Source organism: Lolium perenne, chromosome 3 (assembly GCF_019359855.2).
Source record: "Lolium perenne isolate Kyuss_39 chromosome 3, Kyuss_2.0, whole genome shotgun sequence".
NCBI classification, from domain to species: domain Eukaryota; kingdom Viridiplantae; phylum Streptophyta; class Magnoliopsida; order Poales; family Poaceae; genus Lolium; species Lolium perenne.
Window position 1 is genome coordinate 271202518 of NC_067246.2, and position 71928 is coordinate 271274445.

Sequence of the window (71928 nt, forward strand, 5' to 3'; positions counted from 1 at the left end):
GCTGTCACACGTCCTAACATCTCCTACCCAGTCCATATTCTGAGTCAGTTCATGGCTGCTCCCACTAGTGTCCACTATAGTCATCTTCTTCGTGTCCTTCGCTATCTTCGTGGCACTATCTCTCGTCGGCTTTTCTTTCCTCGCTCCAGCTCCTTACAGCTCCAGACCTACTCAGATGCTACCTGGGCTAGCGATCCAGAGGATCGCAAGTCTCTTTCTGCCTACTGTGTCTTTCTTGGTGGCTCTCTCATTGCTTGGAAGACCAAGAAGCAGGTTGCAGTCTCTCGTTCGAGTGTTGAGGCTGAGTTGCGAGCGATGGCTCTATTGACGGCTGAGGTGACTTGGTTATGCTGGTTACTTGCGGACTTTGGTGTTTCTGCTGATGCTCCGACTCCGCTCTTATCGGACAGTACTGGTGCCATCAGCATTGCGCGTGATCCGGTGAAGCACGAGCTCACCAAACACATCGGTGTTGATGCCTTCTATGTGCGTCATGCTGTGCATCATCAGGTTATGGCCCTTCATTATGTGCCTTCAGAGCTTCAGCTTGCTGACTTCTTCACGAAGGCCCAGACTAGAGCACAGCATGGTTTCTTTCTCTCCAAACTCAGTGTTGTTGATCCACCATGAGTTTGAGGGGGGGGTGTTAGAGTTGTATAGTCCCCTTTTCTGTTATTCCCCAGTGTATGAGGGGCTTACCTGCACATTGTCACACATGTACATGTACTGGCCTATGGCCCTCTGTGAATACTAGTTGCTATTCTCCAACAGTATCATGGTATGTACTTTTACCCTAGCGTTCTAGTTACGCTGGAGTTAATAAAAGCATAGATTTAGTGAACAATGAGATTGTACTTGGCAATGGAAAGTTCATATACAGTAACATCTGTATAATCACATCACTTATGGACAAAACCTGAATACAAATGCTATTTTCTGAGAATAGATTGAACTTACATTTGTTTCTGACACAAAGTTCTTTAAATCATTGTTGTTACAGTTTTGGAAGATTTATTTTGATGATCGATGATTTACCTGCTGATTACGCCTTTCTGCTTGTAGAATTGAAGTAGATCAATCTTCAAGACTCGTGACTGCGGTCAAAGCTTGTAACCTGGTTTTGCAGTTACCTATGTCAATCAAAGCATAGATATATAATGAGACTGTAATTGAGGATGGCAACGTACAGATAGACCTGAATAAAAGAAACTATCTTTTGTAATGTGGTACATTGAAGGCTTGTTTGTCCTTTTTGGAGATAAAAAAAGGGCTTGGTTGTCCTTTCATGGATTTTGTTCATACCTGTGAAACACAGATTGGACTTCACAATTTTTGATGGCATGGAGTTTTCTTCTATAGCAGCTAGTATCTGTTTCTATTTATTTCAGTTATGTGTCTCACCCTTTTTGGATTCGAGATATACCTTGCATATTAGTCAATCGGTCCCTAATTGATATAACGGGTTTTATACTCCCTCCGATCAATAATAAGTGTCTGAGATGATTTATTATAGTACGAATTGTACTAAATCATCTCCGACACTTATTATGGATCGGAGGGAGTATTTGAAGAACGTTCTGAAACAAGTCTTTAATGTTTCGGCTTTTCGGCCTGTCATCACGTACTCCTCTCACATGTAATCCGAATTAACTTTGCTACCTGTGTTCTTGTGAATTCAGCAAATGGACAAAGAAAAGTATTATGAAAATATAGGATCTGATATTGGGACTATTTAAAGGAAACCATCTGCTGTGTTAGTTGACCAAAATTTGAAGTTTTTGGCTCACTTCAGATGCATATATTATGGTTGTGCCACATCTTAAATTCCAAACGTACTGCCTTCTGTTGTTTCAAAAGCTGTCTAATGCAGGATTACATCACTGAACTTTACAGCATAGGGGCCAAACACGCCAAGACAGGGAAACATGAATCGGAACTGATGGCGAGCTGACTGAAATTATTCAGTACCCATGAGGGTTGGAGTGAACTACTGCTGAGCACGTTGAGTACATCCACCTTATCTAGCGCTACGGCCACAGGACAGAATAGACTGCTTCGTTTCAGGAATCAGGAGCTCACCAGGTTGCAACAATGATATTGGACATGGTGTACGGCGAGACGAAGCCTATATATGGAATATGATGAACCTCCAGGGCGACATCGACTCCATGGAAGCAGAAAAAATAGCCCGATGGAGACGAGAATGAGCTCAAGCTTCCGCCCCTTGCGAAATCCTTAAATTGCCCGTGCATGTACCTGTTTCCTGAATGTATTGAAAGCTGGATCAAAGGGGAATGTGCTGGTGTAACATGCAGAACTTCATCTTATGGTCTTGGATGGGATCTGGAGGAGAGAAGGCAGTGAGGTTTTTGGTCTCAGCTGGGAGCGGAAAAGAAAGAAGCGAGGGAGGTGGACAGTGGTGTTGTGTGACTTGTGTCCATAGTAGGCTGCTTTCGGTGAATAAATGGGGATGGGTTGGTCAGCACGGTACAGGCCTAAGCTAGAGAGGCAGGCAGAAATCGTTTTTCATTATTGGGTTAAAAAGAACAATTCAAATACATGATTCAGATGCGATCTTTTTATTCAGTGAAAAAATCACAGAAGCCACCGAGGCAAGCTATGAAACTCTGATTTTTTTTTTCTCATATCAAAATTAGTGATGTTTCCACTGTAAGTAGGTGAAACATAGGTTCTTGAAATTCATGGATTTAAAATAATGGGTGGAATGTTTGGGGAAGGTATGGGCGGTGATCAGAGGTAGTTTGAACAAATTGAGGTTGCAATTGGCAATCTTGAGTGATTAATTTTCGGTGGATAGCCGATCAGGATGCCAAATGCAGAGTTTCAAGGCAGAGGATGCACACGACGGAATTGTTATTTTGGAGTCTAGCTCCCGATGGTTATTTTAGAGTTTTCGTTTATTGAATTAACTGTCTGATAAGCTTCACTTGGAAAAAGAAGAAGATTTTCTGCGAAGCTTAAAAGTCCCACATCTGAATTAAGCGCTATTTCTTGTTTATTTTACAAGCGTAATCGCTGGTTTCTCCAGCCTGTGGCATCAGATCAAACGGCCGAGATGCGACGCAAGTTTCCCCCCTCTTTATTAGTCGCTTTATTATGTCATTAGCTAAAGTTTGAATTTCTCCATGGACAACAAACTGAGAGGTGTTATGTACAAAAATGAACCGAGGACGCGTTTGGTAGGCTGAGCTCGTTTTGCCTAGCATTGGACCAGCAAAAAATAGTTCATTTGGTTTCCTGGTTGCACGAACCGAATAGTAAAGCAGTCTTCGGGACAGGCCCTGGAGATTGGCCGTCTCCAGCGATGCAGGCACCTTCTCTTCACTCCTCTCACTCCTCTGCTCGATCTATGGATGCAACCTATGCACATGCTCACTCTTACACTACTCCACACACCCTCTCTTCAAATAAACACAATCATACTCCGAATCGAAATAAGTTGTACATGAAAAAGATGCATGTTGATGATATGAATCAATTCTGACAATCGGTTTCGAGTTTTGTTAGTCGTAAATCATCAATTTTGTGTATGAAGTTTTGAGGGAATTTTGCCAAATTTTATGCACACGCTCAATCGTTTGAAATTTCCTTTGACGAGTAGGTTCACCTCACCATTCCATATGACTTTCATGTTGAAAGGTTTTTATTTCGGTAGATATAGATTGATAGATAAATGACTCGCTGATATAGTGTAATTCATACGTATGTGTGAGTATGTTTTGGAGTACTTTTGCTCAACTTCTCACTTATCATCTTCACGGATGGCGACATGGTGATGATAGGTGAGAAGTGAGAGGTGATAATCCATGATGGTGACGGCCAGTGGCGGACCCACCGGGGGGGCGAGCAGGGGCGGCCGCCCCGGGTCTCCCGGAGCGGAGCAGGGCACCCAGCAGCCTGCATTTTTTTTTGAGCAGACCCAGCAGCTGCAGGGGCGGCCGCCATTGACGAACAGCGCTGATTTTTGTTCCGTACGTTCACAGGAGGAAGAAAGGAAGATGGGCCTCCACTATTGGGCTTAAGTGAGCAATGAATGGCCCATTTGTATATTTTTTTCACCATGCACACGATTGACTCTCTATCGTTCCAGTCAGAAAAATCCCCACTTCGTTCCGTATCCCAATTCTCATCCCTACTCCCTAGCTCGCTCTCTCGACTGCCGACAACCTACCTGCACGCCTGCACACATCGCCGCCCGCCCTGAGGTATTGAGCACAGAATGCCTAACCACCTGATTTGGCCGCCCCGACCCGATGGACTCGGATGAGGAGGCCGATAAGGAAGAGGCAGCAGCAACTTCGGCGCAGACGCACGAGATTGCGCATGTAATCTGTCCCCTTTATGCTAATTTTGGTGCCATGTTTCCTCTGTACAATATCAATAATAAGTAGAGCACTCAATTCTGCCATCAAATGTGATATTGTATAGGACATTCTACTGGCTGATGCATTCAATCTGGATGATGAAATCCGGTCCTCGTATTTGGAGACAGACTGAAGAGTATGCTATCCTTGATGGTGTTCCTTCTACAACTTCAACTTAATGGTACAATCCTATCTTGTAAATAGCTACAATTGTTATCACACTTGTGCTGAGATTTACATACATAATGTTTTTGATTGACATGTTATAGGTCTTGGATGGAGTTTTAGAGTCATATTGTGAAAGCCAATGAGTATTCAATCAGCAAAAGTGCTTGTATATATTTTCCAGTAGTATTTTTTTTATGTTTTTTCATGTTCTATCTTATCCATATTGAAAGCTATATCTTTCGAAAATCCCTCATTTATTATGTACACTTACATTTCAGATTTTAAAAAAATTCTTAATATGTTCGCCCCGGCAAACCTCAATTTATGGGTCCGCCACTGGTGACGGCATGGTGATGTTCGCCTTCGTGGTTGGCGACGTGGTGATGCGTATGACCGGTGTGGTCATGGTGGTGTTCGTCTGCGTGGTCGGCGACGTGGTGATGCTCGTGACCGGCGTGACAGCGGTGTCATGGTGGTCTTCGTCTTTGTGGTCGGCGACGTGGTGATGCTTATGAACGGCGGTGTCATGGTGGTATTCATCTTCGTGGTCGGCGACGTGTCCATGCTTGTGAACGGCGTGACCGGCGGTGGCATGGTGGTCTTCGTCTTCGTGGTCGGCGACGTGATGATGCTTATGACCGGTGGTGCCATGGTGGTTACTTGCTTCGTGGTCGGCAACGTGCTCATGTTTGTGATGGGTGAGGTAAGGTCACCATGTTTTCATGCAGGTGAGGCTAGGAGAAACATGTGAGGAACCAAACAATGGGGACTCGGGCCGGGGCAGAAATGAGCGGCTCAGGTGACCAAACAACATAGCTTTTGTGGCCTATGGCCCGTCTCTGACGCGCAGGTGGTTTCTTCAACTGGCGTAGTGGTGCAAAATATTAGCTTAGGTAACCAAACGCGCTCAAAGTGTTTTAGTTAAGTCTTGTAGAGAGCAAGGTGCAGTTTTTGTGTAATAGGACGCAAAACAATATGCGTATGTATCCATGCACTTAATCTTCTAAGTGAACTATATGATGCACAGTGAGGACGTCAAGGTAGCAAGCATCATTGATTATATGTTCAACATGTAAACTTGCATGTTCCGTTACACAAGGATCTTGTATTTCAGAGCTACCGCAAATAAACTTGTTATGCATTTCGGGTCTCCTTTCTTGCAACTGATCCGGCGATTTGTGATCCCTGCTCGCGACATCACATACGTCCGAGCATGAACAGAACTGACAGCGGTTCAGCAGCCAGTCACCGGCACACACCGGTTGCTCAGGGGCCACTGGCCTGCCCCGACTAAAAAGAGCCCAAAAGGCAGGAGAAACCCTCACTCGCCGGCTCTATTTCTGCAGCAGACAAAGTTCGGTCATATCAACGAACAGAGTGCGACACTGCAAGAACTGTTAACTAGACTGAACCAAGTTACAGACAAATATAACTGAAACTGGTCTTCACTAAGAGCACAGGCCACAGGTGACCCGAGCATCAGTCAGAAACAAAGCATGTTCACAGTTTCTCTCCAAGAGCTCAAGAGCAGGCGACAATACAAAATCAACTTCAACACTAAAATCCATACGCTTCCATAGACGGAAATGAAGCACAGGGCTTTGCATCTACAAGGGCATTCAGACCTTCAGTACTAATAGTATTGATGAAACTTTTTAAGAAAAATAAATAAATTCCACGGGCTTGTCCCAAGTATAAGACTTCAACTGCCCAATTCTTCCTCCTCTACCTTGTTGTCCTTCACTAGCATTGATCGCGACTAGAATAGTCCTTCCCCTGCCAAAAAGAAGTTATTGTGATGAATGCAGGTTGAGACACTGACTTGTTTATTCTCACAAGTTTTATAAGACTGTTCACAGACATAGCGTAGCGCAGGGAAAAGAACAGATATGCTGCCTATCAGATTTTTTCCCCTACACTTCACTATATGTTGTGATGTGTTTCTTTCATAAAAAATAATAAGATGCTGATTGCACTTACTTAATTCTTCCAATGATTGGCTGACATCACTGTCCCCAGACTGAACCAAGTGAATTTTGCCTGCAAAGAGATAAAACTTCTATACGTCAACCTTATAGAAATGGAAATAGTAACAAAATAGAAAACTGAAAGAATGAGAACATCATGAATTCAGAAATAATAATACAATATATTGGGAGGATTCAAAAGTAAGCTGCATGGAGAACTGCATTCCAGTTCTAGACTCTGCAGTCAGCTCGCGGTTGTCTCTCCTTTATGGAAAAGCCACAGGGGCTATTCCTTGTAGGTAGGCCTAGGTTTTCTTATTAACGCACATTTGACAGTGTTGGGTGGGGTATTGCAAAGGAAAGATAACTAGGAGGGAAATCTTTGAGGACTAAGTTAGCTACTAGGTGCTCAGCTAATGCATTTGTAAGTTTATGTTGCTAATACTGTCTCTACAGCAATGCAAAGGAAAAAAATCTGTACTGAAACCTCAGATTAACATACCATCACGCCGCACACAGATCTCAGGTATATTTTTCACTTGATTATTGATTCTGTCATTGTAGACTCTAGTCTCAATGTCACCCTCAACATAAACTGCAGCACTGAAATAAGACATAGCAATAACCAATTTATATACATGGTGAATTAAGAATCTGAACTGAATAGTGTCCTATCAACAAAGGGGGGAAACAGAATTGAAGTACAAACCACATACTTCTTGACCAACTTTTGAACAGCATAAGTACCAAGCTCCTCATTATGAACAGCTATGCGATGCCACTGAGCTGGCAATGGCAAGTTTTCAGCACCGACTCTCCTCTGGTCAAACATGCCCCCTGTCCCGACAGTAAATACAGTCACCGTGTGGCCGTTCCTCAGTATTTTCTGCACAGGGACTTGTCCAACGTTGCCACAAATAATTGCCTAACAGAAGCAAACAAGTCAACCAAGTGCAACATGAGAACCAAAATACAAATGGTAATTCTGACAGGATATATATCAAGTACCCGGTGAACACCACGAAATTCGGTCTCTTTCCCAGAACCTGCAAGATCATCGTCTCCATCGCCACTCACGCCGCTCTTCCCATCAACATCAGCAAAAGAAGCGGTAGAGCTCCATGCTCGCGATGTTCTGTATAAATCTACCAAAGGACACAACCAATGAGTCATATATCTGATGAGCACCTTTCACGGTCAAAGGGAAACAAAACAAAACAAAAAAAATTACGCAGTGCCCACCAATTGAATTTCTTTGTTGTCCTAGGAGCCTCCTCAGGCTCAGGTTCTTGAGCAATTTCGCGCTCATGGTAAAGCCTGTATAAAATGGAGGGAGAAATGGTGAAATGACATAATCGTATACTAATTAAATAAATACAACAATAAACGGGCGCAGCTAGTTTGTGTGTAATTCACAGAAACTGCTTATCAAAAAGTCAGCTTTGTAGCACGAACGCTGAGCAAATTGTTAAATGTTAACTACGGAGTACTTATCGTTTGATTTGCCATAAGGGACACTATCGCTCACATCCCATCCTCAGTTGACAGGGGCGGATCTAGATGGATTCATCTCATCCCGGAACTTGAAGGGATCAGTTAGGGTTGAATTAATCACGGGATGACTAAGCGGGACTCATACCTCAAAAATCGATGCACAAGATTGCGGGCGGGGTGGAGACGGCAGGCACGCGATGAGGAGAACGGCGACGGCGGAGGCGACGCAGAGAAGCAGAAGGCTTCGGAGGTGGGCGGGGCGCTGACGCGAAAACTACGGCACGCCCGCACAGGGCAGCTCTGAGGCACGGCGGTGGTAGACTTTACAGAGGTTTAAGAGCCGCAATCGGTTGGATTGGACTTGGAGCTGGTTGGCTAGGTCAGGGCATTAGGTCATGCGAGGAAGAGGGAGGGTAGGCGAGTTTGTGAAGTCTTTTTTTTTTCAGAAAGTGAGTAGCAATATCCTACCCTATAAATTTTTTGTCGGGAAATTAGAATGAATCATTGAGTGAAAAAAGAGCAGAGACTCTACTAGTCTTCACTCTTGTGGTTTTCTCGGTTTATGTTTTCTTATTCGGGGTCTTGCTTTTCATGGTAGGGTAGGGTAGGGTAGTATGAGAGCGGCGATATAGCACACGAGCTCGCCTACACCTGGGCAGGGATTGGGGGAGCTGGCACGTTTGGGAAGTGGGCATCGGTCTTTACCTTGGCTATACGCGGCGTGCGCGTTGTATTGTACGAGGTGGGCCTCATTGCAACGCTAACAGAATTTGGACCGGGACAAGGTAGACCAGTTGCACAGTTGGGCTGGTTTTCTTGTACCGATGGCACAGAAAACAACCAGGGCGTCATCCAGCCCAGGCGGTGGTACCGCCGTTGGACCTGTGCGCCAATTCGCCTTCGACGTCGACTCCAACACCTGGCGCACCTAGCGCAAGACCGAGAAGAATCTGAGGAGGAAGGTGGATTTCCTCGACGACAGGGACTTCCCGTTTGACCATCCACCACCGCCTCGTCATCAAACACGGCAGCAGTCGGCGCCTCCACAGGACGATGACGACGACTACAACGACGCGTTGGCCTAACACAACGAGGAGGCCAAGGACGACAACGATGCCGCCTGCATGTTCTAGGAATGGCAGGCGGCCATGGCAGAAGGCCGAGAGTTCAAGTACCCAGCGACGATGACGGACGACGAGATCGAGAGGCTCGGCGTCCTCGTCTCGGAGGTGGACCGACCGGTGCAGCCACCGGCATCATGCCGCCGGGCCTCACGGACGAAGAGGCCCTACGACGGGCGCTCGAGGACTCGGCCCCGCAACCAGTGCAATCGTCGCCTCCTCCTCCGCCGTGCAACCCTTGGGCGGCTCCACCTCCATCACCACCGTGGGCCGCTCAACCTCCACCACCGGCATGGGCTGCTCCACCTCCACCACCGTCGGCACCGTCGTATGTTCCGCCGCTTGCCAACTGGTCGTGGCCGGTACCGGAGCTCGTCGTGATCGACGACGACGATGAGTAGGCGCAGGCGTTATTAGGCTTTATAGTTTATTTTCCTTTCTTTACTATGTAAATTATGTTTTTAGGTTAGAAAAATGCAAAATCGAAAAAAATGCATCGTGCCGCTGGAGCTACCCGCAATCGGACACGCGGTCAATTTCGACTATTTAAAACAACGCAAACGGACGCGCGCGGACATGTCTAAAATGCGTCAATCCATTTGAGATGCCCTAACAAGAAGGATATTTGCAAGATATACGTAGTGCGTAGTATCATAACGCGGTACAGAATCAGAGATAAACTTGTACCGCCTCGCCAACTAACCGGATCGAACATCCAACTGTGTGGCCAGCACCATAAATACGCTTTGAGGTGAAAACAGCTATAACAGAAATACCTGACAGAAATACTGAGGCCCGCTTCACAATGTGCCACTTCGCCCAATCGCTGTCCGGGAGCAAGCGAGCTCGTGAGCTCCTTTGCATTTTCGAGGGTAGTATGTGCTATTGTCCCGGTTGTGCCATGGGAGGAGAATAAAAAAGACAATCCACATGCACCTGGAGTTTTAATCCCGGTCGCAAAAGATGTTACCGGTGTGCCCCATTTCAGATGATCCATCGGGCCTTGGAAGTGTGGCAGGCCCGGACCTCTCATTTGCACTACACATATGCTTTGAGACGATGGCAACATCTCGATGTCATAATTGATCATCTTCACACTACACATATTCTCTGAGGCGCATGGAGTTGTTTCATCTTTCATGTGCATTCCCTAGATCGATTAGCGGTTTTCATGTTCACTAGTGTGGTTGTAGATCAAGCCCTTTCGATCCACGATTTAGTGTCCTTGCTCTTTGAGGCCTTACCATCCTGACTATCTACTGCAACAAGATTTACCCGTCTCAGATAGGGAGGAGCGATTGGTATTGTTTATTGTTTATTACTTGTATTGTCACTGGTGGTACAAGTACCAATTGGTATTCTTTATTACTTTGGGGCTACTTTGTAATTATGTTATTGATAGAATGGTGAACCTTTTCATAGAAAATACAGAAAAAAAGATTCACTCAGCAAAACAAAGTTTTTTTCGTTGCCTTCTAACTAAGATCTCGTTCTTTATTTACTGCACCAAGAGGTGGTTTGCATTTACATGCGATCTAGAGCGAGATGCACAAATAAGTACAGAATACTTCCACTGTTTAGGCATATAAACCATGTGTGGAAATCCACACTCCGGACATCATACATGTATATGTGTCACTCGTCAGAAATGCCCTTCTTGCCAGAAAAAAAATGTCGCACCGCTGATAAGAACACCATTGTTTCCTCTGGCAAAATGGAAATCAACCTTACAGATGATTGAATCAGTGAAAACAGATAATTATTTTCTTTCAAGACAATCACAGCCTTAATCCCCAATCCAGAATACAAGTTATTGTCACAACCAGAGTTGATTACTGCTACGTCAAAAATAAAATTAGCAGGCTATATACCTAATGTTACAGAAAAAAGTACACCATTTTCCCAACAAAATGTTACATGTACAACCCTATTCATGTATAGATGTGATTTCCCAAGCGCCTATTGCATGTCATGATGGATATACAGAATCATGGATGTAAATAATGAGGTGGAATACTAACAAAGCTATCAGATTCCCATCCAGCAAAACAATAAAACCGGAGTTAATCATTCATCTTTACGAGACGTTGCAGTCCTAGCTCCGAGGAAATGAGTCTGAGAAGCACTTGAACAAGCTCCCGAACCCTGGATTCTCTGATGCAGGGACATAGAATGCCAGTGTAAATTTGAAGAGTAAGAAGAAATTATTTAAGAAAACTATCTATTTTTTTATATTAATGGGCAAATTCAGGAAAACAATTCTGGCAGAGTTGATCAACTAACAGGAACAGCAGTTATCAGCTACTCATTGGTTCATTACCAAGAGATTGAACTACATAGTTATAGCAAGTTGGTAACATTTTTCCTACCGTGGACAGAAAATAATCATGAGGGTGATAGATCTACATTATTTACTGGAAATTCTACATGTTAAGCTACCTAACAGCTCCTTATTACTCAACTGCAGCTAGAATCCATCGTTGTGCACACTATTTGACCGCAACTACCTGTGTTAACTTTTCATTGATTGCTAACAATTTGATATTATAGCCCTATATTACTTGCTAGTAACTCTACATGTCAATCAACAAGCTCAGAGACAACCCTTTTCTTACCTTGAGACAACAAGCTCAGAGAAAGTGGGAAGCAACGACAATAAGTGAGCCCTCCCGTGGGACTGGTTTTTTCCTAAAGCCTCTTTCATGTACAGTGGTATGTTGAGAGCATTAGTTGTTTCAATGTTTATTTTTAGTCTAGCAAGCTCTTGAAGGACACAAACCGTTTCTTCAATCCTGACACTAGGCAATGGATGGTCTCCTGCAACAATACAACATTTCACAAGTGATAAATGACAGCACTTATGTTGATAGTTACAGTGTTAAAGATAACAAAAAATGATGCAGCAGCATTACTATGGAAGCAAGTTCAAGATTAAATGATCATAGATTTAGAAAAATACCTAGGTCATTTTCATCAGCTAAAAACTGACCCAATATAGTCTCACATCGCTTTGTAAGAATGGAAATAGAAGCTCTACTGGTTTCTGATACTGCCAGGTATGAGCTTGTCTTCAATGTACAACTGCAATCAATTACGAAAACAAGTTCAGATTCTGTTCTAAGTGTATTCTCAGTTTGGTAGTTGGCATAATCAAGCACAACCAAATGAAACAAAAAAATGGTGCACCTGCATAAAGAAAACATCATCTGCAAACAGCCCAGAGAAAATCTGCTGCAGTGCACTGGTAGAAGACTGACAGTTTGAATAGGCAGGGATCCTGTTCGTGATGCACACCGGTCAAGACAGTTCACAAGCCTTTGCAATACCTGGAAGAGAACAAACATTTGAACTACCTGTGAGATGGAAACAATGGAGCATTTACAAGGACTTTTTAAACTCTTTCAAGCCGCAACAAGTGCATCTTATTAGTGAACAAACCTCAACAGGAGCCTCCTTCTGCTGTTTCAGAACACAGTCTCCAAAAACTGTGAGGACAGTCATTTCAAGGCTTTCATCAGCTGTAACAGAGTCAGCTGAAGGAACATCTGAAGACAACACACGCCCACAAGATCCAACAAGAAAAGTTTCGTACACATCTGCAACCTCCTTCCAGAAGCGAGCTCTAGAAAGTTTATATGAATTCACGTCACTTCTACATTCAGCATTTTCCTGCCTCACCTCATCAGTCACAACACGGTTGAAGCATTCAGCAGAAACTCTCCAAAGAGTACCCCTGGGATTGTCTCTCCTTGTGTTCATGCACCTGTGTTAACAACTTTCAGAGTAAGCATGGAGTAACTAAACAATCCAATTCCTTCGGCTCATAACCAGATGGTTCCGAATTAACTTTTCTCAAATATATAATTAGTATGAACACTCTGAAGTGAGCACATAATCTTCTTCACTGGGGGAAATATTCTAACATTTCACATTGTATTCTTTTTATACCGCATAAAAAGTTGGGAACTTCAGATGTACAGGTTGAAATGTAACAACCGAACAAGTTATGCCATCAAATTTAACTCAAACAATATTCAAATAAATCCTCATTTTAGCAAAGCATCGAAGCTGCTTTGCCCCATCAAAGCTTGTATTCAACTACTCTACTTTCATGTATGAATACCTAATACAGATATGCCAAGATAATTTATGTGGAGAATGGAACATATGGTTGAATCTGCAAACCGTGCAGGAAGTACCAGGATGGGTTCACAAATAAGGACAAATAACTATTTCCTCCAAAGCTTTGCTAGGGACTGTAAGCTAAAGCAATTTACCTTCCAAGACCTTGAATAATTTCTGGAGCGGCACTAAACCTTTCATGTGGTGGAGCCTCTAAAAAAAGGTTGGCCATGATCGGCACAAGCTTTTCTACAAATAGAATGCCCCATCCACAGCCCACCATAGTATCCCCTTTTGTGCCACCGCCATTGATATGGCCTCGCTCAACTGTAGCCATGATAAATTACACATAAATTACTCAAGGTGTCATATTTCTTAAATTATGAAAATGTATGTAAGATATGATGACATGTCTTACCAGAAGCACGCTTTGTGCCATTGGCCAAAGCATCAGTATTCTGCCCGCGTACTTCTTTACTACTCTTGTGCAGGGGACTTTCTTCTCCGTTAAGATAGCATAGCAGCTCAAGCAGGAGAGGCGACCACATTGATGATAACATAGTTGTTGGGTGTAGCATAGGAATAATTTCCAAGATACCACGCTGCACAGGAGGGATGCTACCCTAAAGCATAAAAGACTAAGTGAGTCGTGGAGTTCAATACAGCAAAGCATGCAAGAAAGTTGTCAAGGTAGAAATAAGGAATAAAAACAGATCCCCGGAGCATGTAGGGAGAAATGAAGACTAAAGGCTTCTTTCGTAGTGTATCTCATGGCCAGTGGTCGCAAGATAAGTTTTTCCAAGAAAACGCAAAGGACTTGCGCTTCATTTAATTGTAAAGGTAGGGATTTGTTTACTGGTCTCCTAGGAGACGATGTTACTATGGAATGTTTCTTTAAGAGAACACATAGAAGCTTTAGTTCCATCAAGCATGAGAAGAGTACAGTTAAAGAACCATGTAATAAAAGTCACATTCCAAAACTATCTAAAAAACAATAGACACTAAAGCTTTTCATCGTGTATTATCCTACCCGGGGTATAAAAAAATAAAACAGGCATGTTTTGGTCCACTGTTAGTTTGTCGGGAAGGGGACAATGAACTATTTGATCCTAGTTAAAGCATTAGGAATTGGTCAAAATGGCTGAGCCAGAGCAATTTCAAATGGCAGTAATAGACTACTAAACCTTCCAATCGCAGGCTGGTAGGACCAAAACAGTGGTAAACAGCCAGTTCTGACTGGTTTTCTAAGCCCTGCTCATCATGCCCACCGTACATGTACTGGGATGGCCAACCAGTGAAATCTCCAAATACTTTGCACATAGGACACTTCTAGAATTCTAGAAATAAACTCTAGGGTGTAGCAAATGATACTTATAGAAATGGAGCTCACGAGCAAATACCAATTCACTATCATAATCTATAGAATTCATGGAACTCTTAATCATTAGATGCATAATAGCCATGAGCCTTAGGTACATGTCATCATTAAACAGAGACTGTGCTTGAACATAAAGATCTCCTGCATGAATGCAACATGATTAGTACTCATTCTAAAATATGAAACTTAATGACACAAACTGCGAAGTTCAGAAATTTACCAAGACCGCGAAGGACCTCTTGCTTCACTTTCTCGGCCGAGTCACTCTTATAGTTTGGTGAAGTTTGAAGAACAAGTTCGTAAATATCAAGAACGGATTGGACATAGGAGGATTCTAGATTGCCCTGAAAAAAAATATTAATTATACATCAAACATGTATTCTTGATGCTTATGTCAATAATATCTTAAAACATCTACTCATCACTCATGATATTTACACAGATAATAAAAGAAGTAACATGACAGGTCCAAGACATGCCATTTATCCACCGTGAAAGTTAAAATCAAGTCTTTCAACATGGAAGTCCAGAGAAATTAGTCAACTTTTGAAGAAGTGGGCTCCTTAAAAATACTACTCCCTCGCGGTTGTGAAAACATCTCATTAGCTTCTTCCAGGTGCAACAAAAAACATAAAATAGCCACTACAGTCATAAGTCATAATAGCAGTCATCAAGTGACTGCATTCCACTGACAGCTCACATTTCAAAGATGGTAAACACGTATACAAATGCAAAAACCCTATCTAAAATGTCAATTACTTCAATTTTCAAGTCACATTGGTTAAACAGTTCCAGTTTGACGTAGTTGGTCCAGAAATAACTGATTTCTTTGCTTCACGGACAAAGTTATTATCAGTTAGACTCATGACTTCTTATGCAAGTGTTTTCATTAATTTAACAGCTATATCATCTATTTTATCGGGAGATGGCAATGACATATAAACAAAACTGTGGATGACAAAGGCAAGGTCATGGCATAGCAGAATGTTCAAACCGTGAAAACAGTAGGTAGCACACTCATTGCTCCCATAAAGAAATACAACATTAAACGTTCAGCATCACAAATAATTTGAGCAGGCAGATAATGATAGCTCAACAATTCAATTTAGCTTACTAACCTTTGGACAGTTCGAACCAACAAATGTCTGCAAACAATTTATAGCTGCAAGAGCAACCTCCTTGCTACCATTTAAGATGCTATTTTTTAGAAAAGCAAGCAAAATTTCCCAACCTGAACATTTTTAAGCACGACAAGTCAATAACAGTTACAGGTAATTTATTAACTGCTATGCAACATAAGCATAATGAGCACTATAAAGAACTGACCAGTAGAAAATTTGTTCAGTTGCTGGAGGAGAGGGAAAAATGATCGTAGAAGTCTCGCTATACCACCTAGTAAAAGAACAATAGTTTCGTCCCATTGTTTTTGGGCGGTATTTCGACTGGAAAAGCAAAAGAAGAGTTCATCCAGTAAATAAAAGGAGGGAACAAGGAAAATCACCAAGAAACATGAAAGCTTACAAAGAACTCTACATTGTTTGATGCCACAATGAGTAAGACTAAATACTGATTGGCATGTGGCTTAATTGTGACAGCGACAGTGCTAATTAACATCAATCTGAGTTCAATTCATAAGATAAACAAGGTGTATTCTAGTTAATCGGAGTACATGAACATGTGTGCACTAAGTGGGGTTGTGGAAACTCCAATGTTTTCCTAGAATGCGCAGCACATCCTTCAGCCTTCTTCCATGTCTAAAATCAAAACGAGTTATCCGTATAATCAATTAACAACTTAACTTCCAGTTTGTATGGCGACCTAACCAAATAACACAAGTGGTCTTTTTTTTGGCTTTAAACACAATATTTCACATCAACCGGATATAGTCTGATTATAGTGCTTTCAAAGACTGAAAACCTGTGATGGATAAGCATATGAACAGCTTTCCCTGCACGGGTTCCTAATTCCTTTCCTTGCCACTCATCTTTAGATGAAGTAGATGCCTGAAAATGAAAATAAAGACTAAGGCTAATTATAACTAGAGAAAATTTAAGGGAAATATCGAAACATGCTAAGCAATTCTACAATACTTACCAAGTGGGAAACATGTTCTAACATTGGGAAAACATATATCCAAAGGCAATCCTCCCACATAGTTGGAGAAAGTTTTTGCCCATGAGTACAGAGAGTCTGAAACAGAGTCCGAACTGCTGAGTTCCGAACCTTGAAATAAACAAAAACTTTGCATAAATTCTGGTGTGTTGTACATGTCAAAGAATAAGCTACTCAAAAGATAAGTAAGCAAACCATGTATGGCCATGCACAGAAGACATACCTCTGGACGGTCATCTGCACCCAATTTTTGAAGAACAGAAAAAACTGAAAAGAATAGCTTATTGTAATCAACCAGTTGTTGTAAGGGATTTTGATTAACGTCTTTTTCGTTGGTTGGTGTATCTCCCTCTTTCATTGATAAACCCGACTGAACCTCTGCGATCAAAAAGAAAGCATGTATGAAGTATACAGAATCAGAGAGAATGGTAATGTTATCTGAAGTGGCCATGTACCTTCTTCATTCATGTGATTAGCTCTCTGAACAGACTTGCCGATTAATCCCTTCACAATAAAATCGGTAGCAGTCCACAGAAGACCAACTGCTGTCAAACTTATGTTTATGTCAGTTTTCTGGGCACCATATGCTCCAGTAACCAAAATGCATCTGCATTTGTTGGCACAAGAAAGTATCAGAGAAATTTGAAGTAGATAGTGAACAACTCATAAACTTTGGATGTACATGCCCAACTAGTAGCATCCTTAACTTTACAGCTCAGGCATCATAGATTTTGTATGCACAAAATCTCCTGGTAAAAATTGAGGATATTGACTTAGTGTATTTATTCTTTGCAACTTTGTGTAACTAACTTGTGAACATTTACGGTGCCCAACCAGCTATCAAAAAGAGTTCATTCTTTGACAGAGAAGAGATCCCATAGTATCTGGGAGCACAATGGATTCAAGACTTACTCATCAAGACATTGTACAGGTATTGTTGCCAGTCCCTCATTCATTATTACACGTATACTCTGCAAAAAAAGAAAATTTGTGTTGAGGCTACAAAATTGATTATTGGCATAAGTAACATTGTAGTCCCATTCCATATCCATAACCTGGAGTTAAAGGTCGATATTGCAGGCTCAGAAGTGAGCTACAAACTTTTGATAGAACTAACATGTATGCCAAATATAGGCACTGCGGTTCAGAATTTACCTGAAAGCCTAAGGAGATGGTATCTTTTTCAGATGCGTCGGTAACAGTCCTAGCAGAAAATGAATGTAAGGAACTACAAGTAATAAATACAAAACAGAAAACCCATCAAGAATGAATTGCAGTAACACCTCAACATATGTAGAATGCTGGGCCAGCTATAGGACAGTTTTTCTCCATGTCTCTGAAACAGTACTAGTAAGAAGTAATATGGTATGATGTACCCAAACGGAAGACATATGGAACAAGGTAAGTACCTCAAGGACATGCAAAAGAATTTTCAGTGCACCCATTTGAACATCAATGTTCTTGTTAGACGAATAAAGGATCACCAATGGAGATAAAACTGCGTACTCAAATGATCGTGTTTCACTTTCTTCGGCCAACTAGCAAGCACAGAAATCAATTCCAGTAAAAAGAAGTACAGAAATCAAAAGGTCAGACAAATCATGAAAGATAATAAGATTAGTTTAATGCGCTCTTACTTGGTACTCTTTAAACTGGTGAGATGCTGAACTGATACCCTGAAAATTTTCAGAACCCACTACAGAGCAAATTGAATGATCCAACGAATCCAGCGCCATACTACGTAATTGTGGGTTGGAGCAATTGGCAAGCTGCAATTTGTTACCATCATCAAGATCATCACGGCATTACAAATGACAGCAAGAAAGCAAACAGTCAATCCAAACATATGCACCGTTACCTCAAGATGATGTGCAGCAATTTGATCCCATATTGGTTCGACCCCTGTAGCATGATGAAACAACCAAATATAAGAAAACACCAAGGACACAATACTATGGTATCAAAAAACTTTATATCCTGACTATACTGCACATTCAGTTGCAACTATCGAGTTAATATAAGATCCAAGTTCAGAGCATTATTGTTAAATCCCCATCAGCCTAAATCCAAAGCTCATTATTTCACATGAATAATTTCACGCACTGGTAAACTTTTATGCTATATTTCATGTGACGGGACACTTGCCAACAAAACAAGGATGACAATTTAATGTGATCTATTAACATGGATATGAGATGATATCGATTTAATACCCAATGGCCTACTATGAATCTGTCAGATGAGTTTCACACATAGTATAAATAAATTACATTAGTTGCAAATTATGTTCATCCTGTGAAAAAGCATACATATAGCAAACATAATTGTTTTATTTAGCAAATGAATCTTCCTGAGGATTGTCTATACTCGATTGATCACAAATTATCATTTTTCTTTTACAGATATATCTTTTTGGGTACTTCTCGCAAAGAACATGAGGATTGTCATCATTTAAATAGGTTGCTTGTCTGAAAAGAACATGCCCATGCTTCAAGAAGGAAAGCACCCACGATGCAGATTATTGACAAGTATCGATGTCATGTGCTCCACTGAAAATGCAATGCTCCCAATCTGCTGGCCTGATAATTGAGAATTTCCTGATATGTGCTGACTTGACAATTGATGCAACGCAGACAAAAGTGACTTCACTGCAGTTACGTTCATCAAGGATGAACTTTCAAACAGCTGCATCCAAACAAAGAAACAAAACAACATTCAGTGTATGCAAAATGTAGTTAAGAGATGAAAAACAGAAGAGAAAAGCATGACGACCCCCCAAAAAAACAACAATAATATCATGCTTGCCTCCTGACCTGAGAATTTAAAGAAGAGAGTATATGGAAGTCACTGTACTGTCCAGATGTATCTCTTGAGAGTCTTGAAACAGAAGCCGATACTTCCTGTAGGAAATTTGTTGCACCACTTCAGAGGAGTTAGGACCTCAGATAACACTGATAGTACAAGAATTTAATAAACTTTACATTGCACAACCTGGGTCGAAGCATGCGGAGCATGAATAGTCCGATCAAGTGCTGCAAGAGTCTCCAAGACCTTGAAAGTTTTCAAGAATCAGATATAATAGCACAGTAGTTAAAGCTAGTTAATCTAATTCTCTACTTACCAAAACCCAGGAGGGACCCAGGACATTGTGTAATCGATGTGCCACATTAAAAAGTGTCCTCAATGCCTGGATTTAAAAATAACCAACTGTAGATATGTAATGCAGATTGAAAATGCAACCGAAATAAAATAGCTGCAAATCTCGCCTACCTGCACATTTTTGGGTGTCAGAACAATACTATCACGCTGATCCATCAACGTCTCAAGCTTCTTCGATCCAGGAGAGAGCAAGATACTACTAACATGTGTAGAACAAGAAAAGAAGTGCTCAGAGTTCATGAATAAAGATAAATAAGCGAGCAACTTTCTGGCTTTATTTTATGGACAGCTGAAGTACTATGACCACAATCACTAAGACATGCATATATTGTAACTGCAGTCAATTATACTGAAAAAGACATCATGTGTTCAAGATGCAGGAGACTCAAAAGGAGCTCCCCGTACAGAAATGTGGTATTGTTCTAACAAAGTTTCCTGTACAGATATACTAAGAAACAAGATCCCAGTGGCATACCTTTTCTTCTCCCCTTCGCTTGGGTTATTGATTGTAAATTTGCAAAGTGATGCAAGAAAAGAGTTCAATGGCTCTATAGCACGGAGAACTCCACAGGCCTGAAAGAGTTTGTGTGCCATATTATCATGGTGAAGAAAGATAATTGATATAATTCTAACTTATAATTCTGCAGAAAGGAATACAATAGACAATGGGCATAAAAGGGATAAAACAGAAACAGAAAAAATCAGCATCCCATTTAAAAGTCATAGCAAATGGATGTCATTCTATAAGAGGACTCAAACAGAGTTTTCTCCAAAGCGGTTTGTACATCAAACGGGGTATTATAATCACCTGAGTGAATGCCTGGTACCCCTTCAGTATTTCCAATATTATAGCTTCTCCCTGTGACCTATTAATTTGATTCCCATGAGCAAAGCATAGGAAAACAAGAATACAACTTCAAGTACAGGAATAATGTAAGTTTGGCTATGGACCTCACCTCATTAAAATAAGCGAAAGGGAATCAAGGATAGTTAACCATGTTGAATTGACCATGGCAACACAAAGAAGAGCCGATTGCCCACTACATTCCATACGATCCACTTCACATCTTGGTGATTCAAGCTAAAGGGAACAAAAACAGAATTATCACCTTTACCTTCCCAAATTCATAAATTTCTTCTAAATAATTTCTCTCTTTCTTACCTCACCAGCATCTAGAGCCTCGTCTGTCAAAGTAGCAATGGTGAAAACTACACCCAAGAGGCCTTCAAGGGCAAGAGTGATGGTATGTGCTTCGCTAGCAACCAAAACAGCAGCATTTGATGCATCGTTATCCATGCTCCACTCAATCCCTGCAAATAATATCAGTTTTATTTTATTCGTATTTCTTCAGCAATCTGGGAAAACAAATGAAGAAAACAGAGGAAGTACTATCAACAAATTTGGATATTGTAGGTACCTTTAGCTTTACTACTGAACATTCCAGCAACAGCTGCAAGAGTCTCTTCACTTGAATCTGAAGCCTATAATTGAAGATGTACTCAACATATGTAGGTATGTAGCATTGCACTAGAAACAAAATGACGATGAACATACATCAATCATGTCAAACTCACTGTCTCTTGTAAGACCTTACCAGCAAGATTTGACAAGATCTCATGTAAACAACACAGACCAAATTTACGCCCACGCACATACAGGTACTGAAGGTAGCAATAATTTTTAGTTCTCCTTATTGGTGAAAACAGGATACCAAGATGGAATTTAGCTAAAGGAGAGCTGCTGGAAGTCAAAGCAGGAGTAGCTGCTGGAAGTCAAAGCAGGAGTATGCTTCTAACTTCAGTATAAAACAAGAGTGAAACATGAATTATCATACCAAGGAAACTTTGAGTGCACTTATGGATGACAGAAGATAAGGGAAAACGTAGCTCAGGTGGTTTGGCATTGCATCCTGCCATAGAGGCATGGTGACTCTCCATTCCGTTTTGTTGTATAAGAAACTCTTAGGAATAGTCCTTCCCAAAAATCACATCCAAACTGGAATAGACCCATCAAGGGTGTAGTTATTATGTTGTTTCCATGTCCACCCATAATTTTAATAATGATAGAGACCTTTGTTGAAATAAGACAGATAATGTTGAGCGGTGGGAGCACCTTATTTAATAGGGGCAGCATAAGTGTAAGGGTGACTTCTTTTGGGCTTCTGCTTATGCATAAGCTGGCTTATGGGAAACGGTGGGTAGAAACTGTGGTGTGGAGAAGCACCTAGAAACTGGTTCCTCCTATTCTTTTGAGCTTATGAAATTTGGCTTATTTGTTATCTTGAGTTGTGAAATATCTGTAACGCCACTGAATTTGATATGCACCCTACATAAATAATGATACCATATTTTATACTAGTTTTAAGTAAGATATGAGATAGAAATGAATCGTGAAATTATGAAAAGTTGGATCATAATAAAAACATACACCAGTATCCCAGTATTTTTTTTTTTGCGAATGTATCATTGTATTATAATTCAGTACATGCCAAAATAAAAGATACTGTCTTAGTAGTGATTGCAATAATTCTTCAAGCAACGAAGTGTGTTTGCTTTGAATTTGGAGAGCTTTATCATTTTTTTACGGGAAACACACCAGGTACATATACACATGTATGTACGTACATGAGGACTTGAGTCGTGGAATTTGAATATCTACAAGTCGTACGTGCACACAACACGTGATGAGCATAACCATGGAAATCGTTAAATGCTAGTAGTACTGATGGGCGCACGTTTTCGGACAAAATCAGTGGGAGTCAGGCGCCTTGGTTGATTGGAATTTTCGTGGAGTGGCAGTCCTGCTGTAAAAACGAAGAAAAGAAGGGGCAGACTTCTACACCTGTTCGATTTTTAACGCAGAAGCTCGGGAAACGCCCGAGAAGTAGCTCGCGAGCAGTTTCTCGCTGGAGACAGAAAAGTAGCTTTGCGGTGGGGAGAAGCGGGCTGAAATTTTTCCGTTCTTTTGGGCTTGAGCTTCCTGGGACCTAGAAGCTGGGCTAGAAGCCCAAAAGAAGTCACCCTAAGATTAGTTTGTGTTCTATTGGCATGAGCTCGAATCTAAGATTAGTGTAATAGTACTCTAGTAGAGTCTAGAATGCTCTAGGGGAATTGGAGATTAGTAGTCTCCTAGGAGAGTCTAGAATATTCCAGTAGTGTGCTAGAATCTAAGTTAGTCTAGAGTATTCTAGGGAGTGTTAGTATAGTAGTAGTATCTAGACTATTCTAGTGTATGAGTTAACATGTAAGCCTAAGTTGAGCTATATATATGAGAGGGTGTGGAGGTCCAAGGGACCAACCCCATCCACAATTTCCCCAAAAGCCTGCATGGTATCAGAGCTAGAGGCAGTGATGGTGTGTGCTACGGGCTGCCTGTGGTGATTCGGTGGAGTGAGGTGGAGTTCCGCAAAATCCAGGGGAAATACAACAGACGGGCAGAGGATTGGAGTGCTGCCCAGGTAGAAGTGTTGATGTGAGCTGCTGCAGAGGTGCGGAGCCAACCGTCTGCAGCGTTCGGAGTGGTGGTGAATCTTGCAAAGTTCGGTGTGGTGGTGAAGGGAGCAGCTAGGTGAGGTGCAGCTGCTTGTGGCTTGCAGTGAAGAGGGAGAAGCAAAGGTGCTGATTTCTGCGTGTGCGAGTAGAGGACAGAGGAGAGACCTAAGCTGCGTGTGCAGCCAGAAGAAAGATCCAGAGGGGTCGAGAGATCTGCAAGAGTAGGTCAAATATAGCAGAGAAGAGAAGAAGCACATAAGCTGGTTTGTTGGTGATTTTCAGCAATATTGATCAATGGGGGAGAATCAAACAATTGAGAAGCTACTTGAGAAAATGACTCAATTGCTCAAGGAGATTGAGAAGTTGAGACAATCAAGGGAGAGTGCAGAAATTCCAAAACAAAGTGGAAAAACAACTGTCCTAGAAAATTGTGTGAATCTTGCACAAACAGAAGAAGCAATCTCAAGTCAGGCTCCTGCATTAAATGGAACTTGTTCAAATTGGATTCTGGATTCGGGAGCATCAGCACATGTCACGGGTAAGTGGAGTGAGTTTGCATCATATACACCACATCAACCCATGCATAAAGAGTCAATCCAAACAGACTATGGAACTTATCAACTTTGTGAAAGGGGTCGGCACAGTGAAATGCACTCCGTCCATTACATTGTCTTCGGTATTATATGCTCCATCGTTTCCGGTGCGTTTGGTGTCTATGAGCTCTTTGGTTGATGATATTGATTGTCGAATAATTGCCGATCGATATAATTGTATAATTGAAGAGAGGAAGACTGGAAGGAGGCTTGGCATAGGTGTGAGACATAAGGGATTGTGGTACTTGGATAGAAGGGAAACCGATGAAGCGTTGTGCACTGCTCTCACAGTTGTTACCAATGATGATGAGGCAAGGTTGATACTCCAACAATGTCGATTGGGCCATATGTCCTTTGATACTATGAGTAAGATATTCCCTGAAGAAATGAAGAAGGTGGACAAAGAAAAACTTGTGTGTGATGCATGTGAGTTTGGAAAACACACCAGGACATCATATGTGAGTCGTGGACTGCGGAGCACGTTGCCCTTTGTACTGATTCACTCTGATGTATGGACTTCCCCGGTGGTCTCTGTTAGCGGGATGAAGTATTTTGTCACCTTCATTGATTGCTACTCCCGAATGACTTGGATATATCTTCTGAAACATAAAAGTGAGGTGCTTACATGCTTCAAGGACTTCTATGCATATGTCCAAAATCGCTTCAACGCTAGTATTCAAATTATCAGGATAGATAATGGGACGGAGTATGTGAACAATGAATTTGGCAATTTTCTTTCCCAAAAAGGAATACTTCATCAAACTTCATGTCCTGATACTTCTCCACGGAATGGAGTAGCTGAAAGGAAGAATCGTCATCTGCTGGAGGTGGCTCGATCACTTATGTTTACCATGAATGTGCCCAAATTCTTGTGGAGTGAAGCGGTTATGACTGCTACTTATCTCATCAACCGGATGCCCTCAAGAGTGCTTAGGATGAAGACTCCATATGAAATGATCTATGGCCAAAATGAGTTCATCGTTCCACCAAAGGTGTTTGGGTGTACTTGCTTTGTTAGAGACCATAGACCTTCGGTGGGAAAATTGGATCCTCATGCTGTGAAGTGCATCTTCATTGGATACCCATCTGGACAAAAGGGCTACAAGTGTTGGAGCCCTAGTGAGCGGAGAACATTTGTTAGCATGGATATGACATTTAGAGAGTCTGAGCCGTTCTATGGAGAGAAGACGGACCTCAGCTCGTTGTTTGACTTTGACTCTCCTAGCACAATCGAAGCTAGTCGAGAGGGGGAGAGTGAACTTTTGAGGACAAAGGAACATGAACCATCCAGAGTTGTTGTTGGTTCAATTCCATCTCCTACGAGTGAAGAGAGATGAACAAAGCCAAATGAGGAAGAAAATCTAAGGGTGTCTACAAGGAGACAAGCTACAAGTGAAGAGAGATGGAGAAAGCCAAATGAGGAAGAGAACTTGAAAGTGTATACACGGAGAAAATCGCAGCATGAGCAGCAGCAACAACAGGTTCCCACGACAAGTGACACACAGGTGCAGGGGGAGCAACATGTGCAACAACAGGTTCCCACGACAAGTGACACACAGGTGCAGGGGGAGCAACATGCTCCAACAGGTGTTGAAACTGATGAATTGTCTGATGACGCAGGTCCATCTATTACGAGGGATTCAATGGACTTGCCCATTGCCAAGAAAAGGAACCCGAGCTGCAGCTAGAAAACCTCCAAATTGGTACCAGGAGGAGCATGACATTGCTAATTATGTATCATATGCATCTCTATCTACGAACTACAGGGCCTTCATCGCATCATTGCAATCTGTGGTGATCCCAAGAGATTGGAAAGAAGCAAAACAAGACCCAAAGTGGTACGAGGCCATGTTGGAGGAAATGAAAGCTCTTGAGAAGAACAATACATGGGATCTTGTTACTCTTCCAGCTGGAAAACGTCCAGTTACTTGCAAATGGGTGTATTCCGTGAAGCAATCCCCAGAAGGGAAAATAGAAAGATACAAGGCAAGGTTGGTGGCAAGGGGTTACAGTCAAACATATGGGATTGACTATGACGAGACCTTTGCGCCTGTTGCAAAGATGAGTACTGTAAGAACTCTTATGTCTTGTGCTGCTAACTTTGGTTGGCCCTTGCATCAGCTGGATGTCAAGAATGCTTTCTTGCATGGAGATCTCCAGGAAGAAGTTTATATGGACATTCCACCTGGCTTTAGTAACTCCAACACCCAGGGGGAGGTGTGCAGATTGAAGAAGTCTTTATATGGTCTCAAGCAGTCACCAAGGGCATGGTTTGATAGGTTCCGGAGAGCCATGCGCAATATGGGTTACAAGCAATGTAATAGGGATCATACCGTGTTCTATAGGCATTCAGGGCGTCGTATTACCATCCTTGCAGTTTATGTGGATGACATTGTTATCACTGGAGACGATAATGATGAAATAAGCCGGCTGAAGATGAGATTGAGCAGAGAATTTGAGGTTAAGGATCTAGGACAACTCAAGTATTTCTTGGGTATTGAGATTGCGAGATCTCCTAAAGGAATAGTTATCTCTCAACGGAAATATGTGTTGGATCTACTCAATGAGACTGGTATGCTTGGGTGTCGGCCTGCTTCAACTCCTATTGAGCAAAATCACCAGCTATGTGCTCAGTCAGGAGATCCAGTTAATAGAGAGCGCTACCAACGGCTTGTTGGTCGACTTATCTATTTATGTCATACGAGACCTGATATATCTTATGCCGTGAGTGTGGTGAGCCGCTACATGCATGACCCAAGAAGTGGACATCTAGAGGCAGCTTATAGAATTTTACGCTATCTGAAAGGAAGTCCTGGAAAAGGTCTATGGTTCAAGGCCAATGGGCACTTGAGTGTGGAGGGATATTGTGACGCTGATTGGGCAAGTTGCCTTGATGACAGAAGGTCAACATCAGGCTTTTGTGTCTTCGTAGGAGGAAACTTGGTATCTTGGAGGAGCAAGAAGCAGCATGTGGTCTCAAGATCAACTGCAGAAGCAGAGTATAGAGCAATGGCGGTGTGTTTGTGTGAGATGTTATGGATGAAAGGCCTCCTATCAGAATTGAAGCTACTGCGGAGAGGGCCATTGAATCTTTGGTGCGACAACAAGTCAGCAATCAACATTGCTAACAATCTCGTTCAGCATGACCGAACAAAGCATGTGGAAATAGATCGATTCTTCATTAAAGAACGGCTTGACGAAGGAACCTTGAAGTTAAGCCATGTAACCTCTAGAGAACAAATAGCAGATTGTCTAACCAAAGGATTAGGTAGTAAGGAATGTTTGTTGGCATGTAACAAGATGGGAATGATAGATATCCATCGCCCATCTTGAGGGGGAGTGTTGGAATCTAAGCTTAGTGTAATAGTACTCTAGTAGAGTCTAGAATGCTCTAGGGGAATTGGAGATTAGTAGTCTCCTAGGAGAGTCTAGAATATTCCAGTAGTGTGCTAGAACTAAGTTAGTCTAGAGTATTCTAGGGAGTGTTAGTATAGTAGTAGTATCTAGACTATTCTAGTGTATGAGTTAACATGTAAGCCTAAGTTGAGCTATATATATGAGAGGGTGTGGAGGTCCAAGGGACCAACCCCATCCACAATTTCCCCAAAAGCCTACAGTATTGTTAGACCTACAGGGTGAATGGAGGAAGTATTATGATGTCTCACCTAAATCAAATGACTCAAACGCACGGCAGCAAGATTGCTAGGGCTAGGGCGCTAGGCTGAGGATAACTTGTGAGATAAAATACTGTGATAGGATTCTTTCACTGAAAGCATGGTATAGTCACTGAAACAAAAACCAGAGCATTATAAAATTGTCATTTTCAACCAAGCTACATTTGAGGTGTGCGACTACTTTTAGATCACTGCACACCAAAGCGGGACTACACCAGCTAAAGCATGGTATGGATGCATATCAGCACGACAAGTCAATACATCTAAAATCAAGAATAGTAAACAGGGCATACAAACAAAAAGGCGGTTTGTACTGGAAACAGAATTACCAAGTCAATCAATTTGATCTTGAGACATAAATAAATACATGTTTGCACAAACACAAATAAAGAATATACGACCCAAAAGAAAAGGAGAAACTCATGTTATGGAAATGGTATGTACCAAGGTATATCACCTGAACAGTAGCTACCACCAAGGCAAGTGCTTTAACAATGTTCTCCACAACATTAGTATTTGTAGGGTTTCTGTATTATTGGCAAAAAAATATAAAAATATTAGCTGAAAGTTTCCAAAAAAATATGTAAATGTATAATGTATGACCAAGAGATGAAATGCATCAGTGTAGTAACTAGTATGAACATGGAGGTACAAAGCAGACTTCTAACCTAGGCACCTATAGTGTAGAACATAACAGGGGTGCTTTCAGTAATTCAAGTGTAGCCTCCAATAGGCTCTTTGCTCCAAACATATAAATAATTATATATAGCGCATGTTAGAATCCTTAAATTCCCTTGGGAGGTTTATACACAACTAACCACCACAAGAAAACAAGGAGCATGTGTACCTTCTCTACATTGCATGCATGGATATCTGTGAAGTGAAACCTTTTAAAGATGAGATAACTTAGCCTATGTCCATTGGTTACATACAATATAAACAATAATGCTAAAGATTTTAGGGTCATGGTATCTCCAGCAGATTCTTAAATCCACCTACTTGTCCTATAGCAACAGTACTGTTGACAGCACTGCAACCGTATACCCTAACCAACTAACACAACTTGACATAATTGTCCTGAATTTGGGATATGAGTTGCCGCGATAGTATTTTCAAGTTCCATTCCACACTCGCAAGGTTATTATAACACAAGAATAGCTATGACAAACTTCACAGAAGTTACAGCTTACTGAATCCTGATTAGACATTTGGTAGTTCAGCTCATTACTGAGGCACACAGGCAAAGGAACCATATATGCCTTTAGGCACCGGTCTAGAAAACCTTGCTCTCATACAAATGAAGCATGTTAAACAATTTCTACTGAATATAATTTCAATCATGAGAATACGTACTACCTACATGCCTACGCTAGTTAAATTCAGGGACCAATTCTCTTGGAAATCGACCACTAATAACAAAATGTGAACTATGAGCCAGTATATACAATAGTGCCAACATTGTTTTTGGGAAAGACATGCAGACACCAACTTTCTATCCTGCAACACAAGCATGATGTGGAAGCTTCTAGACAAGTCAAAAATAAGGCCAACCACCAGCAGAGAAAGAGGCATAGAAATAATGGTGCTGTGTGGATACAATACATACATGTCAAATGTCTGAAATAGGGAGCGCAGAGTGCGAGCTTCTATACAAAAACCCTGATGAATCAACGGGTGCACACAAGTAAGAATAGGTCATCCACAAGCATCAATTTCCGTTGTACCCAGGGAACTTACCCTCAAAATTTCAAGAACAAGTATCTGATGCCATAAAGGTAAATCCAGGCGGGTAACTTTCACAAGCATGTTCAGGAATACCTGTCAACACAAGCATCTTAGTGCTCATGTAGAATAACATAAACAGAATAAAGTAAAAGCACATTGAGCACTCATTAAGTCATTATTATATAGTGCTGCCAGCTGGCAATTTCCAGTGGATTGTTCTGTTATCTGGACATAGCAATTTCTCTCTTTCGCAGTTTGATTTTTAGCACAAATGAGAAATAGCTAACCAAAAATGCAAACATCTGAAAGTAGTTCTACCAAACGAGACTGGCAATGGTCATAATCCACTGCAATGCTGGTGGGCCAGACTCCAGTTGATCAATTAAAGTTATCAGAAAGCTAAGAGTTGGAGCATATGTTGATCGTTCTCGATGCTCACAGGCCCATTGCAGTACTGGAATATACATGAGCTTGGACAGAATAATACCTCACTTTCAGTGACAAGTGAAGAGCTGTAGAGTCTGATGACATGAGCAACCAAACGTAGGACTAAACGGCGAAAAGCAGGTTCCCCTGCTTCACCTTCAAGCTGAAGATAAATCAGCAAACATATCGATATAGAATTAGTTTAATAATTGGATCATGCAAGAAATCAGGTACTCCCTCCGATTCATATTAATTGACTTCCATATGGATGTATCTAGAACTAAAATGTGTCTAGATACATCCATATTAGAGTCAATTAATATGAACCGGAGGGAGTAGCAGAAATGGTAAACTCGTGAAACCCATCTTGCTTTAATTTTTTATTTCCTGGCAACTAAACTAGGTACTGGCACGTCAAAAGATGAGGTTCATTATTTCACATCTGCCTCTAAGTTCCTGGGACTCTAACGATTGGGAGCAGAGAATGCGCCATGTTTCTTAACACACTCCATCTCATAACTTAAGACCAATTCTTTTGAAGAATGGGCTGGTGTTCTATGCTGTTAATTGCATAAAATGCACGAGTTTTGTTGCCCTAACCAGAAAAGGAAAAAAATACCAATCCCTGCCCAATTTAAAGATCCTAGCTTTGCTTTTCATTTGGGCGCATTAGTATATCTTGCCCATTTTGGCAAGAACCTGTCCAACTTGTCGGGGAAAGAGGAGGAGCTTTCTCAGGATGGAGAACTTCATATGCTACACAAACTTAACACCACAGGATGAAATTGCCAAATTGGTTGTCTAGCCCGAGCAAGGTCCTAATCATAAAGGGCGAACTATATAGAATGGCTACTTATTTAAGGCCAAATCTTACTAGCCCAGACTTGAGTGGAATGAGGCATGTGTTTTTCCTGTATTGCTGCTACAGAGCTAGAGCTACCGCTGTCAAATAACACATGGAAAAATGCATTTCAAAGTTACATCCAGCCACAAAACAGTGCTAAAAAAGTAAATGGATACTGTATGCACCTAAAAGTACTTGAAGAAATGAAGAGCACTTCAAACTTCTTCGTTAGTAAAGTGGCAGGTCAAATTCATGCTTCTGCATATAAATTTTGCAACTGTGGCGAAGCCTTAATGTGCTGGTAGCTATTTAGCATACTATAAATTTGAAAAGGCAAACTCCTTATTTTTACTTACTTACCTCCACATTTGTGCGGAGCGAAGTCATAAGAAGTGAGCATATTTGATGACGCAGTACCTGGCAGGTTTTAAGAGGCTCTTTAGTTATGGGTCAATGGTTAACCAACATATCTGAGGACAAAAGTTGTACAGAAACACAAACCTGCTGGTAAGATAATAACGTCCGGAATACAGGAACATATGTGGATAGCACAAACCTGGCATAAAGAAGGTCAAGACACACTCAGCGTCAGTAAAGACTTAGGATAAGCTATGTTTAACTCAAATTCTAGAAAATAAATATCAATATATTATATGAGATAAAAGAGTTAAAAGCAATGTTCTGGTGAAAAGATTGGCATCACTTGTGTAGCTAAGCTATAATAAAAATTGAGAAAAAAATAGTACAACAAATTTCGTTGTGTTACTTAACAAATAAAACAGAACAATCAGTAACAGATCATAAGACAAAATGCAGAAACCGGAGAAAAATGCAATTACAACAGAAACAGAAAAAGATGTTGACACATGTTACAACAGTCCAGAAATTTGGAAAACACGTTCTATAAGATGAAACAAAAAAGTTTGTACCAGTTTACAAAGTACTGACTGTATCTCTTGTTTATGAATGGAACCATCTTTGAAAAAGTAATGTGATCTATTGCACTTGCAAGCATCAATGCCCCTTGTTTTTATATCGGACTATCTTTGGGATTATAATGTGACAAGTAGTGCTTCCAAGCTCCCCTTGGAAACTTAAACTGGACAACGCATTAAGGGTTTGAATTGCACTCGTCCACTATTTCACTACCTCAGATACCTTCAATGATTATGTATGATCCTCAAGCATGAATTAAATGCTTTAAGCACTAATAATGCTTGTGTGGGCACCTGTGAGTTTGTAGGAAGATGTAACCACCTCAAAGCAAATATACTTGCACTAAAGGGTTGGGCTTTTGAATTGACGCTTACAGACATAGCAAATTCCATCTTCTAAGCAGCTCTTCCATCAGAGATACTCGTCACTTTAGTTTTTAGAAGTCATTCCATAGTTCCATACTTCACGACTTCAACAGGGCAAGTAGATGGCACCCACCATTGGTTTGTGCCCTAGAAGGACCTCACATGGGACCAATCTAATGTGACCCTTTGCACTTCACAGGATCAAAAATAAAATAAAGATGCTTATAAGAAAATCAAACTCAAGTTTAGTTTCTAGAACTTTTTTTTCTTTGGATTGCTATTTATTTTAGTGTGTGTATACTGCACTTCACAATTGCTTCCAGAACTCTTGCTGCAGCAGAACCCAGCCCTCTATATAAGCACCATTGCGACATCAGCTTCACCAATGACATGTGACAACAGCAGCTCAAGGAACTTTTTAACTAAGACTAGTGAACTTAGTTAAAACACGAAATTTGTAGAATATTGAGCATCATGAAAGCTGTGACAACTGAGTAATGGAAGTATCCCAAGATTTTCATTATGAAACTTAAGAGAACTTACTCAAGTATGTCAAGGGCAAACGTCCTATGCAGTGACTGAGCATGCAACCACCTAGCCTAAAGAAAGAGAGACAGTGGTAACTTTATCAAGAAAAATTGGGTCTAGAAATTCAGTAATTTAAGTTCAGAGTTACTGAATAAAATGTAACAACATAATATGAGCGAGTTAATTATAAATATTTAAAGGACGGAAAAGGTGCTATCAGAAATTGTTCACACATACAGATCCACCTGCGGCAAGAGCTGTCAGGTCTTCGAGCAGACGGAGACCGAGCTTTCCGACGTCAGTAAGACCTTCCCTCATGGTGAGTTCACCATAGTTGAACCCTTGTGAGCTGTCACCCAGGGTAAGTTGAATATCAACTAAAACAAGCAAAGAGAAAATACAAAATAATACATTTAAAAATTTAATATCTGAAATACTGCATGCTGAAGTATTTTAATATCAAATGGCTTTCACTTTAACTTGAAGGAAGAAGTTGTTTTACATCATCTGGAGGAAGATGATGAAACGGAAACACAAGAAATGTAGAATTGGTTAAATCATCATCCATGTGAATGGCATGATCATGACAGATGTACTAAAAAAAGCACAGGACCAACGAGCAAGATCTGTCTGGGTGGGCAACACCAATGTGCAATCATCAGTAGGTATCCATCACACGGCAATAAGGATGGTGCAGCTAAGACCATCCTAAGATTCTAGCAGAATGCATTGATGCCAGTGTTGTCAATGGATAGAAATACAATAGGGGAAAATAAAGCTTCAGACACCCAAGTATACAAGATAAAAGAAAAGCAAGGTTGCCGAAGGATCAAAGTTAATTTGCACGGACTGAATGGTGCAGATAAGATTCTAGCAGAATGCATTGATACCAGTGTTGTCAATGGATAGAAATACAATAGGGGGAAATAAGCTTCAGACACCCAAGTATACAAGATAAAAGAAAAGCAAGGTTGCCGAAGGATCAAAGTTAATTTGCACGGACTGAATGTCGATTGGCTGCTAAGACCATCCTAAAAGGGCTACTAGGTATTTCTTCTATTAAAAATATACTCAAATGCTCATCTTATTCAACATTCATGACTAAACAACAACGAAAGGGATCATCAGATAGAGATCAGTTTCTAGCTCAACTTTCTGAACATTTTATGATTCCCTCTTCTTAGTACCTTTCATACTTGATAAACTAGAGAAAGCAATCTATTAGGGATCTTTTTACCACACCATACCCCATGCTTAGTGTCTCATCTCATGTGTGTGTCGACACTAGATAATGTGCCAGAAATTAACCCAAAGAGATAATGCATAAAAGGTGTGTTTCTTGCTAACAAACATTTTCGATATTAGAGTAGATTGTTCTGTATTACTGCAGGATATGAGCATAATATTAAAGAATGAAGAGAAATATACTGAGCCTTACAGCGTCTGGCCGAAGCTACGAGTAAGATTATTGGCAACAGAGCTAGCACGTGAACTGAGTCTTGCTGGGGATGCTTTACCAGTCGGAAGTGATTCAGCAAGAACAACATTATCAAAGACCAACGCCACTGCTTGTCTAAATGTAGCTGCTGCCGTGCTAAATGAAGAATGTATAATTTAGGAGATCGTAAAGAAGGAATTAAGAATATTGAGCCAACAACATGTGAATGAGCTTACTTGCGGACACTGTCAGAAGACCGACTGCTTTCAAGTAGGTGAAGACATATGCCAAGGGCTTGAGACATGTCCTCCTGAGAGAAATGAAAACAATGTGCTGATAAGATTAGCCTATTGATGGTAAGAATAATGGCCCTCAAAATAGTACAGCGTTCAGTAGAATTGCATTAACTACAAAAATAGTCAAGTTTCATGTACATTCCAAGAAATAATCAACAGCAATGCTCCCCTCTGGGCAGAAATAACAATTTATCGTGCAGCTGGAGTTAATATTTTTTCCATTGCAGGTAAATAGGTAATAAAGATTCACTATTGCCATAATGCAATATGTTTAACACATAAACATCTGGTAACCCAAGCCCAAATAGCCAGGCGCCAGAACCCCAAATAAAGCAAAAAAAAAAAAAAAAGGGCATGGTACCTTATTTTACAAGAACTAAAATAATAAGTGGACATAAGCCAAATTCGAAAACAGAAGGCTAAGAGTGGCAACTACTCATTGGCGCACTGTTAGAGTCATATATTTAACGTTTTCTATAGAGGGAAGCTTCTATGTGTTACAGGGTCAGCGAACCATAACACATACTCCCTCCGTTCCTTTCTATAGTGCCTATTGTTTTTTGGCACGGAAATTAGCGCGAGCCATTTTTACACACAAAACCCCCTAGCGATATCACAGATAAAATAGGAAACTGAAAACAGATCTCAGAAATACATGACCAGATCGGTTTCCAGATTTTCTGGACTTGACCTGATCGGTGGAAGGGGTTCTTTGCAAAAAAAAACATAGATTTACTCTTATATTCTGAAACAAATGCGAAAAAACAATAGGCATTATAGAAAGGAACGGAGGGAGTAATAAGAAACTATTTTATCTATTACAGATATTAAATAATCTAGATAATTTATATAATAATGGTCGATAGGTGCTACCTCACTTTCAGGACGTAAATGTGACTGAAAGACAATTAACATTGTCTGCAAAGTCTTCAACTGAAGACTCTCATCTGTCATCTCAGCGTGCTGCAGTCAGAAAAAAAAAAGTTGAGTGATAATTACTTTGACGGCCTTAAGAGTTAAGGTACTACAGGACGATCCATCAAATCAAATCACACAGATACTTACATATGGACAGATAAACAGAAGATCTTATAAATTATAAACAGTTCTAATTAAGAATCAGCTTTCCGGAGAAAAACACATTATCAAACTCAAATATCCAGGATAATATATAACACAAGCCCTTCGATATATGCCAATTAGGTTAAAGTCATTAGACTAAGCTCAAAAAAGTGAGGCAAGTAGATACAGAAGTAACTAGAGACTCACATCCCTCAAAGTAGCTAATATCTCCTTCAACGCAGAAGATGCTACAGCATCATGTGATATAAGCTTTTGCAAACAGGATAGTCCTATCACACTCAGCTTCACTGATTTGACGTTACATGCCATCAGAAATATCCGCAATATATCCCCATTTTGAGCTATTTCCCTTGGATTGGATAGAGAACGGAGCTGCAAGCCAAAGATAATTGAACACGAATGTGAAATAAGCAAGCGGCATACCACTTACATCACATGAGAAATAAAAAAATGAATGTTAAACGTACAAAAAGGCTACAAAGTACTAGCATCTTTGCAGGAGTAACATAAGAAACAAAACAAAAATCCATTCATCATTAGCAATTACAGATGCAAAAAAAATTGACTCTAGGGAGGAATTAGCCCCAACATGTAATTTTGGATGGGTATGCAGTATGCTTAATCATTTTTTCTGAAACAGAAAAATCAGGTTATGTTGTTGATGCACAAAGCAGATAAAATGGTGATGGAATATAATTATATGACAACTACTTGGTTAGTTCCTTCATAGGTCACAACAACATCAAAAGTGTGTTAAACATAGAAAACTAATACGGGGAAGTGGCAGGGAGGTTCCACAAGATCAAGGCAGAAATAAGCATAAATATGGACAACATCTCCAACACGGGCCAAGTGCAACTAAGTGCTGACTAAAATCTAAGCTAATTCAGTTCAAACTTCAGAGCACATTGTTGACAACGAAGACATTGGTTATTTCAACTATTGAAATAGTTATGGGCAACATTGTGTGCCAGCATCACTAAAGTTCACTCCTCTATTTCAAGTATATCCAACAGAAAACCTTGGTGGTGCGCACAAATACAGTAATGCTACGAGAAGAAACGGAAAAATGGTAATACCACCCCCCCACCTCAGTACACACAAAAAAGAGGTATGTGTGAATGTTATTTTCATGCACCAAGATTGCTAAGAGGTAGTAATGCTACGAGAAGAAACGGAAAAATGGTAACACCACCCATCACCTCAGTACACACAAAAAAAAGGTATGTGTGAATGCTATTTTCATGCACCAAGATTGCTAAGAGGTATAGTGCAGTTGCTGTTCTGTTTAGTCTACCAGTTGATCGCACTTGATCAAATAAATATGAGCAGCACTGTTTCATTATGTCGATTGTTCATGGATATTTTTTTTGTGAAAACTCTTGTTATGTAGATATGTAGTATGTAGTATTTCATCTTAATCATAGAACGGAACCAGTATATTTTGCTCAAGTTATGCAAATGTCAAGGCCTATTTGTGTGTGTTCTATCATGAAATCCTGTAAAAGCTACTTCTACGGTGTCCGCCGCCCAGAAACATGCGAACAAGAGAAGTAATTTGTGTGTCTCCAGTCCCCACTACAGTGAATAAAAGTTGTCCCTCCAACCACAAACCAAACTTAGTAGGTAACTAGGTATTGAACCCTTCGACTGGAGAAACCGATAAATTTCCTCCAGCTCTACAGGGTGTATGCCCAGTCTTCTTGTGGAGCTACTTGAACTACTCTCACAAGCTATGTGCCATTGGCCCAAGCTTTAGCTTGGGATCTCCAATGAAAAACGATGCTCTAACCGAAATCAGTTGCAAACTTCTAAATGTAAGCAACTCGCAACCATTCTTTGCATTTGAAACTCTACACCTACCAAACAGACAAACCCTCCCTAGCACTAACCATTAACTCTGGGACTAACTGAAAGTCATCAAAGGTAGCAGAAATGTCTATCCTACAAGTCACCTAAGTGGAATTGGCCAAACCTTAGTCCTCCTGCAAAATATCACCTAAAATCATCAGGCAGGAGTCCCACTCCTACATCAGTAGCTCACTACGCACTGCTATCGCGAAACCAGACAGAAAACAGAGTTACAGAGACTAGCAGCAGCTTCCAGCCACAGTTCGAGATGTTTGGACACTACTTCCTCGGCCAGTTGGATCCGAAACGAGCTAGCAAAAGCGACACAGACGCGAAATGAGTAGCCGCACTGAAATCTCGGGGAACCATGGGGAGAGGCGAACCTTAAGAGTTGCATGCTCGGCGGCGTCCTTGACGGCCGGGTGGCGGCGGCGCGCCTCGGCGGAGAGAGCGCGGAGATCGGCCTCCAGAGCCGCCATGAAGGCCATCCCCGCCTCTTGATTCTCCTCCGCCGGTTGAGCCGGGAGGCTAGGGGTTAGGGTTTTGGATTATCTCCTCGCGGAGATCGGAGCAGGACCGGACGGAAAATGGAGGATTGGTGAGATCTGATGAGGTGAGACGGAGACGACGACGACGACGACAGGAGCTTTGTGATGTTAGTTGCAATCGACCATCGCTGATTTCTTGTGTTGCGGTGGGGAGATGGTCGCAGAACCGTTGGATCATGATCTATGGGTGTGTTTGCTTTAAGCCTAAGCTCTAGCCAACTTTTGTTAGTATTTTTTTTTAGACAACCCACGTATTTCATTAATAGAAAATCATGTAACATGAGTAAATAAACATGAAAACTACATAAGAACTTTGTAGAAAAACTCCTAACTATTCTTAAGGATTCCTACACTCGCCAAACTCCAACGCTGCCTAGAGGCACCTTAGAAGAGATGTTGGACCTCCACCACTGCCAGATCCAAGAGAGAACCATCCCAACAAGGTTTTGTGAGTCGATGAACAGGTCCGCTGCAGGCAGCCAGGCACATGTCGTTGTGGCACGTCGACCAGAGACGTCGCCGTGCTATCTTGAACTACGATCCATCGCACCCCATCGATGAAGTTGGGGAATAACAACAGATCCACCATCTTCGTACCAACATCCTTGCGCCAGAGCATCACCTCCCCCGGCCCAAGCGTCGTCGTAGACGAACGCTAGCGACACGCCGAGAAAAATATCTCGCTAGACCTAAAGAAACAGCGAGAAAACCACGTTATCGATCTCCGTCGTGCTCCAGCTACCCTCCCCATGATGAGCAACACACTCGTGCACAAAGATGAAGCCTTTCCTTTTCGCTGACGCCGAGCCAAGGGTGAGGAAATAAATTGGGGTGGCGCTCGTGCTCTCTCTGTTATTTCCGTTCTCCTTGTTTGAATGTTGAATCGAGATGACATACAGATCGATTACGCGCAAGGAGAAAGAAATACATAATTGTTTTCGTCTTTCCTTTTCGCGTGGGATGGAAAAACTGTGAGCAGATGTACCAATCTAATTTCTAACAATTATAGTATCATTAATCAGCGGTATCAATCTTTTATTAAATGATAGTGCAATCAAATAGAGATATTACAAGAAGTTGTGATAAGAAGTGCAACAAAAAGTTTCTCGTTGATGGACTTACAGTGAATAAAGAAAACCTGATGCATTAGAGAATGTTGTAATCTCACTTTTTTTTCTGCATTTTTGTAAAATGTATAGTGGAAGTGGTAAGTTCAAAAAATTATGAAACTTGATGTATTCCTTTTCCTTTTTGAAAGCAAGCTACATGCATAACCTTTCCTTTTCATATTGCTGAAGATAAAAATTATCTCTTGGGTTTGTGCTATTATTTGATTGCTCCCAGAAAAAGATTGGTGGGCATCTTCTAGGACTCAATTAGTTTGAGTTACGGTATGTTTATTTTATTTGCTGGATTTATTTGAAGCAATCTCTTCAGTGCTTCCAACATTATTTATTTTCTCGGCCAACATTATTTATGTAGAATCCAGTTTGCTTGTAACTTGGTACGATGACTCAAAGGGCAAGATTAAGAATGTATATATCCATTTGTATGCAAAATGCTATTACATGCTTATGCACACCAATTTATTTTTCACAGCTTCACATAGACTTGTCATGATTTAAGATGGCCACACATCAGCCTTAAGACTACCAATGAAGGATTCAGAATTTTCAAAAATTCAGCTTGCATGTAGTACAATACTATAACTCGAAAGGCGATGTTAAGAATCTAACTGGGAACATTGATCACGGTTGCTATGTACAATTTGTTTTCTTTCCCCAAGGATGTGTGCATGTGCTATATTTCTTTGTAGCAACTCCAAAATCATGAGCTCTGGTGTGGTGATTTGCGAGAGTTTGAGAAAACACTGACGCAAATCATGAAGTGAAATGTTGGAGCAAAGGGATTACTGAGTAAAGTGATGCGTTATCGGAGTGGGGTGACTATAAACATAATAACAGTGAGCAAAGAAATTTGAAAACCGGACATTGAACTAGTAATAGTATAGGTATATAGGTAGATGATAAGAACCACAACATGCCACGGTTTGGCTTTCCTATCTCGAAGTCTGGATGTTGTACCGAGATTCCGTTACTTCAGTACTTCATGTCTTCAGACCAAGGTTTCGTAATACACAATTCTCATTTCCCCCTCTTTACAGTTGTGCCCTTACTCGTAGCTCTGACACTACTTCCAGATCATTTACTGGAAATGCCACTCTTTGGAGCTCTGTACATTATAAGCCTTCCTTGTGCAAAAGCAAAACTAAGATAAGAGAATGATCAGCAAATCAACATCATGCCATCAATGCAATGAGCTTAATGGAGTTGATACACGAATTCATCAGTACACTCGGTTCATCTCGCATAATAATTTAGACACTCCCGGTCTATCTGGGAATATGGAACTTGTTTCCAGTTACAAAATTCAGAACATGATAAAGCTATATACACATGGGGCTTTCACAGGTTAAATGCCTCCAAACAGGAGGAGGCCACCCATACTCTGCACAGCAGCTGGAGCGAAGCAAAAGCACCTTGATGCTAAATACTTGACGCCATCAGCATCAGCACCACCACCACCACCAGCCGCATCACCATCTCCTTATTAGCTGGCCATCATCCCTTCATCCAAGTTCTTCTAGAGCACCCCTACTCTGGCAATGATGTAATGTTCATCTACGCAATTTACCTACACATACAGAGCATCACAGCAGCAACTAAAAATTGCTGGGTTTCTCCACGTCAAATCATTTGAATATGCTCAGCCCTGAGCTTGGTGTGCATGTAAATCTCAAGACACTGTCCGGCCAAAGCATATAGAGGCAATGTAAAGGTTCTTGGCCCATTTCTCCTACAAAGGACAACATATGTCTACATTAGAGCGGTGATTAAGTTACTGCTTGAACAAGGAAAAAAGCTCTGTAGCAACAACAAACAGCAACAAAGAATAAAATATTTGGTTGGAGTGGATTATGAAGAGAAAGGAAATAACTAACAGAAATATCAGATCAGTGAGAACTAACAGAGAGTGGATTCTGAAGCAACACACATGCAGATTGAAACAAAACTAGATGACAGCTATTAACTTCCCATGGTCCAAAAACTTAGCATATTAGTTATGAAATGTGCTAAAGAACAAATTGTATGGTCCTACCTTCACATGGTTGCTTGGGAAAGCAGATGTTCTAAGAGTTTCTTGTGTCTCGTCCATTAATTTTCTTTTTGGAATGCTCAATATAAAAGCAGCTTGATCACCAGTGGCTGCTGTAGAAGTTATTCTATATCCATTCTCCCACCGCCGGTGGATACCTTCACTGGGATATAGAAAATCCAGTTCTACTACCTGTGTGTTACATAAGAGGAATGAAGTAGCAATAATTTGATTTCAAACAACAGAACTTGGTTCTGCATGCTCTTTCACATGCCCACTGTATAGTTCACATCTGACTCATGGATTGCCACAATACCTGTTCAGAATATCCAGAGTTCCTTGACATAACTACACCCCAGCGGCTCCCTGCAGTGGTCATTGATGTAACATGAAAACCTTCTTTCCATTTCTTATTGATCCACTTGAACGGAAACGATTCACTAACTTTGTAAGACTGTTGAGTGTAAGGGGTTCCTGGAAAGAGTAAATGACCAATCTAGGTTAACCTCATCCATGTCATAATTATCGACAAAAAGAAACACTGGGAACAGTGCATCCACTACATGCACAAAAGAGTCAGCTATCTACCATTGAATGGAAACGCTAGCAAAGTTATGGGAAGCATAAGCAGGACAAATAGTAATTTTCTAAATATATATAACAAAATAACCATTGATGTTTTTTAATTTACCAATAAATGATAACCATTCGATGACAGAAGAAACTCAACAAACCTTTTGACATAACCACCAAGGAACTTCCGTTCGTAGCTCCTGCTATGGCACTAATGTAGTAATTATTTTCCCACTGCTCCATAATCCAGTCCTAGAGTAAAATAAATAGGCAACTTAGGAACCCGAAAAGAGAAAAGCAGCATGTTGAAGAATCGATAATATACCTTATGCAGGAAAATTGGTGAAAGTTCATAGACTTGTGATGTGAACCCAGTTCCGGCGTCCATAATAAGGGCCCAAAGATTTGTTGAAGATGCTACCGAACTAATAAACAATCCATCTTCATTCCCTTTATCTATGTGTTGATGAAGCCGGGCTTCTGCTACATTGTAATGGTATCTGAGAGGAGGGAAACAAGAAGTTACTAGAAGGGCAATTTGAAAACCATGGCTATTGACTAGACAACTAGCTGAGAACAGTATAATACAATCGACTGTAAATTCTTGCTCAAAATGGCAACTCACTAATGAGGTGCACATGGTTTTCTTGTAAAAATCAGAAACATTGGTAGTTTCCAGAAGAAAATCTAGGTAGTGCAATTGTACAACTGTAGCATCTATTAAAGCTTGGCATGGAGCACTGAAACAACTCACAAAATCTTGAATCATGTACACCGTGTGCCTCCTTTGAAATTGAAATATTTATGGAAAAATTTCAGATCATCCATCACACAAAATGTTTATAAAGTATAGCGCATTGTGGCAACTGAAGACTCATTGACATGTGCAACCTACAAAGCTACGAGATATTTTGTTACCTTTGTTTCATAGGCTTCCTAGCATTATATACTGAAATCCACTGATTTGCTGGGCTTCCGAGTCGAACTTTTTTCTTCGGTTGTTCATCTTCGTCATGATTTCCTCTTGCTCGTTTTTGTCCAGTCTAAATATGAAAATGACAAAAGGTCAAATTAAACAAGCTCACTGTATGAATGGGTAATGCGCCAACTAGGCTTGTTGGACAAAATGCGGAAACAGTTTTATAAAATGACCTTTAGAGCACCATCAATTCTAATAGGCCTCAAATGCTGGGGCTCAATCAATTCATCAAAGACGGAAATCAGCTTCGGGTAGTTTGGTTCTTCATCGAATTTCATGTTTGTTACAGTCTCCAGGAAAAGTTTGAAAGGAGGCGGGCAGAAAACACACATCAGATCTGGAGAGGTAGCCATTTTCTTCTTGCAAACAAGAAAGCTCTTGTTCTCGCCCTGCACATCATTTAGCTAAAGTCAAACACAAAGGTTTACATCACGTAGGTAGAGACTATCATATTCACTGAATAGTTTGGCAAATAATAAGTTAGTTTCACTTTGGCAAATAATAAGTTAGTTTCACTTCAATCTACATGCAAGTGGGCGTAATACAGTCTACGAGGTATGATTCAAACTCTTAATTGCAACCAGAAACTGCAGTAAAAGAGGAAACCTGATAGCCTTGCCAAGGTAACCTTCCTCTGAGTAGAAATATCAATGTATATGCTAGTGATTCCAGATCATCCCTTCTGCTACCAGTACGACCTAAATGGGCATGCACACTAGCATATCTTATTGTGCCCCTGCCGAAAAGAAGGTAATTGGTAAATCTCAAAACTGTAAGGAGATGAAAAACTATTGAACCTTAGATAAAAACAAACCTAAAAATATCAGGCCTCTGATCGTAGTCAACATGTTGTCCAGACGATGTTTCCTTCCATCTCGATGCTGAGTGTAAATGGTAGGAGTGAGCACTTGTTTATATTGGTGTTATGTATATAACACAGTTAAAATGCAGATTATGATATGCAGAGTCCTAAATTTGTGTGACAAATTGGAATGATCTACTCAACTCTTGGCAAAGAATGAATTATTAATCACAAGAAATTTGCCACGGCATACCTAAACCAAGATCAATCAAAAAGAGCTTCTTCTCATCAGGTGATCCAGGTTGGCCAAGTAGAAAATTCTCTGGTTTAACGTCTCCATGAACAAACCTGGAAAAATATTTTAAGAATAAACATATAAAACGGGAAAGCTGTATCTTAAAGGAAAATTTGTCAAGAGTGTCAAAGAATTTTTTTAACAAGACGTCACTTACCCCTTTGCATGAAGTTTCTCAAGAATAGAGATTGCCTCTACAGCGATGCAAGCAACCATACTTGGAGTCATCCTGCTCCAAACATTCGTTATCACCCAGTTGTTCTTATTTGAAAACAGATATGACTAAAACAGTAAGCAAAATAGGTGCATCCATCTTACGCTTGCCCAACAGAATTCCAAACATCCCAAAGGCTAGGCCCTAGTATATCCATTACCTGAAACAGACGTATAATTGAGCTCATTGTTGCAAAAGAACTTTTTCAAATGAAATAGAAAATGTTTATATAACTAACCATCACATAAAAGTCTCCCTGGCGGCCTTTGTAGTGAACTGACGGTATGCCATAACATCCGTTCAGAGAGCTTAAACAAATGCACAACAAAAACATCAGAATAAGTGGGGAAGTAGTTTGGTGATACAAGTATTACAAATGGTTCTTGTAAGTAGTGAACAACGACAATAAGGAAGCCTTCTTTATTTCTCAATAGATTAGAATACTGCCAATCAATTAAAAGAACTAACAAAGAAAGTTATTAATTAAGCATTCACTCTTCGGTTACATGATGAAAAAAAAATGGATCCAAAATATAACTAGGAATCTGTAAAATATGCAGAGGGGAAATAAAGTTTAGAGGCACACATATGTAGAAATCTTATGGTTTGCAAGATATTATGTAAGAATATAGACGCTGTCAGCCAATTACAATGTAATTATTACCTATAAACTTGCCACTCATATGGAGGGCCATAATTGCACCCCTTACTGTTGCGGTGCTCCAATTTCAAAGCAACCTGCAAGGAGAGAAGACATCGCTATTACCATCATGTTACATTAAAATAGTTTTTGAAGACATAAGAAACAGCAGTAAAGATAAACCTCATAAGCATTAGGTCCAGTGCGCTCTGTTCCACCAGAAATTCTTCTGCCGACATAAACCTGTCCAAAACCACCCTTGCCCAATTTCCGCTCTACCTTGTATTGCGGAGAATGGCCTACTTGAACCTGCAAATGATTAAAAACAGATTATATTTACTGGATGACTAGTTTTCATTTTCATTTGCACTTAGTTTTCATCATGTCACTAGCATTTCAACCCATTATCCCAAGAATAATCAGTTCTTTGAAATTGCCAACCTGTACTGCTGGAAGAAAATTTTAAGCTAGCTTTGACCAACCAGGTATCCACCGATAAGATTCTATTGATATAAATTAAACATCTTTCAAGTACAGTGTGATTCCAGAAAATGAAAGTAACTGCCTGCCAAAATTCAAGGTATAGACAGGCATTTAGATAAACAATGATCAGCTTGAATGTGTATGCCACATTTAATTACTAGATGCGTAAAAGGCGAACCCTAATGCTCAAGCTTTAACTGCCCTAGAAGCAGATGACGGATATGGGTTGTCTATCTTCCATATTACGACCTTTTTGAAGAAGCTTCCACATCAGGCCAGTATGGATATGGGTTGTCATCTTATTTATTACGACCTTTTTAAAGAAGCTTCCACATCAGGCCAGTATGGATATGGGTTGTCATCTTATTTATATTTACGACCTTTTTGAGGGAGTTTCCACCTCAGACCACGGGAACCTTAAGCTTCCAAAAAGAGGGGGAGGGGGCAGAAGACAAGCCCGCTCTATGGAAAAGAGAAGACAACGCGGGCTCTCTAGTCTCTACAGAAAACCTCAAGCACTCATCCACATGCGTACGGGGTCCTCAGCTTTTAGCCTTCGATCGATCTCGTGACATAATTTCTGTAATTTGGATATGAAATATCTTGCTGGACCTGTCTTATTTACGCATGTCCACCTAAATTTCTTCCGTTAGTTAAGGGCAGCAGCCCAATTCTTTACGACAGCACATTCACATCTGCAGCTAGATAAGACATGTGTTGTATTAAATTACATCTGTGCTTAAACTAGTATTCTTTTACTTCATTACATGTGAACCTAAGTTGGAAAAAGAAAGCTTGCATGATGTAATACCAATATTGAGAGATACGAAGCAGCAACTTGTAGTACCGACAAGAAGTGAGCCTAGGTCACTTGGCTAGGGGTTGATGTACATTCCAGCCACTGTGGTTCAAGTCCTCGCGGTTGTGTTTGGGTTCTTAATATTTCAAAAATAAAAATCTGAAGAACTTGAGTTTAATATCATTTAAAAGAAACTATGTACAGGAATCCACGAAAGTCATCCCAGATAAAAACATAATTGCACGCCGCTACACCTGACCTGACACATCACTTAGTTCCTATAAATTAACTACACGTGTCTGGGGCTGGTTCCGATTATTTATACTACAATTAGTTCCTACTATGACCTGTTCTTCACATGGAAGTGATATCAAGCATTTCCAGTCCATAGAATTAAGAAGAAACAAATCCCACTCGCATGTTCTTTTTCTCTTCCCCCACGTGGCTATCCTTCCAAATTTAGAAACAGATATAGGTGGAGCTAAGCAATACATGTATTAGTATGAGTGCACAATCCGGAGATTCTCATGGAGCATTATTACAAGCCATGCCAAAATAAGTATAAGGGGAAAGACGAGGCGATTGATTCTTTTCAAATTATCTTGTTTTACCGTCTTTAGTCTTTACTACCTTCTAATGGGCTCTAACAAAATTAATAAATTAACTAAATGGAACACAACATAGCATGATACGGAGCACAGAGGCATGACGCTAGCATAGACATAACTTAATGATCACGGCATCATAAGCGAAGTGTGAAGTGGATGGTTATATAAAAAAATGCATAGCCAAGCAAGTAATAGTTGTTTTACATCTTAAAGATTTGTTGTTATCTTCTGCAAGGGGAAAAGCAAATAAAAACGCAGAAATTAGTAGCAAGAGGCGTAGTGTATTGGAACAAGTACCTTCTCTGGTACTGGAGATGCGTCATCTTCACCTCCACCGACCTTGTCAGGACTCGCGCCATCCATCTTTCCAACCTTGTCAGCAAATTCGTTGATGCGCTGCGGACCACCCACAACACCTCCAGCAACAGCAGGTCCAGGGAGAACCTCGAATGGCTGGTCCGGATCCAAGTCAATCACCGGGACGGCTCGCCCTCTTCCACCCGCCCTTCCCCTCCCAGCTCCTCGCCCGGCACCCCTCCCACCCCTCCCTCTGCCACGCCTTCCCGCCACCGTCGGTGCCGCTGTGCCTGCCAAGTTCGCTGCTGGGTCCTCCACGTCGAGGTCCTCGACCTTCCTCGCCTTGAGCCGAGATTGCCGGACTCCGCTACGCAGCTCCGGCATCCTTCCTCCCCATGCACTTCCTACCACATAACAAATCTGCCACGCGAAACGGATGACATCAAGGGTCAGCACAAACGTGGTACATTCTACCAGCAAGTAATCAAACGTAAAATATTGTAGGGAACATGAAACTCCACATCAATCAAGGACTGTCTATCTATCTATCGAGGCCGCACAAGGGCAGTTCCTGTTTGTACTGCTTTGACAGCCGCCCAGAACAGTCCCAGGAGGACAAGGCGACGATCCGGGTTCCTTCTCCGGAACACAAATCTAACACGGGGAACTGTGGCGTGGGATTTGGCGACGGTGGATGTTCCCCATCCCCAAATCGTACCCCGATCTCCTCGGCGCAAAAATTTCCCCCGCGGAAACCGATCGACTCTAGGGGCTAACGCGCGCGTGTACGCCGCCGCATCACCGGGACGCGCCCGATCGTCCCCGGGAAAGGGTAGCGGCCGCCGCGGGAACACGCGCGGGCGGCAATCGGAATTTGTGGCAGGAAACGGGGAGATCGGCGGGCGAGGGGCACGATCGGAGGCGGTGGAGTGTAAGATCGGTGTGCGCGGCGGCGATCGCCCGCGCCCCAGGCTGCCGTCGCCGCCGACGCGGGAGGCGGTCTGGCGGGACGCGGGCAGGGACGGAGAGGTCCGGCGATCGGGGCGGGGCGGGGAGGGGAGGAAGGGCAGGCGCTCACCTCGGGGACGGAGACCGTGTGGCGGCGGCGAGGAGGACGCGGCGGCGGCGGCGGCGGAGAGAAGGAGGGGGCTGAGGGTGTGTGTGGGGAGGTTGGTGTTTGGTGTCCCGCAGGCGCACACGCACACCGCTGTGGCTGTCTGTCTCTCTGCAAGGGAGAGCAGGAGGCCTTGCCTTTTTGAAGGCTTCGAGTTGTTGTTGTTCATTTTTCTCTTTCTTTTTTTTTTCCCACTCTGCTCTGGCTTGGAATGCAGAGCGAGGGCCCACGCATCGGGCTGGATTCAACGGACAGGATTCGCTTGGGGCTTCACCGCGGCGGAGCCATGGATAACGTGGTCTGCTCGGTGGGCCCACGACCAGGCGTCTCGCATCGGCGAGATTTTTTTCCCTTTGAGCTCCGAGTGCCATGTAAACGTGTTGGTGCTGTTTTGGGGTTGGAAGAGGTGTCTGTTTAGTTTTCTGAGCCGAAATGCGACTGTTGCTTGCTCTCTTTTGTCTTGCGCTGGAATTGCTCACTTTTCCGTTAGTTTGTTAGGCACATAGTATCTACTCTGTCTTTAGACAACTCTAAGGGCGTGTGCATTAATTTAGACGGATACTGTCTGTAGTACTACTACATGTCATCTATAGACAATGATATAGACAGTGTATACAATAGTTTATCTGTAAGTTATCTATTTTTAGTCATAACTATATGTGAGTATAAGTTATAGACACCCTTCATACAACATCAAAACTGGTGTCTGTAAGTCTGGTGCGTAAGAAACACGGACTATCTCATAACTTTACTGCATGCCCTCCTTCTCTCTCCTCATTATCTTTCCTCCACATCACCAAAATCACCTGTAACTACCTCTTACAGACAGCTGAGTCATCACTATTGTACATGCCCTAACGATTAGGTGGACAGAAACGTTGTTAGTTGGTTGTGTCTTCTTGAACAGAATATTGGGCATTCAGCGTAAGTGATTTTTTTAATAAACAACACGCTCGTAAATATAAGCATACGCTCGTTCCTATGAACGCATACAAGCACACTCAACCCTATGAGCATCTTCGAGTGAGAGGCAGAGAGGACGGATCTTAAGATTGACGATGTCATTGCAGATGACTCGCTATAGACTGAAACGTTGCCTCCTGCTGAAAGAAAGTTTCGTCCTTATGAAACATAAGAAGAAAGTGTTGTAAAAAAACATAAGAAGGAAGCCACTTGGATGGGTGGCAACAAATAGAAGGAAAATTTTGTTAGAAATGGTGGAGAAAAGAATGGAATGGTGAAAAGGCATTGTTCCCAAGAAGAATAGAAAGATGGAGATGCTCTTTAACACTACTAAGAAAGAAGAAATGCGGAATGCAATGGTGCTTGGATTCCCTATGTGTTTCTAGTACGGCTGTATGCCCATTTATTTTGATAGAAACAGGTAAAATGTTGAAGTTGAGCTAGAGTTTGCCGAAAATGCACGCAGCTAGTTAGATGTCCGTGCGTGTAGGAGGATGTATGATCTTTGGGCGTGTCACTACGAAAAGAGCGGAACTCTAATTGTCCGCTTGATGTATCGTCTCATGTATCAAACGAAGAAAAGGAGAGAGGATTGGCTCGAGGGTCGTGCGGCCAGCTCAGCCAATGAGAAGAAAAGCGAGGGTAGGTAATGCCTATGGAAGGTACATGTCTCAGCAAAGCTTCGTGCCTTTCTATGGCACCTTCCTCAACACTCCCTACTAGCGGGCGATGTCCGTAACCACAAGCAAATGGTGGAGTCTAGTTCATGAGTCGTCTGTGGCGAGGCTGATTCATGAGGCATTCTCTAATAATTGCACAGTCGCGAGATGTGTGTGGGATCTTGCTTATGAGGGAGTTACAGAGCACACATATGCACGAACGAGGATTCATCACCGAAAACAATGGCTTTTCGCGATGATGGAGTTTTTGTCAAGGGCTGATTTTGCTACAGTGGTTGTCATGTTGTGGGCCATATGGTAAGCACCAATGGGTCTAAGGGTCATGGTGTCGGTCAACAGACACACCATGATGGGTAGCACCATGCACGCGGTGCGTGAAAATTAATGTCGATGTTGTTGTGGCAAAGACGCGGAGAGGTGGTACAGTTGGGGCGGTTCGCAGGGATGAAGCTGGCGTGTATTGGGGGGCTTCGTATCTTACAATCCAAGGCATCAATGAACCTGCAAATTTGGAGGCGTTGGCATGCCAGGAGGCACTAGCATTAGATGTGGATTTGAACCTGCAACGTGTGACATGGTGGCCACAAACTACTTAACTAATTTCGACAACATGAAGCAGGATTATGCTGGTACTTATAGCATGATTAAAAAAAGAGGTTAAATCAGATGCGAGGATTTTCTATGAGGCATCTTTCAAGCATGAAAATCGAGTGTCCAATTATCGGAAGAGGTTAAATTAGATGCCAATTTAATTGTTTCTAGTTCTTTTGGACGTCAGGTCTAGCTCCTCCGGCCTCTTGCTGGTCTTTGTATCATAAATAATATTTATGATCAACTAAATGCCAAGCTTCTCTCTCAAAAAAGTTAGAAGCGCGTGTCTCCTAAAATGAGGTAGATGTCCCAAACAGCACCGTATTTTGTCTTTTTTACATAGATCACTACATATGTATTTTCTAGGAGATTTTGTGTGTGCAGTTATAACACTTGTTCATGTTCATTGTACAAAAAGTCAGATTTTTTAAATTTGTTTGTTATTTTTCGATTTTTTATTCAACCATGAGCATATGAGCTCGGGTTTAGAACTAGTTTTTCGCATACATGTAGATTTTTTGCTTACGTACATCGCTTCAATCTTCACTCCTGGACTGACTCTCTCATTGTGAAATTGAAGTAATTCGCCTCCTTACGGACGACAAACCAAACTCCGCCGGTGACAAAGGATCCACTGCTACTGTTGTAGCGTTTGACAAAGAAGATCTTCCACATACGTTAGTGAGGATCAATGCCAAGAAAAGGCTCACAGAGGGTGATGAAAATAGCAAGATGAAGGGTGGAGTTGGGAGTTAGCTGCCATAACTGGATCCCGCACGTATGCAGAAGACGCCGGAGAAACTCATAGGAAGGCAAAGATAATCCTCGATACAAGAACGATATAAACTTCACGGTAAAACCGGCAGGAGGATTGGGGCGTGAGGCCAAACCTGGTAATATGACATTCCCCTCTTCAGGGGAGATCAGGACAAGGTTGTGTGCCTTCTTCTCGTCGCGGTTTGACATTGTTGAAGCGGGCCATTCGCCAGGGGTGTCCTTGGATGCCGTGACGGAAACCTCCGACGCAACTCTCTTCGTTGCGTCAGCAGTTGCCTTGGCAACGGCGCTGCTCGAAGCAACACCGGCGGTGATGGCAGAGCCCTTCTTCTTCACCATCTTGAGATGTGTTTGAGAGCAAAACTGTGGATTGAAGAACGGCGGCGGTGGCGCAGTAGTTGTGAGAAGAGAGAGCAAAGGAGGGAGAAAGCGATGAAAGAGAAGAACAGGGGAAGTAAAATCTGTTTTTTCCTTTATAAAAGGGGAGTTACCAAGGGATTGAACCGGAGGACCGACGATTAGGACACCACATGTCATCAAATCCATCATGCCAAAGGACATTTACCCCCTACGCGCGGAAAACGAGGAGGCGCCTCGGTCAGCTTGCAAGGATAAGTCATTTCCTAACTGACCGCGCAGAGGTAGAGTATGTCCTTTAAGTCACGTCCTGTCAATCGACCCGCCGGAGAGGCCACGTTACGGATGATGTCATCAAAAGTATCGACTCCTCATTGAGCATCCGAAGGAATCCGTAAAATCGAGTTGCTTGACTTGAGTCCACACACGGTTGCAAGCATCCGTCCCTAGACTCGGGGGCTACTCCCATCGGGAGCGCTGGACGCGCACCCAGTATAAAGACAAAAGGGAAACGAACTCGCAGATTTCAAGACATCCAGGACCAAGCCCGAGGACTTGATTCTGAGTAGGGTAACGTTGTTTTGTCATTGGCAGTTAACCAGCATCGATTTATCGAGTAAAACTGGGCACGTTACTCCAATCCCTTACGTACTATCATTTTTACATGGCTGCACTAGAAGTTTTGAAGGAGCCGATATAGAAGAAGATATCGAATGATTACGACAACTTGCAGAAAACATCGGCAGCAGAACATGCGAGTAGTACAACTTGAGTACTCCCATCGGGAGCGCTGGATGCGCACCAGATAAAAATGTGCTTTTGATTTCAAAATGATGAAAAAGGGTCAAGCCTTTTCGGCAACTGTGGACATCCGACAGAGGACAATTTTAGTCCCTGCCCGAAGCTTTACTTCGGCTAGTCACTCGGGGGCTACTAATATGGGCATTACCCTTCGGGTAACCAGCATTATGCTACCTCCTATGGCCCAACCAGGGGCCCATGAAGATCACCCACCGACCAAGGTGGGCCAATACGTCGGTTCCAGAAAAGGAGACTCACCTGAAGTAGGATTCTTGACGGATAAGTGATACGTCTCCAACGTATCTATAATTTCTGATGTTCCATGCTAGTTTTATGACAATACCTACATGTTTTGCTCACACTTTATAATGTTTTTATGCATTTTCCGGGACTAACCTATTAACAAGATGCCGAAGTGTCAGTTCCTGTTTTCTGCTGTTTTTGGTTCCAGAAAAGTTGTTCGGGCAATATTCTCGGAATTGGACGAAACAAAAGCCGAACCTCCTATTTTACCGAGACGGACCCAGAACACTTAAGGAGAGACGGAGAGGGGCCAAGGGGGCCCCACACCACCTGGCGGCGCGGCCAAGGAGGGGGGCGCGCCCAGCTATGGGGTGGGCCCCTCTGGCACCCCCTCGCGCCGCCTATTCACCTATATATTCCCTCGCGACGCGAAAACCCTATAACAACAGATCATATTCCAGAAAGACTCCAGGAGCGCCGCCGCCATCGCGAAACGTAGTTTCGGGGGCCAGAAGTTCCTGTTTCGGCACCCTGCCGGGACGAAGATTAACCCCCAGAAGCCTTCTCCATCGACGCCACCGCCTCCATCATGCTCCGTGAGTAGTTCCCCCATGGACTACGGGTTCTAGCAGTAGCTAGTTGGTACTCTCTCTCCCATGTACTTCAGTACAATGATCTCATGAGCTGCCTTACATGATTGAGATCCATCTGATGTAATCGGTGTTGTGTTTGTTGGGATCCGATGAATTGTTACATTATGATCAGTCTATCTATATAAGTTTGTGAAGTTATTGTTGCTGCAACCTTGTTGTGTTTAATGCTTGTCACTAGTGAACGAGTGGCATGATCTTAGATTTGAGCTCTATAATTATTGCTTAGATTGTATTGATGTCTACGTGTGCTTCTATTCCTGTAGACAGTGTTGGGCCTCCAAGAGCAGAGGTTTGTAGAACAGCAGCAAGTTTCCCTTAAGTGGATCACCCAAGGTTTATCGAACTCAGGGAGGAAGAGGTCAAAGATATCCCTCTCAAGCAACCCTGCAATCACGATACAAGAAGTCTCTTGTGTCCCCAACACACCTAATACACTTGTCAGATGTATAGGTGCACTAGTTCGGCGAAGAGATAGTGAAATACAAGTGGTATGAATGAATATGAGCAAGAGTAACGGCGCGAAAGTGCTTGTCAGCGTGCAGTTGATGGTAGTAATATTGCAGGAAGTAAAGATGCAGTAAAACCGTAAACAAGCGATGATTGCAGTATTTGGAAACAAGGCCTAGGGATCATACTTTCACTAGTGGACACTCTCAACATTGATCACATAATAAATAAGTTCTCTTCCTTTGTGCTACATATACTCTTGTTTGATAATGAACACCATTCGTTGCGTAGGGCTACTAGAGCACCTCAATGCCGGAGTTAACAAGCTCCACAACATTCGATATTCATGTTTAAGTAACCTTTAGAGCGTAATAGATCTTTGCAATCTAAACCGAGTACTAACATAGCATACACACTGTCACCTTTACACTATGAAGGGGGAATAGATCACATCAATACTATCATAGTAATAATTAACTCCATAACCTACAAGAGATTATGATCATAACCTACGCCAAGAACTACACGATGCACACACTGTCACCATTACACCGTGAAGGAGGAATAGACTACTTTAATAACATCACAAGAGTAACACATAGATGAATAGCGATACAAAGCTCATCATATGGATCTCAATCATGCAAAGCAATTCATGAGATCATTGTATTGGGGTACAGAGAGAGAGATTAACCACATAGCTACCGGTACAGCCCTTAGCCTCGGGGAAGAACTACGCCCTCCTCATGGGAGACAGCAGCGGTGATGAAGATGGCGGTGGTGTCGATGGAGATGCCTTCCGGGGGCACTTCCCCGTCCCGGCGGCGTGCCGGAACAGAGACTCATGTCCCCCAGATCTTGGCTTCGCGATGGCGGCGGCTCTGGAAGGTTTCTCGTACCGTGGCTTTTCCGTCTCGAAGATTTAGGTCAGGGACCTTTATATAGGCGAAGAGGCGGAGTCGGAAGGCTGACGAGGCGGTGACACAATAGGGGGGCGCGGCCCAGGCCCTGGCCGCGCCACCCTGGCGTGTGGTGGCCCTGTGGCCCCCCTCTGCTGGCTCTCGGGTGTTCTGGAAGCTTCGTGGAAAAATAGGATGCTGGGCATTGATTTCGTCCAATTCCGAGAATATTTCCTTACTAGGATTTCTGAAACCAAAAACAGCAGAAAACAGGAACTGGCACTTCGGCATCTCGTCAATAGGTTAGTTCCGGAAAACGCATCAAAACGATATAAAGTGTGAGCAAAACATGTAGGTATTGTCATAAAACTAGCATGGAACATAAGAAATTATAGATACGTTTGAGACGTATCAAGCATCCCCAAGCTTAGTTCCTGCTCGCCCTCGAGTAGGTAAACGATAACAATGATAATTTCTTAAGTGACATGCTACCAACATAATCTTGATCAACATTATTGTAAAGCATATGAGATGAATGCAGCGATTCGAAACAATGATGAAGACAATGAGTAAACAACTGAATCATATAGCAAAGACTTTTCATGAATAATACTTTCAAGACAAGCATCAATAAGACTTGCATAACAGTTAACTCATAAGCAATAAATTCTTAGTAGAAACCTTTGAAACAACACAAAGGAAGATATAAGTTTCAGCGGTTGCTTTCAACTTGTAACATGTATATCTCATGGATAGTTGTCAACATAAAGCAATATAACAAGTGCAATAGGTAAACATGTAAGAATCAATGCACACAGTTTACACAAGTGTTTGCTTCTAAGATAGAAAGAAGCAGGTAAACTGACTCAACAATAAAGTAAAAGAATGGCCCTTCGCAGAGGGAAGCATGAATTACTATTTTTGTGCTAGAGCTTTTATTTTGAAAAGAGGAAACAATTTTGTCAACGGTAGTAATAAAGCATATGTGTTATGTATAAGATATCCTATAAGTTGCAAGCCTCATGCATAGTATACCAATAGTGCCCGCACCTTGTCCTAATTAGCTTGGATTAACACGGATTATCATTGCATAACATATGTTTCAACCAAATGTCACAAAGGGGTACCTCTATGCCGCCTGTACAAGGGTCCAAGGAGAAAGTTCGCATTGGATTTCTCGCTTTTGATCATTCTCAACTTAGACACCCATACCGGGACAACATAGACAACAGATAATGGACTCCTCTTTTAATGCTTAAGCATTCAACAACAGGTAATATTCTCATAAGAGATTGAGGTTTTGTGTCCAAACTGAAACTTCCACCATGATTCATGGCTTTAGTTAGCGGCCCAATGTTCTTCTCTAACAATATGCATACTCAAACCATTTGATCATGAAAATCGCCCTTACTTCAGACAAGACGAACATGCATAGCAACTCACATGATATTCAACAAAGGTAAAAGTTGATGGCGTCCCCTGAAACATGGTTACCGCACAACAAGCAACTTATTACGAAATAAGACACATAAGTACATATTCTTCACCACAATAGTTTTTAAGGCTATTTTCCCATGAGCTATGTATTGTAAAGGCAAAGAATGGAATTTTAAAGGTAGCACTCAAGTAATGTACTTTGGAATGACGGAGAAATACCATGTGGTAGGTAGGTATGGTGGACACAAATGGCATAGTTTTTGGCTCAAGGATTTGGATGCACGAGAAGAATTCCTCTCAATACAAGGCTAGGCTAGCAAGGTTGTTTGAAGCAAACTCAAGTATAAAACGGTGCAGCAAGACTCACATATGAACATATTGTAAGCATTATAAGACTTTACATCGTCTCCTTGTTGTTCAAACACTTCACCAGAAAATATCTAGACTTAGAGAGACCAATCATGCAAACCAAATTTTAACAAGCTCTATGTAATTCTTCATTAATAGGTGCAAAGTATATGATGCAAGAGCTTAAGCATGATCTATATGAGCACAACAATTGCCAAGTATCAAATTATTCAAGACATTATACCAATTACCACATGAAGCATTTTCTGTTTCCAACCATATAACAATGAACGAAGCAGTTTCAACCTTCGCCATGAACATTAAAAGCTAAGAACACATGTGTTCATACGAACCAGCGGAGCGTGTCTCTCTCCCACACAAGCATGAATTTATTCAAACAAAACAAAAACAAACAGACGCTCCAAGTAAAGTACATAAGATGTGACCGAATAAAAATATAGTTTCAAGAGAAGAAACCTGATAAGTTGTCGATGAAGAAGGGGATGCCTTGGGCATCCCCAAGCTTAGACGCTTGAGTCTTCTTGAAATATGCAGGGATGGACCACGGGGGCATCCCAAGCTTAGACTCTTCACTCTTCTTGATCATAGTATATCATCCTCCTCTCTTGACCCTTGAAAACTTCCTCCACACCAAACTCGAAACAAACTCATTAGAGGGTTAGTGCATAATCAAAAATTCACATGTTCAGAGGTGACACAATCATTCTTAACACTTCTGGACATTGCACAAAGCTACTGGAGGTCAATGGAACAAAGAAATCCATCCAACACAGCAAAAGAGGCAATGCGAAATAAAAGGCAGAATCTGTCAAAACAGAACAGTCCGTAAAGACGAATTTTACAGAGACACTTAACTTGATCAGATGAAAATGCTCAAATTGAATGAAAGTTGCGTACATATCTGAGGATCACGCACGTAAATTTGCAGATTTTTCTGAGTTACCTACAGAGAACCCTGCCCAAATTCGTGACAGACAGAAATCTGTTTCTGCGCAGTAATCCAAATCTAGTATCAACCTTGCTATCAAAGACTTTACTTGGCACAACAATGCAATAAAATAAAGATAAGGAGATGTTGCTACAGTAGTAACAACTTCCAAGACTCAAATATAAAATAAAAGTACTGTAGTAAAATAAACACATGGGTTATCTCCCAAGAAGTTCTTTCTTTATAGCCATTAAGATGGGCTCAGCAATTTTAATGATGCACTCATAAGGATGAGAGTTGAAGCAAAAAGAGAGCATCAAGAAGCAAATTCAAAACAAATTTAATCCTAACATGCTTCCTATGCATAGGAATCTTGTAAATAAACAAATTCATGAAGCATAATGCAACAAGCATAGAAAGATAAAACAAGTGTAACTTCAAAAATTTCAGCATATAGAGAGATGTTTTAGTAACATGAAAATTTCTACAACCATATTTTCCTCTCTCATAATAACTTTCAGAGGCATCATGAACAAACTCAACAATATAAGTATCACATAAAGCTTTCTTATTCACATGCATAAAAGTATCATTACTCTCCACATAAGCATAATCAATTTTATTAGTTGTAGTGGGAGCAAATTCAACAAAGTAGCTATCATTATTATTCTCATCATCAAATATAGGAGGTATAGTATCATCATAATAAAATTTACTCTCCATAGTAGGCGGCACCAAAAGACCACTATCATTATAATCATCATAAATAGGAGGCATATCATAATCAACATAAACTTTCTCCTCAATACCCGGAGGACTAAAGAGATCATTTTCATCAAAACCGACCTCCCCAAGCTTAAATTCTTCCATAGCATTAGCAACAATGGTGTTCAAAGCATTCATACTAATAACATTCCCATTAGCATGCATAAGTTCCATGGGTTTTTTAATTTTCTCTTCAAACACATCATGTCCTAATTCAAGATAAAGTTCATAAAGATCTCTCATTTTGTTGTTGTCTTCCATTAAGCCTTACTAGTGTAAAACAAGAGACAAACAGATGCAATTGCAGGATCTAAAGGAAATAGCTTCGAGCACTCACAACGGCAACAGAAAATAACTTAGTTACCTGGGACCGGAGTGTGAGTGTCTTTTACCTTTCCTCCCCGGCAACGGCGCCAGAAAAGTGCTTGATGTCTACGTGTGCTTCTATTCCTGTAGACAGTGTTGGGCCTCCAAGAGCAGAGGTTTGTAGAACAGCAGCAAGTTTCCCTTAAGTGGATCACCCAAGGTTTATCGAACTCAGGGAGGAAGAGGTCAAAGATATCCCTCTCAAGCAACCTGATGGCGTGTAACTCACACGTTCGTTGGGAACCCCAAGAGGAAGGTATGATGCGCACAGCAGCAAGTTTTCCCTCAGAAAGAAACCAAGGTTTATCGAACCAGGAGGAGCCAAGAAGCACGTTGAAGGTTGATGGCGGCGGGATGTAGTGCGGCGCAACACCAGAGATTCCGGCGCCAACGTGGAACCTGCACAACACAACCAAAGTACTTTGCCCCAACGAAACAGTGAGGTTGTCAATCTCACCGGCTTGCTGTAACAAAGGATTAACCGTATTGTGTGGAAGAATATTTTTTAGAAAACAGTAAAACAAGTATTGCAGTAGATTGTATGCGATGTAAAGAATAGGACCGGGGTCCACAGTTCACTAGAGGTGTCTCTCCCATAAGATAAAAGCATGTTGGGTGAACAAATTACAGTCGGGCAATTGACAAATAGAGAGGGCATAACAATGCACATACGTGTCATGATAAATATAGTGAGATTTAATTGGGCATTACGACAAAGTACATAGACCGCTATCCAGCATGCATCTATGCCTAAAAAGTCGACCTTCAGGTTATCATCCGAACCCCTTCCAGTATTAAGTTGCAAACAACAGACAATTGCATTAAGTATGGTGCGTAATGTAATTAATAACTACATCCTTAGACATAGCATCAATGTTTTATCCCTAGTAGCAACAGCACATCCACAACCTTAGAACTTTCTGTCACTGTCCCAGATTCAATGGAGGCATGAACCCACTATCGAGCATAAATACTCCCTCTTGGAGTTAAGAGCAAAAATTTGGCCAGAGCCTCTACTAATAACGGAGAGCATGCAAGATCATAAACAGCACATAGGTAATAACTTGATAATTAACATAACATAGTATTCTCTATCCATCGGATCCCGACAAACACAACATATAGTATTACAGATAGACGATCTTGATCATGTTAGGCAGCTCACAAGATCCAACAATGAAGCACAATGAGGAGAAGACAACCATCTAGCTACTGCTATGGACCCATAGTCCAGGGGTGAACTACTCACTCATCACTCCGGAGGCGACCATGGCGGTGAAGAGTCCTCCGGGAGATGAATCCCCTCTCCGGCAGGGTGCCGGAGGAGATCTCCAGAATCCCCCGAGATGGGATTGGCGGCGGCGGCGTCTCAGTAAGGTTTTCCGTATCGTGGCTCTCGGTACTAGGGGTTTCGCGATGGAGGCTTTAAGTAGGCGGAAGGGCAGGTCAGGGGGCCACACGAGGGGCCCACACTATAGGTCGGCGCGGCCAGGGCTTGGGCCGCGCCGCCCTATAGTCTGGCCACCTCGTGGCCCCACTTCGTCTCCTCTTCGGTCTTCTGGAAGCTTCGTGGCAAAATAGGACCCTGGGCGTTGATTTCGTCCAATTCCGAGAATATTTCGTTACTAGGATTTCTGAAACCAAAAACAGCAGAAAAACAAAGAATCGGCACTTCGGCATCTTGTTAATAGGTTAGTTCTAGGAAATGCACGAATATGACATAAAGTGTGCATAAAACATGTAGATATCATCAATAATGTGGCATGGAACATAAGAAATTATCGATACGTCGGAGACGTATCAGCATCCCCAAGCTTAGTTCTGCTCGTCCCGAGCAGGTAAAACGATAACAAAGATAATTTCTGGAGTGACATGCCATCATAACCTTGATCATACTATTTGTAAACATATGTAATGAATGCAGCGATCAAAACAATGGAAATGACATGAGTAAACAAGTGAATCATAAAGCAAAGACTTTTCATGAATAGTACTTCAAGACAAGCATCAATAAGTCTTGCATAAGAGTTAACTCATAAAGCAGTAAATCAAAGTAAAGGTATTGAAGCAACACAAAGGAAGATTAAGTTTCAGCGGTTGCTTTCAACTTATAACATGTATATCTCATGGATAATTGTCAACATAGAGTAATATAATAAGTGCAATATGCAAGTATGTAGGAATCAATGCACAGTTCACAGAAGTGTTTGCTTCTTGAGGTGGAGAGAAATAGGTGAACTGACTCAACATAAAAGTAAAAAGAATGGTCCTTCAAAGAGGAAAGCATCGATTGCTATATTTGTGCTAGAGCTTTTATTTTGAAAACATGAAACAATTTTGTCAACGGTAGTAATAAAGCATATGAGTTATGTAAATTATATCTTACAAGTTGCAAGCCTCATGCATAGTATACTAATAGTGCCCGCACCTTGTCCTAATTAGCTTGGACTACCGGATCATCGCAATACACATGTTTTAACCAAGTGTCGCAATGGGGTACCTCCATGCCGCCTGTACAAAGGTCTAAGGAGAAAGCTCGCATTTTGGATTTCTCGCTTTTGATTATTCTCAACTTAGACATCCATACCGGGACAACATGGACAACAGATAATGGACTCCTCTTTTATGCATAAGCATGTAGCAACAATTAATTTTCTCATTTGAGATTGAGGATATTGTCCAAAACTAAAACTTCCACCATGAATCATGGCTTTAGTTAGCGGCCCAATGTTCTTCTCTAACAATATGCATGCTTAACCATAAGGTGGTAGATCTCCCTTACTTCAGACAAGACGAACATGCATAGCAACTCACATGATATTCAACAAAGAATAGTTGATGGCGTCCCCAGAAACATGGTTATCGCACAACAAGCAACTTAATAAGAGATAAAGTGCATAAGTACATATTCAATACCACAATAGTTTTTAAGATATTTGTCCCATGAGCTATATATTGCAAAGGCGAATGATGGAATTTTAAAGGTAGCACTCAAGCAATATACTTTGGAATGGCGGAGAAATACCATGTAGTAGGTAGGTATGGTGGACACAAATGGCATAGTGGTTGGCTCAAGTATTTTGGATGCATGAGAAGTATTCCCTCTCGATACAAGGTTTAGGCTAGCAAGGTTATTTGAAACAAACACAAGGATGAACGGTGCAGCAAAACTGACATAAAAGACATATTGTAAACATTATAAGACTCTACACCGTCTTCCTTGTTGTTCAAACTCAATACTAGAAATTATCTTGACTTTAGAGAGACCAAATATGCAAACCAAATTAGCAAGCTCTAGGTGTTTCTTCATTAATGGGTGCAAAGTATATGATGCAAGAGCTTAAACATGAGCACAACAATTGCCAAGTATCATATTATCCAAGACATTATAGCAATTACTACATGTATCATTTTCCAATTCCAACCATATACCAATTTAACGAAGAAGAAACTTCGCCATGAATACTATGAGTAAAGCCTAAGGACATACTTGTCCATATGCTACAGCGGAGCGTGTCTCTCTCCCATACAATGAATGCTAGGATCTATTTTATTCAAACAAAACAAAAAACAAAAACAAACCGACGCTCCAAGCAAAGCACATAAGATGTGATGGAATAAAAATATAGTTTCAGGGGAGGAACCTGATAATGTTGTCGATGAAGAAGGGGATGCCTTGGGCATCCCCAAGCTTAGACGCTTGAGTCTTCTTAGAATATGCAGGGGTGAACCACGGGGCATCCCCAATCTTAGAGCTTTCACTCTCCTTGATCATATTGCATCATACTCCTCTCTTGATCCTTGAAAACTTCCTCCACACCAAACTCGAAACAACTCATTAGAGGGTTAGTGCACAATAAAAATTAACATGTTCAGAGGTGACACAATCATTATTAACACTTCTGGACATTGCATAAAGCTACTGAAAGTCAATGGAATCAAAATATCCATCGAACATAACAAAACTGGCAATGCGAAATAAAAGGCAGAATCTGTCAAAACAGAACAGATCGTAAAGACGAATTTTAAAATGGCACCAGACTTGCTCAAATGAAAATGCCCAAATTGAATGAAAGTTGCGTACATATCTGAGGATCACGCACGTAAATTGGCATATTTTTCTGAGCTACCTACAGGGAGGCAGGTCGGAATTCGTGACAACAAAGAAATCTGAAACTGCGCAGTAATCCAAATCTAGTATGAACTTTACTATCAACGACTTTACTTGGCACAACAAAACACTAAACTAAGATAAGGAGAGGTTGCTATAGTAGTAAACAACTTCCAAGACACAAAATAAAAACAAAGTACTGTAGTAAAAACATGGGTTGTCTCCCATAAGCGCTTTTCTTTAACGCCTTTCAGCTAGGCGCAGAAAGTGTGTATCAAGTATTATCGAGAGACGAAGCATCAACATTATTTTCACAATTTATCCCATTGGGTACCTTAGATGCTCCCTTATCTATAGTGGTTTTTAGAGCTTTATCGATTTTGGGCCTATAATAGCTTTTTGGTTTAGCCCCTTTAGAGATATACATGAACCTTTGCTCCTTTCCCACATAAGCTTTCTCTCTAAACTTTATAGATGAAAAGGTTGAACCCAATGTTCCCATAGCCTCTTCTAGTTCACTAATCCTTTGGGTTTGATTATCATGAATAGCACAAGATTCTAAGATGGCGATTCTCTCATTAATTCCACCTAGAGATTTATCAAGTTTATCAGTGCTATCAAGTAATGCTTTCAAAATAGTATCAATAATTGGAAGGTTTTGCTCTATGGTTTCCAATTTTTTCATAACATCCTCAAGAGAGGTTTCAATTTTAGTTTCATTAACAGGTGGTGTTCCAAATAAACTCTCAATAATGCAACTAGCTTCTAAAGCGGGAGCGCCTAGGAAGTTACCTCCCGCGAGACAATCAAGAACATATCTAATCCAACTAGAGATACCAACATAAAAATTCCTGAGCAGGATAGTGGTGGAGTGTTTCTTAGTGCACCTACTATGAGCATCACTAATTCTATACCAAGCATCTTTTAAACATTCTCCCCCTTGTTGCTTAAACGAACGAACTTCAACTTCAGGATTACTCATTTTAGTAGTAGTAAATAAAGCAAACTAGATAAAATAAATGCAAGTAACTAATTTTTTTGGGTTTTTGATATAGAGTGCAAACAAGACAGTAAAATAAAGTAAAACTAGCAACTAATTTTTTTTGTATTTTAATTTAGTGCAGCAAACAAAGTAGTAAATAAAACTAAGCAAGACAAAAACAAAGTAAAGAGATTGGGAAGTGGAGACTCCCCTTGCAGCGTGTCTTGATCTCACTAAGCAACGGCGCCGTAAAAGAGCTTGATGGCGTGTAACTCACACGTTCGTTGGGAACCCCAAGAGGAAGGTATGATGCGCACAGCAGCAAGTTTTCCCTCAGAAAGAAACCAAGGTTTATCGAACCAGGAGGAGCCAAGAAGCACGTTGAAGGTTGATGGCGGCGGGATGTAGTGCGGCGCAACACCAGAGATTCCGGCGCCAACGTGGAACCTGCACAACACAACCAAAGTACTTTGCCCCAACGAAACAGTGAGGTTGTCAATCTCACCGGCTTGCTGTAACAAAGGATTAACCGTATTGTGTGGAAGATGATTGTTTGCGAAACAAGAAACAAGTATTGCAGTAGATTGTATGCGATGTAAAGAATAGGACCGGGGTCCACAGTTCACTAGAGGTGTCTCTCCCATAAGATAAAAGCATGTTGGGTGAACAAATTACAGTCGGGCAATTGACAAATAGAGAGGGCATAACAATGCACATACATGTCATGATAAATATAGTGAGATTTAATTGGGCATTACGACAAAGTACATAGACCGCTATCCAGCATGCATCTATGCCTAAAAAGTCCACCTTCAGGTTATCATCCGAACCCCTTCCAGTATTAAGTTGCAAACAACAGACAATTGCATTAAGTATGGTGTGTAATGTAATTAATAACTACATCCTTAGACATAGCATCAATGTTTTATCCCTAGTAGCAACAGCACATCCACAACCTTAGAACTTTCTCACATCGTCCTGCATTCAATGGAGGCATGAACCCACTATCGAGCATAAATACTCCCTCTTGGAGTTAAGAGCAAAAACTTGGCCAAAGCCTCTACTAATAACGGAGAGCATGCAAGATCATAAACAACACATAGGTAATAACTTGATAATTAACATAACATAGTATTCTCTATCCATCGGATCCCGACAAACACAACATATAGTATTACAGATAGATGATCTTGATCATGTTAGGCAGCTCACAAGATCCAACAATGAAGCACAATGAGGAGAAGACAGCCATCTAGCTACTGCTATGGACCCATAGTCCAGGGGTGAACTACTCACTCATCACTCCGGAGGCGACCATGGCGGTGAAGAGTCCTCCGGGAGATGAATCCCCTCACCGGCAGGGTGCCGGAGGAGATCTCCAGAATCCCCCGAGATGGGATTGGCGGCGGCGGCGTCTCAGTAAGGTTTTCCGTATCGTGGCTCTCGGTACTGGGGATTTCGCGACGGAGGCTTTAAGTAGGCGGAAGGGCAGGTCAGGGGGCCACACGAGGGGCCCACACTATAGGTCGGCGCGGCCAGGGCTTGGGCCGCGCCGCCCTATAGTCTGGCCACCTCGTGGCCCCACTTCATCTCCTCTTCGATCTTCTGGAAGCTTCGTGGCAAAATAGGACCCTGGGCGTTGATTTCGTCCAATTCCGAGAATATTTCGTTACTAGGATTTCTGAAACCAAAAATAGCAGAAAACAAAGAATCGGCACTTCGGCATCTTGTTAATAGGTTAGTTCCAGAAAATGCACGAATATGACATAAAGTGTGCATAAAACATGTAGATATCATCAATAATGTGGCATGGAACATAAGAAATTATCGATACGTCGGAGACGTATCACAACCCTGCAATCACGATACAAGAAGTCTTTTGTGTTCCCAACACACCTAATACACTTGTCAGATGTATAGGTGCACTAGTTCGGCGAAGAGATAGTGAAATACAAGTGGTATGAATGAATATGAGCAGTAGTAACGGCGCCAGAAAAGTGCTTGCTGGCGTGCAGTTGATGGTAGTAATATTGCAGGAAGTAAAGATGCAATAAAACCGTAAACAAGCGATGATTGCAGTATTTGGAAACAAGGCCTAGGGATCATACTTTCACTAGTGGACACTCTCAACATTGATCACATAATAAATAAGTTCTCTTCCTTTGTGCTACATATACTCTTGTTTGATAATGAACACCATTCGTTGTGTAGGGCTACTAGAGCACCTCAATGCCGGAGTTAACAAGCTCCACAACATTCGATATTCATGTTTAAGTAACCTTTAGAGCATAATAGATCTTTGCAATCTAAACCGAGTACTAACATAGCATACACACTGTCACCTTTACACTATGAAGGGGGAATAGATCACATCAATACTATCATAGTAATAATTAACTCCATAACCTACAAGAGATTATGATCATAACCTACGCCAAGAACTACACGATGCACACACTGTCACCATTACACCGTGAAGGAGGAATAGACTACTTTAATAACATCACAAGAGTAACACATAGATGAATAGTGATACAAAGCTCATCATATGGATCTCAATCATGCAAAGCAATTCATGAGATCATTGTATTGGGGTACAGAGAGAGAGATTAACCACATAGCTACCGGTACAACCCTTAGCCTCGGGGAAGAACTACTCATGAATTGCTTTGCATGATTTCGTCCAATTCCGAGAATATTTCCTTACTAGGATTTCTGAAACCAAAAACAGCAGAAAACAGGAACTGGCACTTCGGCATCTCGTCAATAGGTTAGTTCCAGAAAACGCATCAAAACGATATAAAGTGTGAACAAAACATGTAGGTATTGTCATAAAACTAGCATGGAACATAAGAAATTATAGATACGTTTGAGACGTATCATGTATCTACAAGTTGTTTGCACATGTCTATGTCTGGAACCCGAGGCCCCAGAGTGACAGCAACTGAGATAACTGGAGGGGAAGGCTTAGATATGAGGATCACATGTTTTCACCAAGTGTTAATGCTTTGCTCCAATGCTCTATTAAAAGGAGTACCTTAATTACCAGTAGTTTCCCTTGAGGCTCGGCTGCCACCAGCTGGTAGGACAAAAGATGTTGTGCAAGTTTCTCATTGCGAGCACGTATGACTATATATGGAAAACATGCCTACATGATTAATAGACTTGATGTTCTGTCCAAATGCTCTTTCAATCCTAGCAATTGCCCAACTGTAATTTGTTCACCCAACACTTGTTATTGGAGAGTTACCACTAGTGTAGATAGCTGGGAACCCCGGTCCATCTTTCATCATCAAATACTCACTCGGTCCTATATGCCATTAGAAGTAGTATCAACTATTTTCTAGTGCCATCGCCTCTTTGTTACTGTTACTGCTGCTGTGTTACTGTTACTATTGCTCTCATATTACTGCTGCTTTCACATCACACCTGTTACTAGTGCTTTTTCAGGTGCAGCTGAATTGACAACTCAGTTGTTAAGGCTTATAAGTATTATTTGTCTCCCCTTGTGTCGAATCAATAAATTTGGGTTTTACTTCCCTCGAAGACTGTTGTGATCCCCTATACTTGTGGGTTATCAAGACTATTTTCTGGCGTCGTTGCCGGGGAGGCATAGCTCTACTCATAAGTTCACCTGGGGAGTACACTCTACCTCTCTCTCTGTTTTTATTTTATTTTATTTTGCTTAGTTTACTTTTGTCTAGTTTGTTTTTGCTTAGTTTATTTCTGTCTAGTATTATTTTGCTTAGTTTACTTTTGTCTAGTTTGTTTTTTCTTGTTTTATTTTTCTTATATACCCGAAAATCAATAAAAATTTGAAAAATCGAAAAATTAAAAACTGTTGTTATGGGAGAACCCATAACCTGTATGGAGCTTATAGAATTATATATGAATTATAGAGAATCAAGAACGGGTAAAGTCATGAGTGCCGTTATAGAAAAATTGAATACAATTGATAAAATCTTGCTTAAACGCCATGATATAAATTGTTGCTCTAAACAGGATACTAAACATCTTAAATTCCAATTTGGCTTTAGTGAAGAAGTTTTAATTGTGGACTATCATTGGAATAACTATATTCATCTTGGGTTCGAAGAAGTAGAACAATTTGTTTTATTTATGGGAGCTTCTGAAATAGAATCCTTCATGGCTAAAAATTATGAAACCTGTGTTGCTTGTAATAACCTTAAAGATTATGTCTCTTCTATCCTTGATTATTACATAGAACATTACAGCGATAATCCTTATATCATTGATTATAAAGAGAGACTCATTCATGCACAAGAATGCACTCACAATTTGCAGGAACCTGTGGAAGAAGAAATTGTTGAAGCTGAAAACTCATTGGATGAAAAAGAGGAGGAGAGTGATGAACAAAAGGAGGAAGAATGGATTAGCTACCCATGCCAACCTTCTAATGAGAGTAACTCTTTATCTCTTACACTATTTGATTGTCCTACATGCTTACCAAAGGAGGATGAATGTTATATTCCTGTGGATTCTCTTGAAATATTCCCTATGAGTAAAACTTGTGAAAATGATTATGCTACTGTTATCTATGATAATCCATGCTATTTCGAAAAATGTTATGATAATGCTTTGTTTGTGCCTGATATCAAAATGCATGGTACTAAAGAGTTTTGCTTGGCAAATGTTTATGATAAAGCTCTAGATGATGGTCCTATGTTACTTGATAATATTAATTGTACTACTAATGAAAATGGGATTGGAGAGATCTTGACTTTATCTAGGAGTCCCATATCTTTTGAGATTGATCAATCATCTTGTTATATTATTGATAAAAGTGGGTTTGAAAGTTTTAATCCCATTATTTTTTAGCTTGATAAAAAATTATGTGTTTGTAGATCATGAAAAGCATGCTGTATGTGATAGTTATATTATTGAGTTTGTTCATGATGCTACTGGAAATTATTATGAGAGAGGAAAATATGGTTTTAGAAATTTTCATGATACTAAAACACCTCTCTACATGCTGCAAATTTTGAAGCTACTTTTGTTTTATCTTCCTATGCTTGTCACTTTGTTCTTCATGAATTTATTTGTGTACAAGATTCCTATGCATAGGAAACGGGTTAGACTTAAATGTGTTTCGAATTTGCTTCTTGATGCTCCTTTTGCTTCATTTTCTATTTTCATGTGAGCATCATTAAAATCTTCTGCGCCTAGCTGAAAGGCGTTAAAGAAAAGCGCTTATGGGAGACAACCAATTATTTTATTTTTATAATTTTTCTTTTATTTGAGTCAAGGAGTTTGCTTACTTCTGTAACTACTCCTTTGTATCTTTATTTTCTTGCATTGTTGTGCCAAGTAAAGTCTCTAATAGAAAGTTGATGCTAGATTTGGATTTCTGCGCAGAAACAGATTTTTAGCTGTCACGAATTTGAGTAGATCTCTCTGTAGGAGAACCTAAAAATTTTGCAAAAATTCATGTGTGTTCCTCAGATATGTACGCAACTTTCATTAGTTTTGAGTTTTCTGATTTGAGCAACGGAAGTACCTCGAAAAAATTCATGTTTACTGGCTGTTCTATTTTGACAGATTCTGTCTCTGTTTTTTGCATTGTCTCTTGTGGACTTTAAGTAAGGCTTTCTAGACGTGGAGAGCTGTAGCTAATGTTTTATTGAGTTCTTGCAATGTGTCACTACAGAACTAAAGTGGATTAAAAAAAAAATTGAGTACTAACCCCTCTAATGAAGTTTATGAGAAGTTTAGTGTGGCAGAAGTTTTCAAGGGTCAAGAGAGAAGGGTGATATAATGTGATCAAGAAGAGTGAAGATCCTAAGCTTGGGGATGCCCCCGTGGTTCACCCAAGCATATTTCAAGAAGACTCAAGCGTCTAAGCTTGGGGATGCCCAAGGCATCCCCTTCTTCATCAACAACTTATCAGGTCATCTCTAGTGAAACTATATTTTTATTCTTCCACATCATATATGCTTTACTTGGAGCGTCTGTGTGCTTTTATTTTTGTTTGTGTTTTGAATAAATTCGGATCCTAGCAATCCTTGTGTGGGAGAGAGACACGCTCCGCTTTTTCATTAGAACACTTGTGTTCTTCGTTTTACTTTTAATGTTCATGGCAAAAGCTGAAAGCTGCAGCACTTATTGTTATTTGGGTGGAAACAGAAAATGCTTCATATTGTCTTGAATAATTTGATACTTGGCAATTGTTTTGAGCTCTCAAGTAGATCATGTTTAAGCTCTTGCATCATGTAGTTTAAACCTATTAGTGGGGAACTACCGTAGAGCTTGTTGAAATTTGGTTTGCATGATTGGTCTCTCTAAGGTCTAGATATTTTCTGGTAAAAGTGTTTGAACAACAAGGAAGACAGTGTAGAGTCTTATAATGCTTGCAATATGTTCTTATGTAAGTTTTGCTGTACCGGTTCATACTTGTGTTTGCTTCAAACAACCTTGCTATCCAAAGCCTTGTACTGAGAGAGAATGCTTCTCGTGCATCCAAAACCTTGAGACAAAATCTATGCCATTTGTGTCCACCATAACTACCTACTATGTGGTATTTTTCTGCCATTCCAAGTAAATACTTCATGTGCTACCTTTAAACAATTCAAAAGCTATTATCTCTTATTTGTGTCAATGTTTTATAGCTCATGAGGAAGTATGTTGTGTTTATCTTTCAACCTTGTCATTTACTTCTGACAGACTTTCACCAATGGACTAGTGGCTCATCCGCTTATCCAATAATTTTGCAAAAAGAGCTGGCAACGGGGTTCCCAGCCCCAATTAATTAACTTTCATTAATAATTCTCTTCACATGTTTTGCACTGATCTATCAGTAAGCAACTTAATTTTGCAAATAGACACTCCTCCATGGTATGTGAATGTTGGAAGGCACCCGAGGATTCGGTTAGCCATGGCTTGTGTAAGCAAAAGGTTGGGAGGAGTGTCATCAATAATGAAACTAAAATATATGTGTAAACAATAGAGAAGAGGGATGATCTACCTTGCTGGTAGAGATAACGTCCTTCATGGGAGCCGCTCTTGAAAGTCTAGTTGATAAGGTAGTTAGAGTGCCCGCTACCATTCGTTGACAACAACAAACATCTCTCAATACTTTACTTTTATGCTCTCTATATGATTTCAAAACTTGAAAAGCTCTAGCATATGATTTAATCCCTGCTTCCCTCTCCGAAGGGCCTTTCTTTTACTTTATGTTGAGTCAGTTTACCTACTTCTTTCTATCTTAGAAGCAAACACTTGTGTCAACTCTGCATTGATTCTTACATACTTGCTTATTTGCATTCATCGTATTACTTTGTATTGACAAATATCCATGAGATACGCATGTTGAAAGTTGAAAGAAATTGCTGAAAATTAAATCTTCCTTTGTGTTGCTTCAAACCTCTTATTAAGAATTTATTGCTTTATGAGTTAACTCTTATGCACTACAAGAAAAGTTCTGATAGACAACGTCTCAAAATTGTCCGCTAAGGGGTATTTTTCGTCGCCTATGGGCCTAACCCAACGATATGGGTTCTGTTGTGGAAACTGCGTCAGGCAAAGTCCAACGACGTTTTTTCGGTCCGTCGCGCTTGGGCGCCCTTCCGCCACGGAAAATCGGACCGTTGCGCAAGTGTTTCCGGGAGCCCGTTGACTGCTGACGTCATGCAAACTGACACGTGGCAGACGCCGTTAACTGGCAGTTAACGGCGTTAACCTGCTGAAACCCCGTGGTAGATGGTAGGCCCACACGAGGCCTGCCACGTCTTAAGCGGGCCGGGCCAGCTGACATAGTTTGACCGGTCAACTATATAGCTGGGCTGGTCCATTAGTTACGTGGGCCGGGCCTAACCTCTAAGGTTGACTGGTCAAAACTTAAATGGGCCGGCCCATTTAACATGTGGGGTCCACCTTACAGCAACTGGGCCGGCCCAAGAAGCAAGTGGGCCGGGCCAAAACACAGGTGGGTCCCACTTTCCTGTTAAAGGGCCGGCCCATTTAGTGTGTGGGGTCCACCATATAGCAAGTGGGCCGGGCCAAAAACACAGGTGGGTCCCACTTTCCAGTTAAAGGGTCGACCCATTTAGTATGTGGGGTCCACCATATAGCAAGTGGGCCGGCCCAACAAGATAGTGGGCCGGGCAAAAACACAGTGGGTCCCACTTTCTGTTAAAGGGCGGCCCATTTGGTGTGTGGGGTCCACCATATAGCAAGTGGGCTGGCCCAAAAAGATAGTGGGTCGGGCCAAAAGCACAGGTGGGTCCCACCTTCCTGTTAAATGGCCGGCCCATTTAGTATGTGGGGTCCACCATATAGCAAGTGGGCCGGCCCAACAAGATAGTGGGCCGGGCCAAAAACACAGGTGGGTCCCACTTTCCAGTTAAAAGGCCGGCCCATTTAGTATGTGGGGTCCACCATATAGCAAGTGGGCCGGCCCAACAAGATAGTGGGCCGGGCCAAAAACACAGGTGGGTCCCACCTTCCTGTTAAAGGGCCGGCCCATTTACCATGTGGGACCACCATATAGCAAATTGGCTGGCCCAACAAGATAGTGGGCCGGCCCAATAAGCATGTGGATCCCACTATCGTGTAACCGGGCCGGCCTACTAAAGAAGTGGGCTGGCCCAAAATGAAAGTGGGTCCCACACTATTGTAAGTGGGCCGGCCCAATCTGTTGTAGTGCCCTACTTGTTTGACTAGTCAACTTGCATTAAATTTCATGAGCCTAAAATCTGATATCAATGATACACACAATTACATACACAAATAAAACAAGTAGGAAAATTACAAGGCAATTAATGTGCCCAAATAAAAAAATTACATAGAATCATTGACGACTTCTATTAGCATCATCAATAACACGTTGACATTTGGCAATCGCCTTGATTGAATCTTTTGTACTCTTTGTCAACATA

At 41.3% G+C, this 71928-nt stretch overlaps 3 protein-coding genes across 6 annotated transcripts; all 3 read right to left on the reverse strand.

Moving 5' to 3' along the window:
• Positions 1 to 5982: 5982 nt before the first annotated feature.
• On the reverse strand, positions 5983 to 8445 carry LOC127344563 (single-stranded DNA-binding protein, mitochondrial). Its single transcript, XM_051370863.1, has 7 exons — positions 8160 to 8445; positions 7763 to 7837; positions 7529 to 7665; positions 7237 to 7445; positions 7023 to 7123; positions 6534 to 6593; positions 5983 to 6329 (listed from the first exon to the last, which is right to left on the reverse strand). The coding sequence occupies exons 2-7, from the start codon at positions 7827 to 7829 to the stop codon at positions 6313 to 6315; spliced, it is 591 nt and encodes a 196-aa protein (XP_051226823.1). The 5' UTR covers positions 7830 to 7837; positions 8160 to 8445; the 3' UTR covers positions 5983 to 6312.
• A 2427-nt stretch (positions 8446 to 10872) lies between these two features.
• LOC127344557 (uncharacterized) lies at positions 10873 to 37831 on the reverse strand. Of its 4 annotated transcripts, none has more exons than XM_051370857.2 (44): positions 37541 to 37831; positions 35493 to 35678; positions 35097 to 35186; positions 34164 to 34237; positions 33928 to 34083; positions 32727 to 32838; positions 32505 to 32560; positions 31162 to 31216; positions 31021 to 31077; positions 29878 to 29979; positions 29403 to 29483; positions 29272 to 29324; positions 28123 to 28192; positions 21325 to 21388; positions 21069 to 21217; positions 20863 to 20987; positions 20715 to 20772; positions 20382 to 20479; positions 20018 to 20102; positions 19869 to 19934; positions 19739 to 19798; positions 19561 to 19647; positions 19258 to 19432; positions 18606 to 18649; positions 18385 to 18516; positions 18157 to 18285; positions 18031 to 18083; positions 17903 to 17951; positions 17660 to 17718; positions 17203 to 17354; positions 16971 to 17125; positions 16730 to 16858; positions 16553 to 16638; positions 15962 to 16077; positions 15754 to 15866; positions 14856 to 14979; positions 14658 to 14776; positions 13676 to 13880; positions 13413 to 13584; positions 12574 to 12898; positions 12322 to 12461; positions 12095 to 12216; positions 11751 to 11952; positions 10873 to 11289 (listed from the first exon to the last, which is right to left on the reverse strand). In XM_051370857.2, exons 1-44 carry the CDS (start codon positions 37643 to 37645, stop codon positions 11199 to 11201), a joined length of 4881 nt encoding a protein of 1626 aa, XP_051226817.1. In that variant the 5' UTR covers positions 37646 to 37831; the 3' UTR covers positions 10873 to 11198. The 4 variants fall into 4 exon arrangements, with proteins under 4 accessions (XP_051226817.1, XP_051226816.1, XP_051226815.1 ...); XM_051370856.2 differs by having other exon boundaries at positions 20018 to 20105; XM_051370855.2 differs by having other exon boundaries at positions 32721 to 32838.
• Positions 37832 to 39987: 2156 nt separating this feature from the next.
• On the reverse strand, positions 39988 to 47791 carry LOC127344556 (casein kinase 1-like protein HD16). Its single transcript, XM_051370853.2, has 17 exons — positions 47630 to 47791; positions 46552 to 46971; positions 44548 to 44673; positions 44389 to 44462; positions 43963 to 44032; positions 43829 to 43884; positions 43668 to 43739; positions 43469 to 43563; positions 43228 to 43294; positions 43020 to 43149; positions 42587 to 42802; positions 42353 to 42477; positions 41760 to 41934; positions 41596 to 41686; positions 41178 to 41335; positions 40865 to 41053; positions 39988 to 40561 (listed from the first exon to the last, which is right to left on the reverse strand). Exons 2-17 carry the CDS (start codon positions 46933 to 46935, stop codon positions 40502 to 40504), a joined length of 2088 nt encoding a protein of 695 aa, XP_051226813.1. The 5' UTR covers positions 46936 to 46971; positions 47630 to 47791; the 3' UTR covers positions 39988 to 40501.
• Positions 47792 to 71928: the final 24137 nt, after the last annotated feature.

What these genes read in the sequence shown, in the direction of transcription:
- LOC127344563 (XM_051370863.1), bottom strand. Translation starts at nt 7,829, where the DNA reads ATGAGCGCGAAATTGCTCAAGAACCTGAGCCTGAGGAGGCTCCTAGGA. An exon ending in GTTCAAAAGTTGGTCAAGAA is followed by an intron (nt 7,124 to 7,236) that starts GTATGTGGTTTG and finishes GTCTTATTTCAG; the next exon opens with TGCTGCAGTTTATGTTGAGG. An exon ending in GATCTGTGTGCGGCGTGATG is followed by an intron (nt 6,594 to 7,022) that starts GTATGTTAATCT and finishes ATCTCTTTGCAG; the next exon opens with GCAAAATTCACTTGGTTCAG.
- LOC127344557 (XM_051370854.2), bottom strand. Translation starts at nt 37,645, where the DNA reads ATGGCCTTCATGGCGGCTCTGGAGGCCGATCTCCGCGCTCTCTCCGCC. An exon ending in AGCGAAGGGGAGAAGAAAAG is followed by an intron (nt 20,106 to 20,381) that starts GTATGCCACTGG and finishes TACACATGTTAG; the next exon opens with TAGTATCTTGCTCTCTCCTG. An exon ending in CCATCTCCTTAGGCTTTCAG is followed by an intron (nt 17,719 to 17,902) that starts GTAAATTCTGAA and finishes CTTTTTTTGCAG; the next exon opens with AGTATACGTGTAATAATGAA.
- LOC127344556 (XM_051370853.2), bottom strand. Translation starts at nt 46,935, where the DNA reads ATGCCGGAGCTGCGTAGCGGAGTCCGGCAATCTCGGCTCAAGGCGAGG. An exon ending in TACCTTGGCAAGGCTATCAG is followed by an intron (nt 42,803 to 43,019) that starts GTTTCCTCTTTT and finishes AATGATGTGCAG; the next exon opens with GGCGAGAACAAGAGCTTTCT. An exon ending in ACTCTGGATATTCTGAACAG is followed by an intron (nt 41,054 to 41,177) that starts GTATTGTGGCAA and finishes TGTAACACACAG; the next exon opens with GTAGTAGAACTGGATTTTCT.